The following is a 67,315-nucleotide window of genomic DNA, read 5'->3' as shown; positions in this document are numbered from 1 at the left end:
TACAAATGATCTAATTAACATGGTGAAATGAACGTTGCTTGCCGAAAGACAGCAAAACCACCATAAGCTGACTTGCTTAGCCGGGGCGAAATCATGACGTCATGATTTCAGTACTGAAGTTTCAGGGTTGCCAGGATATTTTTTTAAAAACCGCCCAATTGCTACTACAAACTACTGCGGACTTGGCAACACTGCGAAGTTGCGCAGGCGCTGTGAGGGGGAAACAGGGAAACTGAATTCACCGGAACTAATCGAGCCGTTTGTGTCAGCCTGGGGAGAGAGGTATTTTAATCATGTAAATTATGTGAAAAATAATGCGTTTTTCGAACCACCAAGCATGAGAGCATGTTCTAGTACACCCCCAAAACAAAATCAAGACTTTGTAAAAGAGCATAATAGGACCCCTTTAATTAAAGTATGTGATATTTATTGTAATTAAGTACGAAAAGTATTTTTAAAATCATAAACGTACTTAAGTATTGCAAGTAAAAGTACAAGTACATGCAAAATGGAAAAGAAGCAAATAAATATATATATATAAATGTTCATACACAGCTTGAGTAGCAATATTGTGTTCAGTTTTAACTCTTTCTTCCATTTTGTATCTTTGGGTAAGAATAAGAAGCACTTCATCTGGTACTTAGTGTCGTTCATTCCAACATAAGAAAACATTTCGGGAAGCTGCATCTGAAATAGCATTTAGATGTATTTACACAGTTTAATGTAGGCATATCTCAGAGGGGACATGGATGCATTTAACCTGCAGTTACAGATGAATAAATAATGTTTTGTTTTTAACATATAAAGTTGAATACTGTTATTTGAAATGATTTTAAAACATAAAAAACAGTCGAAATGTGAGATTAAAACTGCCAGTAGGTGGCAGCAAGTGACTGTTAATTAGTGAGTCATTGAGATTCAACCGATTCATTCAAACGACTGATTCATTCAGAAACAAAGCATTTGACTGTGTTAATGAGTGAATCACTGAATCATTTATTCAAACGATTCGTTCAAAAATCTGATTCATTCAATAAGTAAACACCATTGCTCAGAGACGCAAAACAGTGCTGTGATCTTTGTTGGGAACTATATTCGTTAGCAAAATTGAGCAAAAACAAGCAATATTATGTAAGTCACTTATTGCTTTACTGAACTTGTATAAAATGATTATTAAATGTGTTATCATGCTGACATCTGCAGAAAAACGGTACTCTTTGTGTGATATAGATCAAGTTAATTATATTAAAGGTGACATATCATGAAAATCTGACTTTTCCAGGTTTTAAAGGGATAGTTCACCCCAAAATGAAAATTTTATGTTTATCTGCTTACCCCCAGGGCATCCAAGATGTAGGTGACTTTGTTTCTTCAGTAGAACACAAATTATGATTTTTAATAGTGATGCACGATCATAATTTTTCATAGCCGATTCCGATACCGATTTTTTTACAAGCAAACTGGCCGATTCCGATACCGATTTCCGGTTTAAAAAAAAAAAAATTATCAAGCAACAAACAAGAAAGAATAAAAGTACACATAAACAAGATGTTTATTTGGTATTTAACAAGCTAAACTGGGGTTTGGCTATTGAAAACAACAACTGTAACCATCTGAAATTAACCAGTAACTGCGCAGTAAGTAGGCTACATTCAATACAGACATAGGTAGGCCTACTGACAAAAGCATTTAGCTTTTGTTTTTAAATTGGGTTGAAACTATAAACTGGCCTTAAATGAAAACATTAACTGTAACCATGTAATCAGCATTCAGCATTTGTTTTTGTTTTTAAATTTGGTGTAAAGAAAAAAAGATCTTTACCAGTGAAACTAAATAAAACCAAAGTAGGCTATATAAATAAATTATTCCAAAATGTTAACTACAGGTGCTTTTTAAATCACATTAAGTGGATGTAATTTTAAGGTAAAATAAAAAATATTAATCCTATAGCCTACAGAACTGACGTTTACGTCTGGCTTTTCAAACGTGCATGCCAGTTCTTCTTTACAAAAAGAAGCATTTCAGCTTTGGCACAAGTTAGTCTGTTTCGTTTCTCATCCAACACGTGAGAAGCTGAGCTGAACAAACGTTCACTGTCTACGCTTGTGCAGGGCGCGGACAGGTAACTTTACAGCAACTTCAGCGAGTGCAGGAAAGCGGCTCTTATTTGTGCGCCAGTACACCAACGGCTGTTCGCTTCTTGGTATCTGTGCCTCAGACAGGTAGATCTGCATTTCCAGTGCTAAACGGCTGCCCGTATCCTTAATCACTTCAGATTTTTCTTCCAATATCTCATCGTGCATCGCCAACAATGAGCTTGCTCTGCGTGGTATTTTTTTCTGCTGGCGCCTCTGTGCACACTTCCGGAAAAATCGGACGGAAAAAATACAAAAAACGGTTGACCGGCCATAAATCGGCAACCGGCCGGTTCCGATTTATGGCCGGTCAACCGGTGCATCCCTAACGGCACAGTTATTGTGTTTTCGCAAGCGACAACGGTGTACCAGCTCTAATGCCATGGCGAAAGTTTGAGCGAAACATGCTAACTGTTCTGTCATTGGCTGCACAGACGAGCACAGAACACTGTTTAGAGTCCCAGCCTCAGAGGAGACAACAGAGCAGTGGATTTATTGATTTATTTACTGTATATTGCTGCTGCCACACAGATCTAAAATAAACATGCAATTTATTTCCCAGCTGTTTACCTTCACAGACATAACTGACTGTTTTTGTAACTCGTGTGAGTGTGAGTATACTTGTGTGTGAATGAGAACTTAGTTTAGTACTCTCATGCTGTGACAGCCGCTTTCTGTCCGTGTGCTTCGGATGTGTGCTCTCAGAAAACCGTATATCAGAAGTTTAAAAATAATATGGTTTAAAACGCATGATTTCAGTGCGATAAACATGATAATCAGAACCAAAACAGATGTTTTTAGCAGGGCCGAGATGTAATGGTGCAGCTCTATTCTAGAAAAGGGGGGCGGGGAGCAGCAGCTCATTTGCATTTAAAAAGACAGGCCCGAAAAACAGCATGTTTTTGCTTCCACTCAAAATAGCCATTTTCAAAATGATATAATAAATGATCTGTGGAGTATTTTGAGCTGAAACTTCACAGACACATTCTGGGGACACCAGAGACTTATATTACACATTGTAAAAAGGGGCATAATATGTCTCCTTTAAATTATATAAATGTAAAAAAGCACACAGAAGCATTTTTGCCGTCTACAATTTAGAATGTCTTACATTTTGAGTTTTAATAGACTAATAAATCAACATGCGTGCACTCTGTGTGTGTGATTTGATGATATAGACTTGATAATGTCAGATCGCACATCATTACAACAACACTTACCATATTATCGCAGACAATGCTTTATATCGCAGAGCCCAGACTCGACTTGAGTGGGAAATGAATCATCCGTGGTAGTGCGTGCACTTGTTTGCACATGAGCATGAGTCTAACTTGCAAATGCCAGACCACTGATTCGTCAAACCTGCTTTCCTGCAGTCCGTGTTCTTCTGACTTCTGACTATTTTGTAAGTAACGAATATGCTTCGGGGAAATGTATCGGAGTAAATGTATATATTTTAATTAGGAAATGTAGTGGAGTAAAAGTTGGCTGAAATATAAAAACTCAAGTAAAGTACAGATACTCCCAAAATATACTTAAGTACTGTACCGAAGTATTATTACTTCGTTACATTACACCACTGAGAGCCACCTACTGTAAGTCACATTTAAAATGCTTGAATTCCATTGCATTAGTTAAGATAGACTGGTATCTGCAATCCTTCCACAGCTTAATTTTTTTGAGCAGTGCAATGATTTTAATCAGTTAGTGTGGCAGTGACCACAGGTGTAGTTCATAACACCAACTATGAACATGTTCCAATTCATTGCATTAGTTAAGATAGACTGGTATCTGCAATCCTTCCACAGCTTCATTTTTTTGAGCAGTGCAATGATTTTAATCAGTTAGTGTGGCAGTGACCACAGGTGTAGTTCATAACACCAACTATGAACATGTTCCAATAACATTTAATCACAAAAATCCTCATATAATTTTTTTGTTTTTCAAACTTATTTTGTGAACGTTTTGCTTTAAAAGTGTGCTAGTGCAAACTTTCTTTAAAATGCATTTGATTTTGTTTGATATTTAGTTATCTAATGCAGTGACATTCATGCATTTTAAGTGTCACTCAAATGTCCAAATACCAGTTTTGTGCTCAGTAGTCAAACAATTTTGAATTTGTTACTCCTCAGTTCTCTCACTACTTTGAAACCACATATTATTCCAGCTATAAGAAGGATGACGTTCGGCCAATTTACACAAGTATATTTTTCTTTAAATAATTGTATTAAAAACTTTGTATCAACTATTATTTATTTTAATTGATTAATTAGTTAATTCTATTGTTTTGAATTCAACAAAATAATCATGCTTATGTAAAGAATCTGATATTTCCACTTTATCAGCTCCAAAGAGGGAGTCAAGAAGTTTCCCTGGCCACCAACCAGAACTGGACCCTCCACACACAAAGAAAATGTACAAAATGTCAGAAAATGTACCTATGATGATTGATTTTCCATACATAATAAGGTTATAATATTTGACTTCTCAATTATATTGTACTTTACTGCTGTCACGCCCCTGGACTCAGTCCCAGTCTGTGCTGTCTGTCTTGGTTGGTTCTGAACGTCAACCCCTGTGTTTCCTGTGTTCCAAGCTGCCAAGTGTTACTTCCTGGAGATTCTGAATTAAAAGACTATTGTTGTTCATGTACTCCTGTTCTCCTCGTTCCTCGCTCCTCGCATTAGGCTAAAGTGTGACAACTGCATTGATAATTCACCTCAATTCATCTGGTCGATTGATTTTTTCCACAAATTTTTGTGAATTCATTAAACAGTAAACTACCAAATACATTTTTATCGTATTGACCCGAATATAAGACGATGTTTTTTTCTTGGAAATATATTCATGCTGTTTAACCATGACTTAACATTATCTTTAATTTCAGTTTAACGCTGCGTTCATAACCATCTTTAACCTCGGGTTTTAAAGCCCTGCTCCTGCTGTTGTTATGCAAATACAGTGGCGAAAGTATATAGTGTGAAGCAATGCAGTGCATAGATGTGTCATTAACCAATCAAAACTGCATCAACGCACACAAATCTTGTCAAAACACTTAAATACTGTGACTTTTTCATCCCCTCACTGTGTCCTCTAGTCCCAGATCATTAAATTCAAAATAATTTTTGCCTTTCCATACCAAAAACAAAAGCCATTGTGATATCTCAAACAAATCATTTGAACGTACAGAGAATAAACAATAACAGAATCAATCAAAACTGCATCAACGCACACAAATCTTGTCAAAACACTTAAATACTGTGACTTTTTCATCCCCTCACTGTGTCCTCTAGTCCCAGATCATTAAATTCAAAATAATTTTTGCCTTTCCATACCAAAAACAAAAGCCATTGTGATATCTCAAACAAATCATTTGAACGTACAGAGAATAAACAATAACAGAATAAACACTTTACAACAAGGTTCCATTTGTTAACGTTAGTTAACTACATGAGTTAACATCAACTAACGATGAAAAATTATTTGAAAGCATTTATTAATCTTAGATAATGCTAATTTCAACATTTACTAACACAAATTAATATCTGTTAATATTATTTAATGGACCAGAGCTAACATGAAATTATTAACAGTTGTATTTTTATTAACTATCATTAACATTAACAAAGATGAATAAATACTGTAAGAAATATATTGCTCATGTTAAGTTAATGTAAGTTATTGCATTAAGTAACGCTGACTAATAGGACCTTATTCTGACTCTTCTGCAAATTCCAGCATTAATAATAAGAGACTGTGGCGTAATTTGCCATCTGATTCAGCTGAGTTCAATGGCCCATTTTTGTCTTTGTCATAAAAAAAAATGCCGGGGAAAAATACTCCTACACTCAAATACTTTGTCTTGCTGTCAAGCTGCAAGATATACAGAAGCCCCTTTGTTTGGTGGCATCAACAGAAAACAATACTTTATTGTAAAAGTGTATTTCTATGGTAACATTTATCATTTAGAGCTTGTGTTCAGTTAGTTTGACGCTGATGGAGTTTTCGACCTAATAACTTATTTTTCTTCTCTAGGCGCTGTAGCAAAGACAACAAGTTTGGGCTTGTCAGGAAATGTTGGGCTAATAAGTTATTCCCTTGTAATGTAGCAGGAGGAAGACACGGGACATAAAGTTGAAACATGGAAGTCTAGCAGCTTTACTTCTTCTGAGACCCAGCCACGGCGGGCTTGTCTTCACGGGTGATGGGAATGGTGCGCTCCGGGCCCTCTGTGTGCTTGCGAGGGGCTGTCACGGTCAGAACGCCATCAGAAGACAGGGAGGAAGTGACAGAGGCTGGATCCGTACCAGCAGGGACACGGTATTTTCTTAGAAACTCCCGTGAGATAAAACCGTGATCGTCCTGCAAGGAAAGCACAACATCGTTATGAGCAGGTGATAACGAATGGTCCATCTTTCACTCTGCTTATAGCTCAGTGTTTATTTGTGGCTCAAGGCCAGTGATCTTGGTGATGACATGAGGATTTTAAACAATAAAGCCAGTCACACGCAAAGGTTTGGGTAGGTATTAGGTTGCAGTGTTCAGTGTTTATGTACTGTGAGTTTCTACCTGACGATCCTCGTGTTTAGCGTGAATTTCAATGAAATCCCCATTGATTTTCACTGACAGCTCCTCTGGTTGAAATTGTTTGACATCCAGATTTAGGGAGAAACGGTCCTTTTCCATTTTCATCTAAAAAAACACAATTAATGACATAAATTATTAATAATAAAATTTTGTTTGGTCTATCCTAATGCTCACAATTAGGAAAAGCACTTCAAATTCAAAAGACAAATTTACATTTTCAGACATTTCGATTTTTTTTTCTACTATAACATAATAATCTTCTGTGATAGTATTAACCTATATACAGAATTTCATTACTATATTATATAGTTGTAATTATACTAATAATTATAATTATTAACTATAAAGTAATAATAATGTACATTAGAATTACATTTTTTTTAAAATTCACATTACAATATCATGTTGTCACAATGCAAAAATCATAATAGTTCTACAAGACTACAGATGCAAAAGCCTCTAAGTGCCGTCTGAAATTTTTGTCTAAAATGAGCATTTTTATCAGGCTCCTATATTTTATGTTCAGGTATTTCACTATAATGGCATAGAAAAGGACCATTAAAGTAAAATTACTTCACCTAAATAAAGGAGCCTAATAAAAATATTAATTTTAGAAGGAAATTTCAGATGGCACTTAGAGGCTTCTGCATCTGAACTCTTCAAATCTGCTTCACTTTTTTTATGCAAAAATATTTATTTCTCTTTTGATTTTAGTGAAACATGACCCGAACATTTCTTAAAAGGTTTTGTGAAATTCAACCATATAAATAATTAAATTATTTTTGTTTTGTGTTTTTTGTTTGTTTTATTTATTTATTTATTTTATCCCATCAAAACAGAAGAGCTATGCTTCAGTGTGGCTTTTTAAATATACACTGCTAATCAATCAAAGCTATCGTCATTAAATAAATGCTCAAATATTTATCAAGTGGGATCATAGTTTAGAAAACAGCCGACACTAGCACAGCTGTCATTGAAAAAAACAAAAAACAGCTATAGTTATCTCTTAATAACGCTATCTTTGTCTATATAAAACAGGCATGAACACAGAGAATAACTTCATGTTAAATGTAAAACTTAAAATAGCACAATAAAAATAATCCATAAATAATTTTCATTATTACATGGCTCTTTGAAATACTTGATTTTGATTGGTCAACTAAGGTCAAATATTTTTGTATTGGTTGACTAAGGTCAATTATTAATGTGTACTAAATTGTTAACATATGAAAATGACTTTAAACATCCATTATTTATTAACTGTACAGCCGTTATCACTAATTAATACCCTGTAGGTTAATATGAGACCCCTCCACTTTGCTTCAAGGTACTGATCACCCAGTTTAGTTTTTGATAGTGAGCTAACAAACTAGACACGGAACTACAATAATGCTAAGGTTACAAACTTAATGTAGATTAACCACAACGTTCCCAAACGTCACTGAAAACTGACTGCGAAACTTTTAGCTCACCTCAGAAAGGCTGCTGTCCACCCAGCTTGGCCAGCGGAAAAAGGAAGGTCGTGGGTAGTACAGTGAGGGAATCATTTCGGCCTCAGAGATGGGGTCCCCAAAGTGCTGCTCAAAGATCCGGCTGGGAAAGAGGGATGGCCAGAAGGAGCGCCGGAACCAGGGATGCTGGATGGCGATGTCCATTTTGTGTCTGGGTCTTAGCAGCACTCAGAAAACTGCTGCCTCTTCTGCGTGCGCACTTAAATAGAGCAACACCGACGGCCCCTGGCACACGAGCCAGTGGTGGATCTTTCTGGAATAATGATGTAAACTGTTTGCCTGCCTTTGCCTCTTTCACTTCGGCCCTCCCACTGCTTGCTACCCCGTCCTCTCTTCCAACCATCACTCTCTGTATTTATCCAAAGAGCTGATCGGATTTCAATTCACTCAGATACCAACTGGATTACATTGCAAGCCCTCAATAGTGCTGACGGTCCCATGTGTTCACTGCACTGGAAACTGCAGTGTCTGGCCCGGTGAACCTGCCAATGTTGAGGGAAGTCAGTAGTTACTCGGTATTCCGGTGTGTCTAGCTGGCTCATTTGGTGCCAGCAAAGATTAGGATGCCCACGAGGGGATGTGCCCATGTGTATTTAGGTTCTGAGTCCCTTTGGAGGTTTAGTCTTTACAGAATCTGACAATGAATGCGGCTGAGGTAACTGTGCCAGGCTAAACACCATACAAAGTCAATCCCCATGAACAAGGCCTCGGCTGGGCAGTGTGTACGGGGCTTACTTCAGCTGGCACACTGATTGGACATCCTCATTTTGGAGGGGTAAGCAGTCTCAGCCGCTGTCAGTGAATATTCTCTTAACAAAGGCAAAAGATGGTTCTGGATTTATACATTTTATTTTTGTTTCACCTGACCATTTTGTGGATTTTGTGCCGTTTCAGTTCTCTGGATTCACTATTAATTTAGTCAGCAAGAAAAAACGATACTGAACTTGGTAACATTATTTGATTTACACTACCAACCTTTTTTTTTTTTTTTGAAGTCTCTCATGCTCACCAAGGCTACATTTGTTTGATTAAAAATACAGTAAAAAAGAGTAATATTGTGAAATATTATTACAATTTAAAAATACCTATTTTCTATTGCAATATATTTTAAAATTACATTTATTCTTGGGATGGCAAAGCTGAATTTTCAGCAGCCATTACTCCAGTCTTCAGTGTCACAATCCAACAAAAATCATGTTTTGGTGTTCAAGAATTTATCAATGTTTTGGTGCTTAATATTATTTATGTGGAAACGGTTATGTTTTTTCAGGATTTTTTGATAAATAGAATAAATAGAAGTTCAAAAGGACATCATTTATTTGAAATGGAAATCATTTGTAATATTGTAAATGTCTTTACTGTCACTTTTGTTCCATTTAATGCATTTTTGCTGAATAAAAGTAAAAAAGGTAAAAAAATAGATGAAGATAGATAGATAGATAGATAGATAGATAGATAGATAGATAGATAGATAGATAGATAGATAGATAGATAGATAGATAGATAGATAGATGGATGGACAGACGAACAGATTGATGGCTGGATGGACAGACGAAGATAGATAGATAGATAGATAGATAGATAGATAGATAGATAGATAGATAGATAGATAGATAGATAGATAGATAGATAGATAGATAGATAGATAGATAAGAGAGTGACTTCATAAAAGAGTGACATTAAGTTTTTATTTTTGCTGCTAAGATCATTTTGACTTATTATTTTGGTGCAGTACTGTAATGAAAATAATGTTTTATTTTAAGGCCTATCCCAACCCTTTTCAAGAGTTGAAATAACAATTTTTTTAAAAACTTTGAGCAACCTAGATCAACTGTTAGACTGTTTTGCTTTTTGAGTCTATCACTAAATCTATTCACTCTGCATTTGTGTATATCCGCCTATATGGGCTATGCAGCTCCACAGCGTTTACTACAAGCTATTTGTAGCAACATTTATCACCCTCCTGTCTCTAGTGCGCAATCTCTCTTTTCCTTTCCCCTGCTGTTCTTTCTGCCCCTCTCCCTTTCTAGCCTTCCTGCTGCTCTCGCTCTCTGAAATTAGTTTAATTGAGGTCTGTCAATCCAGTAAATTCTCCAGTTATCTTGTCAACCGGCTACAGTGGTCAAAATGACTGATCGCACCGTTCCTCATGCCTACCCGATGAGTATGGAGTACGAGATGTGTTCTCCCCCTCGAATCTATGATCAGAACTTTGCAGAAGGCAAGTCAAATTTGAGTCTTGAAATGAATAGAAATAGACAACATTTTAAGGCAAAACATCCTGTGCATTTGTGCATTTCTTGTATTTTTATATTGCTGGCTATCATACTATGTCTCAGTGACTTTAAAACAACTTTTCATAACTTTAGATTTTAGGACAAACAAGTCATTTTGATTGTCATTAATGAGCGTCAGTCTATAGCTAATAAATATATAATGTTATGAACATCCATATTGGCACTTGTGACAGTATTCACTTGTGACGCCTCTGTAACAACTTCTATTTAGAATTCCACACATGACATGAGCAAAATAACCTCTTGTCCCCTTCATGACTGATTATGAGCTGATCTTAAACAAGTTAGCAGCAGGTTTGGAGACACCACACACTGTTAGGCTATAACAGAACAGCGTAAAGATGCCACGTGTGATAAGTTTAAAATAGAAACTGTTAGTGGAACCTGAGTCTTGATCTGTAGCTGGAGTCATGAATTGTAAATAGACTTGACATGCACATTTCCTGTGTCTTCTAGAAGACATTTCCAAATTCTAGAGGAAAGAGCTTTCTATTTTAATTAAGGTGCATAAATAGTAGTAAATGTTTTGTCTTTTTAAAGTGTCCGCCAAGTCATGTATACCATTCAGCAACATGTAGACAAAGGAATAAAAAATTATATATTTTTTATTTTATTTATTTATTTATTTTTAAATTTTTATTCCTGGATGTATAACGTAAAAAATATTAGGTTGATACAACTGTCCTGATATCACAATGCATTTTTTTTTAATTAAAAATAAAAAGCTATTTAATAATATTTATAATAATTTTTTTTATTTATTAATACTAATAAATAATAATATTTTATTTATTATTAATTACTAATAATATTTTATTTATTATTTCTCAGAAAAGCATTTTAATAAAACTGCTTCAATGTTTATTCATATTTGAAAAGATATCCACCAAGTCATGTAGCGCAAACACAAACAAACAAACAAACAAAACATCACATGATATCATGAGGTCAAAAGTCTCTTAAAATATGAGATACTTTGACATTTTTATGACAAGGCAAGGTTAGTTCAGGTTATAAAATGTCATGTGGTACAATTACCCTGAAACTCAAAAAAAATAAAAATAAATAAAAGATCAAGATTCTTTAGGGTGGAAGGAAAATATGTTATTAATTTTTACATGACTGTTACACCACATTTTTAAAGTGGTTGTTTCCAAGTTCAAAGTCAATGTTAAAAAGTAATTTTTTACTTTACTAATTACTTGAACAAAAGTAATCTGATTACGTAACTCGCGTTACTTGTAATGCGTTACCCCAACACTGCTGGACACATTGTATGATTAACTGAGATTATGATGTATTTGTTTCTCTTCTCACCCTCTCAGCTCTGAGTCCCAAGGACCTGTTGGCCCCTGTCCTGTACCACGGTTACTACATTCGTCCCCGCATCAACAAGCAACTTGAGCGGGGCTTCTCTCACATAGAAAGTGAAGATGATTGGTATCGAGTTTTGTTAGATGTGTGCCAGTTCACACCAGATGAGATCAGTGTGCGAACAGTCGACAACCTGTTGGAAGTGACGGGGCGGCACGCTCAGAGAATGGACCAGCATGGCTTCGTGAGTCGTGAGTTTACCCGCACGTACATCTTACCAATGGGTGTGGATCCGCTGCTGGTGCAGGTGTCTCTCTCACATGACGGGATACTGTGTATCCAGGCACCACGGAAAACGGAGGACCTGGAGCCTAAAATCAACCAGCTCAAGATTAAAGTGGACAAGAAGGAAAGCAAAAGTTAATAAAGTGGACTGATATAAGCAGGCCCACATAGAATCCCAAATGATGAAAAGTCTATGGAGTTGGAATGCCCAACACTTGCTGCTCATTTATTAAATATTTTTGGATATTTTGAATAATTTGGCATTCTCTCACTTCTGTTCTCTCACAGTTTGTTAACATGCATTCCACAGAATTCTAAAATGAGATTACGAGATTCCTTCTGGGTCTGTGTTATACACTACAGGTCAAACGCTTGGAATAATTAAGATTTTTAAAATGGTTTTGAAAGAAGTCTCTTATGCTCACCAAGACTGCATTTATTTGATACAAAATACAGTAATATTGTGAATTATTATTATTTTTTCATTGTAATATTGTTTAGAATGTGATGAAAAGCTGCTATTTTAAGCATCATTGCATACAGTGTCGCATACTCCTTCAGAAATCATTTTAATGTGCTGATTTGATGCTCAAGAAACATTATGTTAAAAAAGATAACTTTGTTAAAAGTGTTGCATTTTTGCCACAGTTTTGCAACAGCTTAATATTAAAATAGAAAACAATTACTTTAAATTGTAATACTATTTCACAGTTTTACTGTATTTTTGATCAAATAAATGCAGAATTGGTAAGAATAAAGGAAAGGAAATAAAGGAAAGGTTCACCCAAAAATTAAAACCTGCTGTTTATTTGCTCACCTTCCAAGATGTATATGTGACTTTCTTTCTTCACTAAACTATTCCTTTAAAAACATAAAAAAAAAAAAAATTCTTAATTATTTCCAAACATTTTAAGTGAAGTGACCCATACTCAGAATTAGTGCTCTGCATTTACCCATCCAAAGTGCACACACACAGCAGTGAACACACACACACCCGGAGCAGTGGGCAGCCATTTATGCTGCAGCGCCCGGGGAGCAGTTGGGGTTCGGTGCCTTGCTCAAGGGCACCTCAGTCGTGGTATTGAAGGTGGGAGAGAGTGCTGTACATTCACTCCCCCCACCTACAATCCCTGCCGGTACGAGACTCGAACCCACAACCTTTCACTCCCCCCACCTACAATCCCTGCCGGTACGAGACTCGAACCCACAACCTTTGGGTTACAAGTCCGACTCTCTAACCATTAGGCCACGACTTCCCCTTGTGGCCTAATGGTAGTGTACATTAGTTACTTAATTTATGGTTGGTGTTTACGCTTTACATCTGGGAGTAAAACTGTACACACTGGAATTTTATGACGCACGTTAAGTTCCCTTGCCTGGATGTGTGGCCATGTGTGAATTTTGCTAGAAAAATTATATTTTGTAATAAACTTTTCTGTATAGCTAGCATGTATTTAAAATAAGGTCTTGCCTCAGTTTTGTTACTTCCAGTTGTTGCAAAAATGAAATTGTGGTCTGCCATTGGTTGGTTATGAAATACTGCCCCTAATTTGTGCCATTGGTTGAGCCACTGTTGCTGTGTTACAGTTTCTTCCATATTATGGTGTATATCTAAGTAAAACAGACTTGGTTCTATCCAATGGTTGCAGATCTGAATGAGAGTTTGCGGTCAATTGTAAAAAAAAAAATAATAATAATAATAATAAAAAAGGAGGTAGGGTTTAAGCAAGGTCCAGCATACGTCACCAAAGAGAAGAATGTCGTTTCACTGGAAGTTATGACATTTTGATAACAAATTATGAGCTTAAAAATCTCATAAATAAAATGCATTTAGAAAATAGTTAATCTCCATTTCATTCTCACTTTAGAGTTGGGATGCTCAAACAAACAAAGCAAAGTTTGGAAAGCACCACAGAATCACAATCTTTACACTTTTCTGGGAATGGTTTACTTGTCTATCATCGGAAATGTACACAGCTTTAATCAATGATTTTCTAAAAATACATAATATGTCATTTAAAAAGGCTTATACGTTTTTACCTGTTTACATTCATATATGTGACCCTGGACCACAAAACCAGTCTTAAGTGTCAATTTTTCAAAATGTATGCACCAAGCTGAATAAATAAGCTTTCCACTGATGTATGGTTTGTTTATGATAGGACAATATTTGGCCGAGATGCAGCTATTTTAAAATCTGGAATCTGAGGGTGCAAAAAAAAAATCCAAATATTGAGAAAATCGCCTTTAAAGTTGTCCAAATGAAGTCCTTAGCAATGCATATTACTAATCAAAAATTAAGTTTTGATATATTTACAGTAGGAAATTTACAAAATATCTTCATGGAACATGATCTTTACTTAATATCCTAATGATTTTGGCATAAAATAAAAATCGATAATTTTGACCCATACAATGTATTTTTGGCTATTGCTACAAATATACCCCAGCGACGTAAGACTGCTTTTGTGGTCCAGGGTTACATATGCGGATATTACAATACAGCAGTTGTACAATGCTACACACAGAAAATCCACTGTGAACGAAGAGAGTGCTCAGTGTAAACACAGGGAAATGGATCTCTTCCCTAACCACTATCATTCTGTTCATGAATGAATGACTGCAGAGATATACAACATTAAAGACAATGTCAAACATTCACGACCTCAAGGTCAGCCTCAACCATAGGGGCGTTGCAGTTCGAGGTACAAAGGTAGCTTTCTGTAAGAGCAACACCTGCAGGACTCCAGTTACAGAGAAACAAGGAAATGGAAAAATGAGCAACTGAACAACTCTGGGCTAACTGTGCACTGACGACGATCTCTGCCATGGGGAGCAGTGTAACCAAAACAATGAATAAGTGAGTAGCCAAACATTTGAATGTTTAAATTGTTTTAAACATACTGGACATGGTTTACAGTGTTTTTCTATTCAAATGTGACAGGGTTCTATGACATGTGCTTGTTCTATAGCAGTAGGATCTTGATGGGGAGGATAGTGCCTTAAACTAGATTCATTTGTGTTACTAAATGCTGTTCTGTTCACTATTTAACGCAAACTTGACCTTTTAAGTAGGCCATTCTTTGAGAAACATTGATCCTCTGTGTCTGTTCACATTTGATAGTTTAAATAATTAACAATGCTGTTAAATTGGTTAAAGGCAAGAAAAGCCAATCCAGATACAAGAAGGTGTTCATAAGGTGTTGCACTGTTCAGAAAAGAGAGCAATGAATTGTATTAGCATTTAACAGGACAAAAGAGTATAGGAAGTTAAAGATACTTCCTCTTAACCCTTATAAGAAGAAGTAGTTGCATATTACTTTGAAAGAATGTACTTCAGTGCATACTGATTGTTTTCAGATGCTTCATTTCATGTTATTTATAATTAATTGAAAATGTATTATAGTTTAGGTTCATATTAAATGCTATCAGTTGAACTTAAAAATGTTTTTTGACCCACTTAAGTGGGACTTTAGTGCATCTTTATATGTAATTTCATAATTACGTAATTTGTCTTTTTGTCGAATGTACTGACAAACATTTATGGTAAACTAAATGTATACTAAAATGTCCTGTATTTAAATATACAGTATATATAATTACACATTTAAAATGATGAAGTTGCAGTTTAGTAACTTTAAATGTAAAATCGAATAAAACCCAACAGTTAAAATAATCAAGTATGCTACATGCATTTAGCATGTAAGTCAAATCAAAATAAGTGTACTTAAAGCATGACAAGATTATTAAAACATAATAATTTAAAATAAAACTTTTAAATTGACTTTATAACAAAAGTTCACTTTTTAAAAGTGTACTTAGGTGCGTCATGAAAGTGTACTCTCTTTAAGTACATTCAAGTGGCCTTTTATTTCATTCATATTTTATTTAAAAAATATACTTTTAAGATTTGAAGTGTACATTCAATACAGTTAAGTGCAGTTCTTTTTCACAAAGGATAAGTCTGTCAATGATCAACTTCATTTAGGGAACTACACACTACAGAACAAATAAACCAAATTTATATTTAAATTGTATGTTTGTTTGTTTCTTAGATGGGGAATAAATCCAAGAAAACTTTCACTGAGCAATGAATTGTATTAGCATTTAACAGGACAAAAGAGTATAGGAAGTTAAAGATACTTCCTCTTAACCCTTATAAGAAGAAGTAGTTGCATATTACTTTGAAAGAATGTACTTAAGTGCATACTGATTGTTTTCAGATGCTTCATTTCTTGTTATTTATAATTAATTGAAAATGTATTATAGTTTAGGTTCATATTAAATGCTATCAGTTGAACTTAAAAATGTTTTTTGACCCACTTAAGTGGGACTTTAGAGCATCTTTATATGTAATTTCATAATTACGTAATTTGTCTTTTTGTCGAATGTACTGACAAACATTTATGGTAAACTAAATGTATACTAAAATGTCCTATATTTAAATATACAGTATATATAATTACACATTTAAAATGATGAAGTTGCAGTTTAGTAACTTTAAATGTAAAATCGAATAAAACCCAACAGTTAAAATAATCAAGTATGCTACATGCATTTAGCATGTAAGTCAAATCAAAATAAGTGTACTTAAAGCATGACAAGATTATTAAAACATAATAATTTAAAATAAAACTTTTAAATTGACTTTATAACAAAAGTTCACTTTTTAAAAGTGTACTTAGGTGCGTCATGAAAGTGTACTCTCTTTAAGTACATTCAAGTGGCCTTTTATTTCATTCATATTTTATTTAAAAAATATACTTTTAAGATTTGAAGTGTACATTCAATACAGTTAAGTGCAGTTCTTTTTCACAAAGGATAAGTCTGTCAATGATCAACTTCATTTAGGGAACTACATCAGTCGACGTCACAGCGCTAGCTGGAGGAAGCAAAACAAAGGGGAATCTGGAGGCGGCCCACTCAAACCAGCGCAGATTCGGCTACATAAGGAGTTTAAAATATCAAACAAATCAAAATGTATTTTTAACATTCATTATACATTTACAGTCAGTTGGTTTATTAATTGACAGTTATTCCATTAGTAGTAGGCTAGAGTCTGCCTGGTTTACCGTAGACTTGCGTAGCCAGGTTTACCAGACTTTAGCTGAGTCAGAATAAACCTCAGCTTGCCCACTTTGACTGGAAGAGGTTGTACAATAGTTATGTCTTGTTCCAGGCAAAGTTCTCTAAAATTCCTTTCTTTCAACCTCAAAGAATTCTAGTCAGTCATACATCATGGTCAAATGAAATCAAAATAAGTCTGTGACTCACTAATACAGTTTCAGTAAGCCGTTGCCATCTTAGACATGACATCATGACGGGGTTTATCAGTCAGTTCCAACTTCCAGCGAAGTCCCAGTGGTTATTTTGATTGTCTTGAGATCCAAATTGTCTCAAACGCACCATTATGGTGTCCAGTGTTGGGGGGTAACGCATTACAAGTAACGCAAGTTACGTAATCAGATTACTTTTTTCAAGTAACTAGTAAAGTAACGCATTACTTTTAAATTTACAAGAGAATATCTGAGTTACTTTTTCAAGTAAGTAACGCAAGTTACTTTTTTTTCCAATTTATTGATTGACAGCTCTGGTGTCGCCATGGTGACAGAAATCAGAAGATGTTACTGTAAAATAAATATGAATATGCATTAACTCATCTCACTCACAAAAAAACAAAAACAAAACAGATTCAGTATTCCTCAAAATGAATACAAATAATGCAACTCAGAATATGACGCAAACCTGCAATAATTAAATGTTAAACAACACAAATATCCTTTATGTATTTAATCCCATTCTATCAACCAATGTCTTTGCTTCTGACCTTCGATGATCCAGTTCAACCATACTAATAAGCAAAAATTACCAAACATTTGTGTGTCTTTTTTTATTGCTGAAGTGTGTTGAAATTTCTTCTTCTGCGTTCTACTGTACAGACATAAATTTACTTTCTCTACAGCCTGAGGCTTATTCATTTCACTTTTGGTGTGAAAAGGCTTTTATATTTGCCAAAACTTTTTTTATGGAGTAACGCTGTAACGGGGCTGACGAGACGTGACACGTGTGGATCCATCTGCAAGCTTTTAATAGAGAGATGTGGTAAACATCTACCAACAGCCGCTTATTGGACCATGCTTATGAATGACATTCCAATTTATTTGTACACATTACATCATTGATTATATTTGTTCTCTATAGAATATGAACATGCCCTTCAGTAAGGCTATAACGTAATATTTAGTGTTTTAGTGCAGTGTCTAAGAAAAGAACACTATTTCACTCACTCAGATGGTATATAGACCTGCACAGATTGTAGTTCTAAAATCTAGCAGAAAATGATATTTTCATGGTTTGCCTCTGTAATTTCTTATGGTCAGCTAGGGTATAGCTATTTGTAATCTATGTTGTAAAAAATAGAAGAAGAAGAAAGGCATTTGAAATCAAATTAAATAGGAATGTTTGCCCTCTGCTGGTCATAATAACAGAACACTGATTTTGTAAAAGTATGAGAACAACCTGTGAGGAAAATGGTTAATTTTGACTGCAAAAAGCCATACTCTTCACTCACTCTTGTCAGACAGTCCACTAGTAATAAAGAATAACATAGCATGCTACATTTAACAATGTTTCCTAATTAGCTCATCATCATTCTGCGTTAACTAAAGGGGAAGTCCCTATAATAATCTATTTAAAATCTATAAATGATTAACATAAAAATATCGCAAACAACCTGCGGTGTTATTTTTAAATTAAACCTCTTTCGGGAATTAAATTGTGACTTTATTATTTTGAACAGCATATATTTTAGTAATTATTCTGACTAGTATACCACTGTGAGCGTCATTCTAAAAAGGTACACTGTAGATTCGGCGAAATAAAATATGTTTTTCAAATAAAAATCAAAGTGTTTCCATTAAAACAGTCCTGAGCTCCTGCAGCACTCAATGGCCCCGCGCATGACGGAAGTCGTCACTGCAAGTCAGTCGCAAATATTCCGACGTTTGCGAGTTTTGTTTGTTAATTTCATGATATAGTTAATTACGTAGCTGCAGTAATCATACGCGGGGTTAGTGTGCAGTCAGTTTGCTCTGGAAATCTGTCCAGCAGTCTAAATATGGTTCTGAAGGGTCGCCGGAAACGACTTTTACTGGCTTAAAGAAATCACATCCGACCTGTGCATCATGAGGATGGCTCGGCGAGTATTCGTGAACATATAACAGCACACTCTCGCCGCCGGAGAGGGGTTATATATTTATGTTTAGCGAGGACTGACAGTTGTAAACGTGAACGCGATATAGGTACTGCTTTATGAAACATGTCTGACTTGCTCTCGATTTAATTGTGTTCGTTTCGGGGGCCTTCGAAACCCTGACATGCATGAGGAGCCTGTCCATTGACATCAGTATGCATAAGACCTAAACGTAAAAAACAGTCGTGAAGTAAATATGAATAATTTCTTTAATGAATTACATGCGAAACGTGTGATGATATTTCCGACGAAACCTGCTCAGTTTCATTCATGCTATTATTCCTTACAAAACACCAGCTGGTGTTTTAATGCATCACTATTTATGTGTATAAAGGGAAATGTATGAGGACGTGTAAACAGTTAAGTACAATTTTGGGCATTGTACCATGGTATTATTGTACGTTTCTTGGAATTGTATGTAAATACCATGGTATATGAATAGAATTTTTCAGTACCATGTTACAAAGTAATCACAATACAATATTAGCATTTCTTGTATTGGAGTGTCATATTGTCATACTTATAAATATACTAATTCAGTGCCATGGTATTACTATCTGAGACCTTACATTTTGTAAATACCATGGTACAATATATACAATACCGATCGTATATGGTAAGACCAAAGAATACAGGTGCATCTCAAAAAATTAGAATGTCGTGGAAATGTTCATTTATTTCAGTAATTCAACTCAAATTGTGAAACTCGTGTATTAAATAAATGCAATGCACTCAGACTGAAGTAGTTTAAGTCTTTGGTTCTTCTAATTGTGATGATTTTGGCTCACATTTCACAAAAACCCACCAATTCACTATCTCAACAAATTAGAATACTTCTAGAGTAATATTAATCTTAACACATTTAATTCATGTTATGACTTAATCGGTTACCTATCTGATGTATTCTGTCCCATCAGTCCCGTTAAAAGATGTTGTCCAATCCTCCGGCTGAACTGAAAGGGACAGAGCAGGTGCCTGCGTCTGCGGCTGGTCCATGCCATCGTGCTGCTCAGTCTTTGCTGTATCAGGAGCAGCTGGCTGTAGGATGCAGAGAAACCAGCAGGGAGGAGATTGAATCTGGTGACAGAACACGATCCTCAGACTTTGGGAAAGGCGTGAAGGAAGTTCATCTGGAGAATGAAGGAGCTCTGAGACAGATGACATTTGATCCAAAAAGTAGTAACTTTGGAGTCGGTCCTAGTTTGACTCGCATGCACATGTGTACTCAGCAAGGTAATGTTGAATGTATGCGATCAAATCTGCAATGTTCACCCCAAGTTTGTTTTTACAAAAGCAAATCATATTTCCCCTTGCTACCTGAGAAGAAACTCCTATGTTAATATTTTGTTTTTAAATTCTATAAAAATTTAAATGTGCAATTTCCTTATTATGCTATGTATCACATTATCATAAACCACCTCTTAGGTGTGTGTTTTATTTTATGCACAAATTAAAAACGTTAGAATAATAAATATATACCTACACTACCGTCCAAACTTTTTAGGTCAATAAGAATTTTTAAAGTTTTTTTATGCTCAAAATGCTGTATTTATTTGATTTGAAAAAAACAGTAAAAACCGTAATATTTTAAAATATTATAAGTCTATTTTAATGAATTTTAAAGTGTATTTTATTCCAGTGATGGCAAAGCTGAATTTTCAGCAGCCATTACTTCAGTCTCCACTGTCACTTGATCCTTCAGAAATCATTCTAATATGCTAATTTGGTCCCAAAGAAACATTTATTATTATAATTTTTTCGAATGTTGATAATAGTTGTGCGGCTTAATACTTCTGTGGACAATGTGGTACTTTTTTCTTCAGGATTATTTGAATAAAAAATTATAATAAATGAACAGAAAGTTAAAAAAGAACAATATTTATTTGAAATGGAAATCTTTTGTAAATGTGTTTACTGTCACCTTTGATCAATTTAATGAATAAAAGTATTAGTTTCATTTAAAGAAAAAAAATCTAACCTGACCCCAAACATTTGAATGGTGAAATATAACAAATATTTAGGCAATATTCCATGATGATTTTTATTGAATAGTTAAATAGATGACAACATTTTTTTGTTAGACATTGCTTAGATTAATAGAAAACGAACATTGCAAAATAATAATACAATAATAAAATACAGAATATAACATAATATACATGTATGTATATAAATAAAAATACAATATAAAATAAAATAACGCAGAAGGGTCTTTCAGGTCTTCCATAGTTTGCTGCCCATTCATTTAGCTTTATTTTATGAAATCTCTACGATTGATGAATTTGTCCTCTGGGTTTTTGTTTTTTTTCCGTCTGCACAGGAGTAGCTTCACAAGTGTGTGCAAGTTTTCCCAAAAGGAACATTGCAGATGTATATTGTAAAATAATTGGTTCCAAGTCTTTTGGTATCGAGTCAAGATGTTACAAAGTGCAGCTTTTAATCAACATCTCCTTTGCAGAGGCCAAGTTTAGGGATCCACGATGGACATCTGCCACCTTCAATTCTGCTCCTCCAGCTGGACCATCAGGAGAGCAGCTTGGAACTCTGGAAAGATTTCTTGTGTCCCATCAAAATGAGATGAAGCGTCTGCTAACTGATACCTTCGGATCTCTTACTCAGCGTCTTGAGGCAATGGAGAGGAGGATGGACCAACTGTGTTCACAAAGCAGTGCACATACCCACAGTTTAGCTCAGCTGCACAGTAAAGTTGGCCAGCTGGGAAGAGACTTGTCCTTTAGCTGTCCAAATACTCCAAGTGTTTCATCAGCTTGCAGTTATGGTAAATGTTCAAGTTAGCATTATAAACACAGTCAGTTAATTTAATTATTATATAACTTGAAGCTAATTTCATATAATCTGAAAGGTCCCAACCCAAATGCTGTGATGAGCAGAGTTTTCTTTCCTGTGTTGATATGAATTTGCAGTGGGGAAAAAATATAACTTTTTTAATAACTAATATCATGTAATTTATTTTAAAGCCATAAACCATGATTTCCTGCTATTGCTTGTCATGGACGGGTGGTATTTGGAAGAGAGGACGTACTTGTTCTAAATTTGGTCCGTTTTCTGGAAGAGAAATTCGTCCAGGTGTTTGCTAAAAGATTATTTAGTAAACTTTTAGGAGTACACTAGAATGGGGGTGACCTTAAATCTAAGCATAGATTAAATTTTGATTTGACTTGTTATTTTGTGCTTGCAGGAGTGGATGCAGACATGCTGCAAGACTACAAAGAAATCATCTCAAATATCTCCTCTCCCGAATCAAAGAAGGACCCTGTGTGTTCTTGGGCAATGTCAACACCTTCCCAGTCCAGCCAAAGTCCCACTCAAAAGCCTGAGGACCTGAGCTGTCAGGATCCAAGTAGAGATTGTAGCAGCTCCAGTTCATCGTGTGGAATTCTAAAAACGTGCCCTTCGGGACAAACTGACAATTGTTTGCAGGGTAACTACTCACCCGTTTCAGATTTTGAAGACCTGGAGATGGAACTGGAAATTGAGAAGGACAGAGTTGCTTTAAACTTATTGGTCGATTCTGTGCTCAGCAGCTCAGATGACAATGACCGCTGGGGACTTCCTTGTAATCAAGAAGTACTGTCCTCTGATAGTGTAGAGAATAATAAATCTGTTCAGGAAGGAGAAGGTACCTTGAATAATCAGTGTTTACCTGTTTCTGAAAAACCTCGGGTGCCTTCCATTCAGTTTCTCAGATCTTCAGCTCCTAGTGGCTTAACGTCAAACACAAATACAGATCATCTTTGTTCATTTTCAAAAGCAATGAAGCTCTCTTGGAAACCAGTGGCATTGACAGATTTCTCTAAAGACGAGTGTGAAAAAAGCCAGCAGCAGTCTTTTAGTCAAAGGACCTTTCCTTTCTCCACTAAGCCACTAGGAGCGCAACCCAACCCTGATAAACCCAAGGGTTGTTCAGTTCAGACTTCTAATAAGAATGAAGACGCGATCTTGGACAAGATCAAAACAAATGGTTTTTTTCACTCTACTATTACTTCACTAAATAATAGTACTTCAGTCTTGGATCACATCCCAGCGTCAAGGTATATAGATGGACTGACAGGGTCAACTGCTGGAGATTCTGACGAGAGCACAAAGATAGGTAATAAGGGACAAAGCGTTGATTGGCAGTACTCAAATGTATCATACTCAAAGGATAGCCCAATAAAACTCCCTTTTCAAGGGTCATCAATCCTGCCATACTGTGAACTTGCTTTATCAAACCAATTAGTAAAAGGTGTAGGTGACCAAAAATCAATGACATTTCAACAAGCACACTCCACTTCCCATCTCTCGGCCCCAAGAAATGGGTCTTCCAAATCATTTTTAGACAGTGATACTAACAAACTGTTGAATCAGCTCTCGGATACTGCCTATCGCTTGGTGTCCAGAAGCTGTTCTTCAAGCGACTTGAATAGATGGACTGGTTGCAGCAGAACTGGATCCAAACTCAAACAATGTGGTGGAAAGAAACCTCACTTTCCTGGATTTCCCGCTCTAAAAGAAGGACAAAGAAAGGGTTTCTCCAACTTTGAGCAGGCAGGAGGGATATCCAAACATTGGCAGCCGATTCTCGAGGACTTGATACTTCCTGTCTCTTCTCGATTTTCTGGTACACAAGCTTGTCATTCAGACGCTTTACCTATCAACCTGGATAAAGACTCTGCGTGTTGTCCTAGCTTATCTCAACTTTTTCGGCCCACCACTCCACCTTTGTCTACTTTAAGCAAAGGGAGCTTCTCTGGGGCAGGTGTTAGTACCGTTCTGGCTTTATCTTCTCCAGCTTCCTTCAGACTGTGGTTTCGACACAGGCGGATCAGCTTTCCTCTTATGCAGTTGACACGTCCTGGTATCCAGACGGTTGTGAGTCAGATTTTGGGAAGGTGCAAGTTTCATCCTTTTCGACCTCTGGTTGACTTTACAGCTCCACCAGGCGTAGACAACGATCACCAGTGAGTTAAAGCTGTTGAAGTTAAAACTTTGTTTTGCATGTTTTGATTGCAAGGAAATTTTATTTACTTAATCAGTGGTGAATGCTAGTTTTTACCTGCATGCTACTTGCACTTACAATTCAACCCATTTTGATCTTTTCATTTATAGCTATATATGCCGATCCAGTCAAGAAGCTACACCCAGCAGGAAAAGAGCTTCAGCACGGTGGGCATATCCCCCTGCATCTTTCGCAATTTAGCCAATCTATTCATTGAAAAAAAAATTATCAGTCTAAAAAATAACTGGTCTGCTAACCAGTTATGGTTCAGTTTGTAGGTGAAGTGCATCATTTTAGCGCAACTGGCAACACAAAACCGAATTGCTGAAAATCATTCCAAACCAATGGAAGTCCGACAGTGGCCAGGCGTCTTTACTATGTTTCGATCTTTTTTTCCTTGAAACTCATTTTGTGGCATCTGTGGGTTTCATGTGTTTGGAATGCAAACATCACTATTATTAATTCAGCTACACCTACAGACGTCAAACTTCAGTGCATTTAGCTACATACATGAATGACAAGCTTGGTGTGTGCTGTTACTTTTCTAAGCGACTGAATGTGCGATTTTTCAGGTATTAAAAAATAAAGCTTGTAGAAGAAGTGACCAATCTAAATCTACAGACAGAGATATCATAGAGATCTGAGGGTGGATTCTTTTGGGGTGGGCCAATAAGAAACCACCCACAACACCCTAGCAACTGCATAGCAACACCCTGGCAGGAACCCAGGACACTGTCCTTACCAAATCCTTTAAGATTTCTAGTGACAATTTGTCTTTCGGATGAGACGTTAAACCGAGGTCCTGACTCTCGGTGGTCATTAAAAATCACCCATTGGCCTCTGACCATCATGGCCTCCTAACAATCCCCATATCTACTGATTGGCTTCATCACTCTGTCTTCATCCTCTCCACCAATAAAGCTGGTGTGTGTGGTGGGCGTTCTGGAGCACTATGGCTGCCGTCGCATCATCCAGGTGGATGCTGCAGACTGGTGGTTGATGAGGAGATACACCCTGACAATGTAGAGCGCTTTAAGTGCTTAGAAAAGCACTATATAAATGTAATGAATTATTATTTATTATTATTATTGTCTGTACACACCAGTTGCGACATATCTACAAGATATGCAAATCAATCACAAATCACAGTCAATCTGAAGAGCATGTGGGTGGGCTCTCTCTCTGCAACCACACTGCTGTCTCACACTTCCAAGGAAATAGATGTTTCCTTTGTTATTTTCCTTTATTATTTCCTTTTCAAGGTCTGAGGTAAATTATCCATTGTCTCTTTAATTATGAATGAATGATGCATTTATATAGCACTTTACTGTGTATTGTTGTACACCCAAAGCGCTTTACAATCATGTGGGGGGGTCTCTTGCTCAACCACCACCAGTGTGCAGCATCCACTTGGATGATGCGACAGCAGCCACAGGACATCAGCGCCAGTGCGCTCACCACACACCAGCTACAGGTGGAGAGGAGAGAAAGTCATAGAGCCAATCAAGTGGATGGGGATTATTAGGAGGCCATGATTGACAAGGGCCAGGGGGGCAATTTGGCCAGGGGTTACACCCCTACTCTTTTACGAGAAGTGCCATGGGATTTTTAATGACCACAGAGAGTCAGAACCACGGTTTAACGTCTCATCCGAAAGACGGTGCTTTTTGACAGTATAGTGTCCCCGTCACTACACTGGGGCGTTAGGACCCACACAGACCACAGAGTGAGCACCCCCTGCTGGCCTCACTAACACCTCTTCCAGCAGCAACCTAGTTTTCCCAAGAGGTCTCCCATCCAGGTATTGACCAGGCTCAGCCCTGCTTAGCTTCAGTGGGTAACCAGTCTTGGGCTGCAGGGTGATATGGCTGTGGCATATCACCCTGCTGTCATATCACATGGCTGTTAAAGTCATGCAAAATGATATTTAAAACCAAATTTCTGTACAAAACACAGTTAATACCAGAGGTGTCACTCATGATAGAAACTGTTACAAAATTAGAATCCCGTCGCTCGTTGTGTATCGCTAACATGGCTGGTTACATCAAAAACTTTATTAATATGAAAAAGACGTTATTCGTATTGCAGCATTGCATTGTAAAATGTAAACAAAATCTAGTTTTTCCATTCAGTTTCGTGCTGCTAGTGGTGCAGAAATTACTCACTTCACCTTAAAGTGATCTTCTCACTCTCAGAAATAAAGGTACAGCAGCTGTCACTGGGGAGGTACCTTTTCAAAAGTTACTTATTTGAACCTAAAGGGTCCATTTTGGTATCTTAAAGGTACATATTGGTACTTAAAGTGTACATATTAGAACCTAATAGTTACAAAAGTGTACCTTTTGAAAAGGTACTGCCCCAGTGACAGCTGTTGTACCTTTATTTCTGTCTTTTAAAACATTCTGTCATGATTGTTGTCAGATTTGAAGCATGAAGCCAATCCAATTTTACAAACCACAGATATCTGCACTTCTAAGCTGATCATTTAATCATGTAGATGTTGACTGATGTTGTATTAGCAATCACCTGGTATTCTCTAAAATGCTTGCTTGCTTTCACTGTGTGTAGGAAAGCCACCTCATCTTCATCAGTGTGTCATCTGTCAAAAATTAGTTTCACACCAGAAAGGAGTCTGGATCACTCTTCTCGGCACACCATCAGCCCCAAGTCTGTGCGATTGGATGAATCCGCTACTGAATCTGTGCCTAGTTTTGCTATTGCCAGTGCAAATGTCAAATACCCTGGTTTACACAGTCGGGTGGCATCAACAGAAATGAACCAGGTATTATATATATCATCTCTTGTAGCATTTGAACAAACAGTGAAAGAAGGAAGAATGAAAGCTGGTGAAAGTGTTTGGATTTTCAGACATGAAAGATTTCACATTCCAGTTTCCTCAAGGCTGGACATTCATCTTTCTTGTAGGTGGAACTCTACGACACTAATGCTGAAGCTCAAGGAGGTCAACGTTCCAAAAGGGTCTCCCAAATTCGTATTCGTAAGACAGTTCCCAAACCAGATAACAACCTTACTCCAATGGGACTCCCCAAACCAAAGAGGTCTGCTTTAGTCTTTACAATAAATTTTGATGTGGAATCTGATTAGAACTGGCTGATATGTAAATATTAGACTTTTTGCTAGAATTCTTGTGATTAATGTATATTTTTCTATATATTTTTTTTCATTATTCAGAGGAACCATCATTTGTCACAACAAAAGATGCAAATGCAAAACTGGTCTTAGGAATCTTAAAGGAACACTCCACTATTTTTGAAAATAGGCTCATTTTCCAACTCCCCTAGAGTTAAACAGTTGAGTTTTACCGTTTTCGAATCCATTCAGCCGATCTCCGGGTCTGGCGGTAGCACTTTTAACTGTAGCTTAGCATAGATCATTGAATCTGATTAGACCGTTAGCATCTCGCTCAAAAATGAGCAAAGAGTTTCTATATTTTTCCTATTTAAAACTTGACTCTTCTGTAGTTACATCGTGTAATAAGACCGACGGAAAATGAAAAGTTGCGATTTTCTATGGCTAGGAACTATACTCTCATTCCGGCGTAATAATCAAGGAACTTTGCTGCCGTACCATGCTAAATTAAAAGTGCTTGAAAATTGCTGTGATACTTACAACATTGGTTAAAACATATCATAAATATTCGTTCACCTTTAAAACATTCTGTTTTGTGTCCCACAAGGCTGAAGAAAAAGGAATTCAGTTTGGAGGAGATTTATACCAACAAGAATTACAAGTCTCCAGCCCCTAACAGGTTTGTTTTTGCTATTTTTATCAATCAGTTTATTTTTTTACTCTTTGTGTTAATCTGGAAGTCATTTTCTGATTCTGATTTTCACTTATGCAGAAGCCTAGAGACGATATTCGAAGAACCAAAAGAGAAGAATGGCTCTTTGGTATGTATTGGTCATCAGAAACGAAAGCGAGTTCTAGACTTCCCAGATTTCACACTGCCTCGCAAGCGCAAGGCTAAAACGAACCTGGGTCCACTGCGTGTGAAAGGACCACGAGGACGGGCTCGTAGGGGTAGACAGGACAACGCTGACCTTGATGTATTGCTAATCGAGAAGCTCACAGAGCTGGAAGACTACTTCTCTCACCAAGGCCTGGAGGTTTAAGCTCAGTTTTTCACAAATCTTTATTCTCGGTTACCAAAAATGTTGGTTTTAATCTTTTTGCCTGAACAAGGAAAGAATTTGAGCTTGTTCAGCCATCGTTGTTCAAAGAGCGTTTAGCAATAGAGGGAAAAGAACACTTTCTTGTAGCATTTACAGTTGAGACTTAAGAGTGTGTGAAGTGGACTGACCCAAAAGACATTTGAGCAATGAGCGTGTGTGTGTGTGTGTGTGTGTGTGTGTAATATAAGCACATTATAGTAAACCTTCACTTGAGCACTTTCTGTATCCTCACAATGTGACTGCTGCAACCTAGTTGTGTTGTGTTTCTCTTGCATTTGCAACATGTTGCTTACCAACACGCTCCTAACTGTCGTTTTCTGGCAAAAAAAAGAGAAATAATGATTGATTGTGTGGTTTAAGCCCTTCAAGGTCTCTTAAAAACAAGGAGATGTTCATTCTTGACTACTAATGACATCTGAAAGTGCTTTCTAAATGAAAATGCCGAGGGATTTGCTGCCAAAAACAAGAATACGAAAATACGAATATTCTTTTAAATATTCTAAGGTACGGTGCAGTGTTTGATCACTATATTCTTGCGAGATGTTCTAAAATTCTTAATGCATTTCACCATAGAAATAATTCTTTACTTTGTGTTTCTGTATTTGTTGTTCTTGCAGGGCTGTCATGAATTAGCCAGTTTTGAAATGGGATTTCCCTCAACCTTCTCACCTTTAGCTGCTAGACTTTTAAATTGAACTTCTTCAGCTGTTTGACATTGTTTTGAAAATCACTAAATGAATCATTTATTCACCCTTCATGTCATTCCAAACCTGTATGACTTTCTTCTTCAGAATGCAAAAAGATAAAAATGTCCATATAATGAAAGGTAATGGAACCCAATGTTGTCATTTGGACAAAAACAGTTGCAACATACTTCAAAATATCTTCTTTTGTGCTCCACAGAACCAAGTAAATCTTGCAGGATTGGAATGACATGAGGGTGAGGAATTAATGACAGAAATTCAGTTTTAAGAAAACTGTCCCCTAAGGTTTTTTGGTTTATATAGCTAAGAGAACATTCTGAGTTATGGAATACATGTTTGCCGTGAATCTATGGTTCTTTTTTGCTGGCTTAATATCTGGTTGACATTAGGGAAGCGTTTGGTTAGATCCACCTTCCACATTTCTGATCTGATATTTACTGGGTGTTATATGCAGCTAATTAAGTGATGAGCTGGCCAGATTAGACATATTTTTAGTTTTAGTTTTATCATTCCATTGTGCGATATACTGCCACAAAGTTCTCATATCTTGATGATGAAACTAAGGTAACATTTTTTGTTTTGATGTGGTGTATTGTCTTTTTTTTAATACAAAGCTTTTACAATCAATTGTAATTAACCTTGGACCTATTACCTATAGCTTTGAAAGTCTATCATCTGCACTTGACCCCCAAATAATCTGAGCCTTTGCCCGGCGAGCATCTCTGTGCCAGTATGTGATCGAAATGTGCTTACAATGCAACCTATAGACATGTATTGTCTCTTTCAATCACTTTGAACTGTTAGAATTGTACTCGCAGGCCCAAATGTAAAAAAGGCTGATGTGTGTTTACGCAGCTCTGTTGGTGGAACCAGTTGTTAGATCTTTTTTTTTCTTACTACACATACAGTGTTACAGAAACCGCTGCTGTTGTGCTTCTCTTTGAGCTCACCAGCAGATCAACACTAAGTATTGCTTGAGTGCTGTCAATCAATGTGATTATATATATATATATACAGTATATATATATATATTTTATGAATAAAAATAGTGTTAACTACGAGTCAGTGTCATGCTTGGATGGTTTACTCAAATCACAATAATTTATCTTTTTTAAAAGGTGAATACTAAAAATGAGAATATTAATATCAAATAAATAAAAATAAAAAGTCAACAAAAATGAAAAAAAATAAGCAATAAAATAAAGAAAAAAACATTTATTTTAACTTACATTTAAATACATTTTCTTTATAATCTTTCTTTGTCATGTTGATGTTCCTGAAAGTGTAAAGCAAACAACAAAAACTAAAACAGCAATAACTTTTTTTCTTGTTTGTTTTAATTTATTTTTGTACATGGCAATGTGACCATACCATGGTTTTTGGACATTTAATATAATAGTACTAACCTAGTAATCTGGATTATGTAATCAGAATCCCAAAAATTATGTACTTGTAATTAGATTATAATACATTTTTAAATACTTTTTTATTGATTACATGATTACATTATTCACACAATAGCGATAAATTATTCATAATTTATTTATTCTCACTAATTCTTTCCTAAATCTTTTAAATTTTCCTTTCTAAATAGCCTACTGCTTACATACATTCAGAAACTCTTCTAGTTTTGTGGGAATTCACACAAAGACCAGTCACTGCTCCGAAAACTGAGAGGCCACACACTACATTTGACCACTGGATTTACAGAAAGTGTTTCTGAACATTTCAACATTGTGCCAACTACTGACTACTTCGGTCACAGGACATGTAAACAAATAATATATTTAATATTTTTTTAAATGAGTGTTTTATTTTGATTGTTGTTATTTTAAAATGATTTAATTTTGCATTTTTATGATTTAACTAATTATTAGCCTTTCATTAAATTCTCAAATCCCCTGCAGTTCCTTCTCGAACCCCAGTTTGGGAAACCTTGACATAATGTAATAACTTAATGCACTTCATATTGTTCATAACAGTGAATTGAATATATTTAAATCAATGTGATAAATTAATTAAGGTAAAAGTAATCTGATTATATTACCAAAAAATGTGTAATGTAGTGGATTATGTTACTAACTACAATTTTTGTCCTGTAATTTGGAATCAGTAATGGACTTGTAAGTAATCTACCCAGCACGAATGGTACCAACTAAATATTTACACTTTTATTTATTTCCTTTTTTAGTTTGTTTTAAATGTGATATTTGTTTATTTTCTAATTGATTTAAAGGGATAGTTCACCCAAAAATGAAAATTCTGTCATCATTTACTCATGCCATTGACTTCCATAGTAGGAAAAAAAAATACTATGGAAGTCAATGGCAACCACCAACTGTTTGATTACCAGCAATCTTCAACCGTGTTGGGGGTAACGCATTACAAGTAACGCGAGTTACGTAATCTGATTACTTTTTTCAAGTAACTAGTAAAGTAATGCATTACTTTTAAATTTACAAGAGAATATCTGAGTTCCTTTTTCAAATAAGTAATGCAAGTTACTTTTTTTCCCAATTTATTGATTGACAGTTCTGGTGTCGCCATGGTGACAGAAATCAGAAGATGTAACTGTAGTTCTAAAATAAATATGAATATGCATTAATTCATCTCACTCAAAAAACAAAAAAAAACAAACACAGATTCAGTATTCCTCAAAATGAATAAAAATAATGCAACTCAGAATATGACGCAAACCTGCAATAATTAAATGTTAAACAACACAAATATCCTTTATGTATTTAATCCCGTTCTATTAACCAATCTCTTTGCTTCTGACCTTCGATGATCCAGTTCAACCGTACTAATAAGCAAAAATTACTCTAGACTCTTTTTTTATTGCTGAAGTATGTTGAAGTTTCTTCTTCTACGTTCTACTGTACGGACGTAAACTTACTTTTTACTTCAGCCTGAGGCTTAAGGCCCGTTCACACCAAGCACGATAACTATAAAGATAACGATAACGATATAGTTCTAAAAATCGTTCTCAATATTAAAGAATAGCAAAGTTCACACCACAACTATAACGATAACGATACAGAGGAACGATATCGTTGTGATCGCTTTCAAAACGATTTTTTTCCAGCTGATGAACGATAAAACACTGACAGCCAATCAGAATCCATCCTGCTGTCACGAGCTCGAGAATTTAAAGCGGCAGACGCGCGTGCGCTTAGAATAAACAGACGATATCGTTCGCTGGTGTGGACGCTAATATCGTTATTTTATAGTTATCGTTCTTGGTGTGAACGGGGTTTTATTCATTTCACTTTTTGGTGTGAAAAGGCTTTTATATTTGCCAAAAATAGAACTTTTTTATTTGAAAAACTAACAAGCAAGCCCTGTCCAGATTTAAAAAGTAACGCAAAAGTAACGTAACGCAGAACTTTCCATAAAAAGTAACTAAGTAACGTAATTAGTTACTTTTTTTTATGGAGTAACGCAATATTGTAACGCATTACTTTTAAAAGTAACTTTCCCCAACACCGATCTTCAAAATATCTTCTTTTGTGTTCAACATAAGAAAGCAACTCATACAGGTTTGGAACGACATGAGGGTGAGTAAATGATGACAGAATTTTTCATTTTTGGGTGCACTATCCCTTTAAGTTCTATTTATTTTCGTAACATTAGGGCTTCGAGTCAAGGGCTGTGGTAATGAACCCTCCATTCCGGTAGATGGCGGAAGTGCGTCTTGTCAAGGACGGGAACACGGAGGCTCTGTAACCGCGTGAAAGCATCATGGCAGCGCTCGTACGCAGACTGTTTATTACCCGCCTGACAGGGACAGGCAAGAGCAGGTAATTGTGTCATGTCATTTTGGGATGTCGTGAAATAATCTCAATTACATTAGACCTTCTGAAGCTAATGCTAGCATCTTCATGTGTTGGCTTCATTAGCCCGTGAAGTCTGACTGGCGAACCTGTCGAGACGAGTTGATCTCGGAGCCTAGTTACACAATCAGCTGAAGCACTGCAGCATTAGCACATGAGCTGGGACAAGCCCTTTCTTAGCTTAGGAGAACCTTTCTAGCAAGTTGGCCCGTATGATTTGTTGTTTTTTAACTACGAGGCCCAGTTAAGTGAATACAAGACGTGACTGCTAGTTACATATTTAAATGTCTATATCAGCTGGGCGGATTTCAAGGTGAAATATTCATTCATTCTCTTCAGTAATGTTTCATTACTTCAGACTTCTAAATGGCGACATTCTTTTAAGTTATTCATATCGAGATGCTTAGAAATGCACATGTCGGTAATGTAGTTCTCGAGTGTTTTTCAGTTGTGATGTGAATTGTCTTGTTTGCAGTTTTCTGCAGCACAGTGGCTTCGGTGTCAGACGGAGTCAACAGAGGTTATTTTCAAAAGGTCAGTCACATTTACAAAGTATTTTTGTCCATATTCAACGCTCCCACAGACGTTTTTTATGCGCCACTGCACAATTCCGCATTTTAGACAAACTTGCGCAACGTTACGCTAAAAGCTTCATAAGAGACTTTAGGTGACACCGCTACGCCTTTATATCAATATATATATATATATATGTGTGTGTGTGTGTGTGTATGTATGTATCACACCAGAGCTGGGTAGATAACTTATTAATTGTAATCTGTTACTGGTCCTAAATTACAGGACAAAAATTGTAGTTAGTAACGTAATCCATTACATTACACATTTCAGGTAATGTAATCAGACTACTTTAAGATTACTTTTAGGTTACTTTTGACCTAACTTGATTATCACATTGATTTAAATAGGATAATCTTGTACCATATTGATATAAAAATACAAAGAGTTCAAAAAAAATGTATTCCATTCGTTGAAATTAACAACAGTAAGTGCGTTAAACATTGCATAACGTCTGGGGTTTGTAAAGGCACTGCAGGGGCTTTGTGAGTTTAATGAAAAGTTAGTCATTAATTAAATCAAAAAAATGTAATATTAAAATAAATCATTTAAAAATAACATAAAAAGAAATGAAACACTTCCTAAAAAAAATTGTTTATGATCATTAACCAATGTCAAGAGAACCGTGAACATGCAAATGTGATACTCAATTATTAAATATTTATTTTAAAATCTCATGGGTGCTTCAACTAAATACAGGTGCATCTCAATAAATTAGAATGTCGTGGAAAAGTTCATTTATTTCAGTAGTTCAACTCAAATTGTGAAACTCGTGTATTAAGTAAATTCAGTGCACGCAGACTGAAGTAGTTTAAGTCTTTGGTTCTTTTAATTGTGATGATTTTGGCAAAAACATTTAACATTTTAACAAAAACCCACCAATTCACTATCTCAACTAATTAGAATATGGTGACATCAGCTAATCAACTCAAAACACCTGCAAAGGTTTCCTGAACCTTCAAAATGGTCTCTCAGTTTGGTTCACTAGGCTACACAAACATGGGGAAGACTGCTGATCTGACAGTTGTCCAGAAGACAATCATTGACACCCTTCACAAGGAGGGTAAGCCACAAACATTCATTGCCAAAGAAGCTGGCTGTTCACAGAGTGCTGTATCAAGTGCAGTGACGTTGGATTACATCTAATCGGTTAAACTACTTCAGTCTGTGTGCATTGAATTTATTTAATACACAAGTTTCGCAATTTGAGTTGAATTACTGAAATAAATGGACTTTTGCACGACATTCTAATTTATTGAGATGCACCTGTATAAAGATGTTCAGATGACAATAATGTTCGGGAATGCCTGCATTACGTGTAAATAAGAAATAATGCGTTTTAATGTGTTTGAAAGACAAAAGCCTTCAAAAGACATTGTAATAAATGGTATCACTGAGTGATAATTCAAATAAACATGAATGTTTTCATCAGTAGTTGGTGCAATGTTGAAAACACCTGAAATGATTTGTGTAAATCCAGTATTCAAATGCTGTGTGGCTTCTTAATTATCTGTGTAATTACAGCCACCTGAATATTGACTGATCTTTGTGTGAATGTCCTCAAAACTGGAAGACTTTCTGAATGCATGTAAGTGGTAGGCTATTTTAGAAAGGAACATTTAAAAGAGGAATTTGGGAGAATCAAGTTACGAGTAATTTATTGCTATTGTGTGAATATGTAATACTGTAATAAAAAGGCTGTAGGCTGATTCTGAGTATTTTTACATGTGATAATTACATGTGCTTAATTTTTGTAATCTGATTATGTTATCCAGATTACATCTAATCGGTTACTACCCAGCTCTGTATAACACACGCAAACGGTGTGTGCTTGTGTGCTTACATAATTCCAACTGAGATTGGATCAACTAAGCATGTGGTTTTCTTTAAACAATGACTTTCTTATGTATATTTGCAGTTGATCTCCAAACACTATCCTTAAATTGACTGTCACAAACATCTAATGGATACTTTGAGGTTATTTTCAAAAGGTCAGTCACATTTACAAAATATTTTTGTCCGACGGTTTTTTTATGCGCCACTGCACGATTCCGCATTTTTCACAAACTTGCGCAACGTTACGCTAAAAGGGTCTTTCTTGGAGAATGTAAAACTGCAGTTATCCAGATTACATCTAATCGGTTACTACCCAGCTCTGTATAACACACACAAACGGTGTGTGCTTGTGTGCTTACATAATTCCAACTGAGATTGGATCAACTAAGCATGTGGTTTTCTTTAAACAATGACTTTCTTATGTATATTTGCAGTTGATCTCCAAACACTATCCTTAAATTGACTGTCACAAACATCTAATGGATACTTTGAGGTTATTTTCAAAAGGTCAGTCACATTTACAAAATATTTTTGTCCGACGGTTTTTTTATGCGCCACTGCACGATTCCGCATTTTTCACAAACTTGCGCAACGTTACGCTAAAAGGGTCTTTCTTGGAGAATGTAAAACTGCAGTTCGTTATAAGAGACGTTAGGTGGTACCGCTGCGTCAAGTCTTTATATCAAGCTATATATATATATATATTAATATATAAAACACACAGTGTGTCTGTGCGCTTAACTAATTCCAACTGAGATTGGATCAACCAAGCATGTGGTTTTCTTTAAACAATGACTTATGTATATTTGCAGTTGTTCTCCAAACACTATCCTTAAAGTGGCTGTCACAAACATCTAATGGATCCATTAAATGATGTTATTTTTCCTATATCTCAGGTTTTCTTGGACTACAGGCCCGTGTACGACCACTTCCTCTTCTTATAGCTACAGGCGGGGGTTATGTAGGATACAATCAATATGGGCAATACAAGGATCAGCAGCTGGAGAAGCTTGGCATCGAAGTGCAACCACGAATTGCCAATGAATTTCAGGTAAGGTCAATCTCAGAATACAGTATTCTTTGTGTGTAAAATTCCCAGACAAACTGTCTGACAGTTGCAAAACGTTGCCATTGCAAATGCGTTGTCTGTCATGTCCACAACCTTTTCCCCCACATTCTGATTTTAGCTCAGTTGGTTGTGTGCCGTGAACTATGCAAACTTAAGTTTCCTGAAACTGTGAAAACTGATATCAAGTTAATAAATTCATTCTCAAACTCACTTATTTGTGCTGGTATAGTGAAGTTGGGACACTGATGGTATGGCTGTGTTAAACGTCTCTGGATACTGAGATACTCTGTGGAGCCCATGTTCAAAAGTGTGTGTACATACTAACCTTTTTATACAGTGTTATTACAAGAATGAGGATTCATGCTAACACACACACACACACACACACACACACCCATATATATATGTATATAAAACAATGGTCACTGTGGTTGTCATTTTGATTGTATTAATCTTACATGTTTATCCACATGCTTTTTGTCCATGTCCTTGTGCATTTTTTGGCTAAACATTATTAAAATAAAACGATTCATGAAGCATATATATATATTTAGTATATCAGCGGTACTAAAATAACACTTGCTTGAACACTCATCCGATCAATGAAAAAGCATGAAGTGGCCAAGTGTAAACAGGCCCTAAGATCCAGACAAGATGGTGTGTCATTCACCACTCTGTCAGAGTTTTGATTGTGGTGTTGCTTTGATAAATACCGGCTGTACAAACATCCATACCTGACAGTGTCGGTGTGACACTGCAGGAGATGTCAGGCTGTTACGGGAAGATTTTGGCCATTTGTTTTGTTTGGCAAGCCTAAAATCTGTTGCTTGTGCAAAGTTATTTAAATCGACGTTAACCAATTTAAATAACCTAAAAAACAAATAACTAAAAAGATAGCTGTCATAGTTTTTTCTTATTCAGTGGTAATCAAAAATGCCACATGAATCAGATCTAATAATATTAAAGCTGATCATACTTTAAAGTTATTAAAATTAAGAGTGACTTAATCACTTAATTCATTTATTTGTGATTATTAAATGTCAAGTCTTTTTAAATGAAATGTTCCCTGATGTAATGACATGCCACAAATCCAGGACAGGTACAATGTTGTGTTCATTTGTTGTGTGACCTTTAATACCAGCCAGGTGATCTGGTTGTTTGCGTGTCCGAATCACCTGAGCGTGTTGAAATTCACTGCTGGTGTCACTAGCGTCTGATTGGCTGGTTTTGTTTGAAGGCTTTCTCTAGTGTGATGTAGTGTTTTATCTGTTTCATACAACAGATAAACATCAGCCTCCAACGTGGAGCTCCTGTTTAGCGGTTGCTCATCGTGACCCGTTCATGACCTGTCTCTGTGGGTGCTGGACCGTTATGTTTGCACACAAAGCTGTTATAATGCAGTTAAGTCGGTTGTCACAACCTCTAAAAAGTTGATCTTTTGTGACTTTAAACATGACACGGGGACATTTTGACAGACTTGTACCTTACAAACAATAGCAAGATCTTCTTGTACGGAAAGGGGGTTGTGCAGCAAAGCTACAAGGGACAAGACTATTTATACAGTGTCTGAATCGAGGAGAAAAAAGCTCTAAAATCTCCTTTTTAACCCGTATGTGATTTCATTGCATTCTAAGCATGTAGAAATAGTGCTTTTGACATTTTCAGACATATTATACTCTTATCTTTATCATGCATATGTGTTTGGCTTTGGTGTTCATACCATTGAAACTCTCACTGGTAGCTCTGTGTATGATCGGTGTTCACAGACTGTCAGTCATAGACTCTTCTTTTATGTTACGCCTGATATATGAGGACAGATTTCTGTTCAGCAGGTTTGTTGTAGATATACAGATAAGGCACAGTGTGGCAGAAAGCCTTGCTGCCAGAGATAACGGTGCTCTTTGTGTAGGTGTGCGCCCATTTTCCAGAACCTTCTCAGACATACACAGTGGCTTTGTTATATTTGTAGCCTAGAGGTGTTGGAAAATAAATCAAAGTCTTCTGATACTTGTACTCTTTTGTCATGATACTAAATCGAAACGTAAAACGTGTAATAATAGTTATTGTCTACTGTTCAGGTTTGGGATCAGTTTCTGAAAAGAAGTCTCACCAAGGCTGCATTTATAAAATACAATAAAAATAGTCATATTTTGAAATATTATTACAATTTAAAATAACTTTTTTTAAATAATAATATATAAATAAAACCAGAAAGAAATAAAGAAAAGAACAGAACTAAATCGATGCATTCTTATGCTCTTTCATCATGCTGCTAGTAAATCTTTTTTATTTATAATAAAGCAGTCTTCGATACCGTTTCGACACAAAACTAAAAATCATCTAATGTCTAACATGAATATTTTTAATTCTATCTTGAAGAGGTTTAAGGTTGACATTTTCTTCACTTTCTTTTTTTGTATTTGATAGCAGCAGTAATGAAATAACAAAAAGTTTCAGTTGTACTATCCTAGATTCTTGTTTAATGCATCATCAAGCCCAGCATGTGCTACATCCTTATAAACCAGTTCCCAAAAGTAATACCAATTCACTGCAACCCCTCCACCCCAAAAAATTATGAGTCACAGTATGTTGCAATAGGTAGTTGTCGTAACACACAAAAGCAATCGCTCTGTGAAAATGATCGTGGCACAATACAGTGATAAATCAAATAGTTTCCTTTAATGGCTTCAATCACAAGCACTTGGTCCTGTGAGTTATATTGATTTCTCTGTGTCTTCTGAACACACACGCTATAGCTGTCTGCAGTTGTGTGTGTTTATGGAGTGGGATGGGCTCTTTGACAGTCATCAAATAGGAAGTAAGCCCTTTCACTCACTGGTCTGGTTAATATTTAGTGATGACATCCCATCACACACATGCCATATCTGAGCGGATCCTAGTACAAAGACAGTAAGAGGAGTGTAGTCCATTGAGAAGATCGACAGACCTCTTATTGAGTCACTCCATACAAGTGAGTGTAAAGATTTCCTTGAAGTCATTTTGGATTTGTATTGTGGGATGAATTTGAATTCTTTTTTCATTAGGTTGTCAAATTATTTTATGTGTAGAGTAAACTAGAACGAAATTATTGAGTTATTACTAGTGGGGGATCATTCATAGTGTTTTTATACAGGAATTTATGTTTTAAAACGCATATCAAAAGATTAGTCGAGACAGGAAGATTTACTTCCTGTTTAATAGGAAGTCAAGTTCATGTGATTTGCAGGGGGTCAAGTGTGCTTTTGCTTTTCCTTTAAAGGATATATGAAGTGTATTGTTTATTTGATAACATTTATTGTTGCCAGGGCACAACAAATAATGTAATTGTTTTTATTGTGTTATAAATTATTACAGAAACATTACAGAATGTGAAGGAATACTAAACTGTCAAGAACGGATGTAAAAGAATCAGTTCAAAGAAATTCCGCAGCATTTAGGTTTTTCTTAGTGATTGATCTGGGTAAGAGAAGGAAAAAATAATGAATAAATAAAAATATATGCAAACATATATATATATGTGTTATATTTTAATAGACGGATAGATGGATATGTGTTTAAAATAAATTGGTGCTGTCAAAATTAACGCTTTAACGCATTACAAATATTAAATGCAATTAACACAGGGGCGGAGCTAGGGTTGGCCACCCCTCTCACAACTGCTGCTTCTGCCTCTTTTTTTTTTTTTTTGATTTTTTAATTTTTTTTCTTGACAAGAATTGCGTTTATTTAGATGCAGAACATCTTTACCATCTCATCAAACAGGAGACTTTTCAGAGGCGCACTGCAACTTCACCTCAGCACCAGGCACGAGTCAAACGAGCACAGAAAATGTACAGGTGATGAGGAACTTCAGTAGAACAACAGTGAACTGTGCTCAGATGAGATGCTGTCAGGCCATATGTCAGTAAAAACCAATGTTCCTGTCCTGTCAGCTGTTATGCTGTGCTCATAGCACATGCTCTTCAACTGCACACCAAAATACGGCGGTGCGCGTTGTATTATATTATTAAAGTGCTTTATCATATTAAAGTGCAAATGAAACTACGAGCATGTAATGTCATAGATATGTTATCAGTTAAGTGAAGTTACCAAAAAAGGCTATTAAAGCTGCCTTAAAACTGTGCATGCATGCAAGTATTTGTTATACGAGTCACATTTAAGAACATGCAGTGGTTTTCAAAACTGTCCTAAAGCAGCCCAGCTCTGTCTCCCTCATCTAACTCCCGATTCGACCCGTCAGCTCATTAATAGAGACTAGGCATGGGCCGGTATGAGATTTTGATGGTTTGATAACCTTAAGCAAAATATCACGGTATTGTTGTTACAGCTCTAAAATGTGTTCATTTTAAATGTCTGGGTAAAAACAAAAACCTGAGCACAATATATTTTGAGCAACATACAGTAGTATTTGCTTATTTTTTTCTTTGATTTGTTTCTGAAATGTGGGCTGTCCTGCAGCTTTTGATGTGGATGGTTGATTTTCTGCTAGAGCTACTGCTGCCCTAAAAAGAAGAAAAATAAAGACTGACATCTTTATTTAACCTAAATCTGTAATTACAGTGATTTCATTTTAGTTATATAATTCATATACATATTTATATAATTTCATATCATTTATTTTATAATTTCATATCCATCATTTGATTTAATAATAACCCAATTTGAAGCAAAAACAGAATGTTCTGACTAGCTTTGTGAAATTGTACTACATGCCTGAACGAAACAAACAACAGAAGCTCTGAATGGGACGCAGATTCACTCTCTGACAGCAGGAGGCGCTGATACATTTTAAATGTCTGGGTAAAAACAAAAACCTGAGCACAATATATTTTGAGCAACATACAGTAGTATTTGCTTATTTTTTTCTTTGATTTGTTTCTGAAATGTGGGCTGTCCTGCAGCTTTTGATGTGGATGGTTGATTTTCTGCTAGAGCTACTGCTGCCCTAAAAAGAAGAAAAATAAAGACTGACATCTTTATTTAACCTAAATCTGTAATTACAGTGATTTCATTTTAGTTATATAATTCATATACATATTTATATAATTTCATATCATTTATTTTATAATTTCATATCCATCATTTGATTTAATAATAACCCAATTTGAAGCAAAAACAGAATGTTCTGACTAGCTTTGTGAAATTGTACTACATGCCTGAACGAAACAAACAACAGAAGCTCTGAATGGGACGCAGATTCACTCTCTGACAGCAGGAGGCGCTGATACGACGTTACCTTGGTTATCGCTGTAAACAAAGCAGAGCTGTGCTGAAACACTGCTTTAATGTGAATTATACGAGATGAAAATAAAATACCATCTAAACGTTTATGAAGACAGTCAGTTCCCTTCAGAAACACATTCATATAAACCCCCAAATCAATATTTAGGCTTTTCTTCCAATAGTTCGTGCCTCATGAACAGTGAGTGATCTGCCTGCTACAGTATTTTTCTCTGTGCGTCCGTCTTCAGCGTCTCTGTGTTAACGGGCGTTTACAGACTTCATATTTTCACATAAATGACATTTGGAAAATTATATGCATTGCAACGCAGTTTGTCCAGAACCGAGACCGGCTGCAATAAAACAATAAACGGCCGGTTGTCGATCGCGTAAGTTCCAGAGGAAGCTCCTTCGGCCCTCATACACACACGTGACTGACCGCTCGCTCGCACCAACAGGAGGAGGAAGGGCCGTTTCACTCTACACTGCACTCAACAGGAGGGATTCCTACACTTTCAGTCTTTGAGGAGACATGGTAAAACAGCACATACCGCAGGAACGGTATAACGTTTGAAACCGTGAAATTTTCAAATCGCGGTATACCTTGAAACCGGTAATCGGCCCATGCCTAATAGAGACTTTAAGAGCTGAAGTGGGTCACAAAAGGTAAAGAGTTGTAAGAAAACACGATGCGTGTCAGAACCGCGTCATGTTCAGCAGCGGCAGCTCTTAAAGGGGTCATATGATGCTGCTAAAAAGAACATTATTTTGTGTATTTGGTGTAAGGAAATGTTTATGTGGTTTAAAGTTCAAAAAACACATTATTTTCCACATACTGTACATTATTGTTTCTCCGCTATGACCCGCCTTTTTGAAACGCATCGATTTTTACAAAGCTCATCATTCTGAAAAGCGAGGTGTGCTGTGATTGGCCAGCTATCCAGTGCGTTGTGATTGGCCGAATACCTCAAGCGTGAGACGGAAATGTTACGCCCCTCACATACTGTTGATGCCGTGTCCGGCTGGAGGGACGAGACAAAAACATTAAAACCCATTATAAACGAGGCATTTGTTGCATCCAGTGGGGACACAATTACTGATTATAATGACTTATACTGTCTTTTTATGTGTTGCGTTGCATCGCCCCGCGTAAACATAAAACTCTGTCTGCATTTGTGGTCGAAGAAATGACAAACAGCAAGTGCTACTCTACTGCCCAAAACTCGCGTTTGAATCATCAGTGGAGATCTTCTTTATGCACCAAGAGCTTGTAACCCTCCACAGAGAAAAGAAAAATTGAAATCGCATCATATGACCCCTTTAAAGCATCCAAAATAACCTAATAACCAGCTGCTGTGATGTCTGTTAATCAAAGAACAAAAGAAAAAAGAGCTTTAAGGATTTATCTAGATTTAATTTAGAGTTTAGTGTTTGATAACTTTATTCAATTTCTGTATTTCCTACTTGCTGAAGGGCACAGGTAGCTAAATATGACATTTATTATAATGGGTTTATGTGAAGATTGATCTAAGTTCACTTGAAGTTGTTATTTTTTAAAGTCTAATAAATGATCAAATTGATAGCTCTCAGTTATAGCTACTCATGTTGAATGGCTATAGTCAATGGTTAAATATTAGGGGGAAAAAACCTATTTCCTAGAGACATCAGTAGTATTGGTATCAGTGATACTCACCTTCAAAAATAAAAAAAGATGCCACTAAACAAATCTTAAAAAATATACCGCTTTTGTTGTTTCTACTTTGATTTGAAGATTGAATGTGACATTATTGCAATATAAAAGTATTTAAAAGCTTTAATGTTAGGTGGGATTAATCGCAATTAGTTTCAGCAAAAATGTATGATTAGTTAATTTTTTTTAATGGATTGACAGCACTAAAATAAATATTAAAAGATATGTGTTTAAAATATAAAGGAGTATTATTATTGTAACAAATACACAGCTATTGATATGAATGAATATAAAAATCATATAAATTGGTATATGGTAGCAATTATAGATTATTAGATTTTCTTACACATTACTGTTGCTGTGCTGAAATGTTGTATAGAACATGCAGAAATTAATAGCAAATTGAAGTGAATGCAATGTATTTTTAGACTTTGTTGATGCGCTGGGCTTTTGTAGAGAAAGTGATTTTGAGATCAGAAATCGTATCACAACAGTCGGGAGCTTGTTGCTCTTTATCCTTCAGTTGAGAAAGAGATGAGAGAGAGAGGGGGGATGGGGTCATAGATGGAATTCAGGATCTACTGAGCACATGCTGACAGGATTGTCTGTTTACAAACCCCCCCCTCCCTCTCCTCCTCCTTTTCATATCACCACCTTCCCAGCTGCACCAGGCCTTGAATTCAGCAGCGGCTTAGAAGAGAAGGTGGACCCATCCGCTGGCTGACCAATCGCAGTTAAGCATCCCACACGTGACGAGCAGGGAGGGCGGGTCTTTAAGCTTTGCAGCGGAAAACCACCGGGCCAGACGAACGGAGTGAGCGTGAGAGAGGGCTAAAGCCTGCCATACGCACTAATCCTTCCACAGTGATCATGTGTCAGGAGAGTCTGAAGCGGCAGAAGGGGCCTATGCGGAGCACTGCGGGGAAATGGTGAGATGCTGCAGGTCTTTGCACAGCTCTCCCTCTTGCTACAATCTCCATAGAGTCAGGGTTGATGTGCGGCGTTTCCGTCCGCCGGGCTCCTCAGCGGGAGCGACAGGGGAGCCCGCACACGGTGCCAACAACGCCGGCACGGGGGGCCCATCTCAGCTCAGCCACCGGAGCCGATTCAGGTACCGGCAAGGAGTGTGTGAGATGCTGGGACATATTTCAGGCTGAGAATGTGTGTGGATGACAGGGTGAATTTAGCTGGTTGGATCTAGATCAATTGTTGACTGCGCACTCGGAGTGAGAGAGGACAATTGAAGGATCAGCGGAGCTGGAAAGTGGGCGAGCGAGAGGGGATTACGGAGACCTTGCACGAACTGGGCCACCCTGCAGAGGGACAATCAGTGTGCAGTGTGAGTTTGTGTCACTGTCCCGGTTGTACGATTGCATTGTAACATTAGGCTTTTGCTAGCACTCTCCGTCCAATACAATCCGCACAGTTTGCATAGCTCTACTCGGAGCAGATGCTGTTCCCCTTGATTGAGAGAAAGATGCAGTCGAGGGAGGCTCAGATTCAGCCAGTGATTGGCCAACGTGCGCCTGCATTGAAGAAACAAGGGGGGCTATGTAGAACAGAGAGTGTGTGAAAGAAAAAGAGTCTGAAACAGAAGACTTTACATTATCTTTTTACCGGCTGCAATCATCACCTCTCAAATGTCCTCCGCAGTTTGAGTAATGCACTGTGAATAGCTGTTGAACTGCAATGTTCTTCGATGGCTATTCATCTGCTCTGGACAAGTTGGGGGAGGGGTAGAGATGCTCTAATTTCAATTGAATGATAGCCTGATGACTGAAAGCTCTCGTAAATGCCAATTCACTGTTTCGAGCCTTTTAGGTGCACTAGGGCGCCACGCACACTTTGGCATATTAACTGGATTTGCCAACCGCTAGAATGAGGTTACATAATGCACAGTGCTAAAAGTGTTTAGTGTGAAAGGTTACACTGGCCACTTGCACAGCTCTTTTACAAATGTAGTTATAGGATGGAAACAACATTTATACAGAGGAGCTGCTGAACGCAGGTTATCACGTTCATTGTTGGGTTGTGTAATGAGTATTTTTGCCTCTAAAAAATTTGACGACACATGTAAACAACATTTTGTGATTTTCATGAAAAAAATGTGAGTGGTGGTTGCATAAGTAAAAGTTGCTTTTGTGATTCTGGGATGTTGCCAGGGGCTTCAAGGTGGTTGCTTGGTGTCCCAAGTGAAAAGAGCCTCCTATAATGGCTCAAATCCAACCCTCAATGTAAGTCTTTTGTCTTTTTTACTGCCAGGCAGAAATGCTTGTCTGCCAGGTGCAGGTCGAGTTAAGATTTTTTAAATGTAAGATTTGAAAAAATTCCTACAATTAAGAATGAGCAGAAGGGAGGAGACTGTCTAATCATAGGCCATATTGAACATTATGTAGTCGCGCCTCAGTTTAAAAGAGCCAATCGCTTTTTTCATAGAGGCATTACTTGTTTGTTTGCATTTGAATGCACGTGTATTAGTTGATTAACCTAAAAATACAGCCTTTTTTTTTTTTATTACTTGAGCTAAAGAATTGCAACACAAAATATATGAGTATTACCAACCCAGGCTCACTGGAAAACATGCTTGTGGCAACATTTCTGCAAAATTATATTACATTGCTTCTTGTATGTAGTGAATTTTCAATCTTGAATGTGAATGTAAATGTCACATGAATGTAAATCTGGCAATTTTTTATTATGTTGGTGGTTATTCATATTGCAGAAGTTCAGAAATTAAATGTTTGCTGAGTGGCGCTAAAAGGTTAATGCTCTATCACGTTTGAAGATAACATACCATCTACACTTAACCCTACGTTAAACCTAACCGATAGAGTTAACAAAAGCAAACATGAAATACAAACGTATTTGATGAAGGAACCATGCCATTTTAACTTGCTTCAAGTTTTTGAGCTCTCATATTTGTGACCCTGGACCACAAATTCAGTCTTAAAGGGGTCCTATTATGCCTTTTCACTTTTTTAATTTTAGTCCGTGTGTAGTGTGTATGTTTGGGCATAAAAAAGATCTAGAAAGTTACAAATCTCAAAGTCCACTCCAAAGGGAGATATTTCGTTTTTTAAAAATCCATTTTCAAGAACTACAGCAAACGGCTCGTTTGGACTACAGCGTTTGGTTTCCGGGCTTTGTGATATCACAAAGCGGCTCATTAGAATATCATTACAAATAATTCCCGCCTACAGAAATTCGAATGGTTGGGGGGTGGGGTGGGGCGAGGTCGTTGTTAGAACGCTTGGTTGAGTGAACGCATCAGACGAGACGACGAAGAAGAGCAGCTGCTGTGCTGTAGCCTCACATTTTTGGCATGTCTAGAACAGCGGTTCTCATTTCCAGTCCTCGCGTACCCCCGCTCTGCAATTGTAACCGGTGGGATAATGTGTATACTGAATTAACATATTTCTGCAGTCATAACATTTTTATATATCTTAGCCCAGCTATTTTAAACTGTTTGATCACATGGGTTACTATTATGCATAAAAAACCCTTACACAACATTGATAGGAATACTGAGATAAAATACAAAAAAATACAGTGGGGCAAAAAAGTATTTAGTCAGCCACCAATTGTGCAAGTTCTCCCACTTAAAAAGATGAGAGAGGCCTGTAATTTTCATCATAGGTATTACCTCAACTATGAGAGAATGGGCCAAAATACCAGCAACAGTGTGTGAAGACTTACAGAAAACGTTTGACCTCTGTCATTGCCAACAAAGGGTATTGTGTGTGCTGTGCTGTACTAGGTGAGCTATCGAGCAAGTTTACTACATCAGAAAAGCTGTACATACTAGTGCTGTGTTCGATACATCGATACGATGATGTATCGTCACAGAGATCTGATGATACAAGTATCGATTCAGCTGACCCTGTATCGATATCGCGGCATGTGCGCTGCAGTGGACCGCGCTAAATTTGAATACAAGAACACCGTTTAAAACGGAGTAGAAAAGTGTAAGGTTTCTAAACAATATAAATCTGCTAAATGTGTTAATTATCTTTGTCAAACTGGCAACCATGTGTACGCACACTCTCTCCACTGAGGATAAACGCGCTTGCTTTCTGAAAACACCGGTTAGCTTGCAGTTTAGCGATCTCCACTTCAATATTCTATTATCAGAAAAGTGTGATTTATCAAGTGTTCATTTATATGAGCGAGAGAGGCTGTGTATGCATGTATTAAAATGATCGACCGATATTGATATTTTATTACCGATACCAATTATTTGCCTGTTTATGTGCCCGATATGCAGAACCGATATTTATTTTCTGTTATAAAGTAAATAAATGACAGAGTGAAGTAAGTCCATAGTTCACTTTAGTTTTTCCTCCTTTCAGCCATCTTAAAAAAAAAAAAAAAAAGTGTTGAAAATTACTAGTCTTTCATGTTCAATTTAATCTTCATATTACAATAAAAAACATTTTAGTTAAAGCATCAGCAGCAACACCAATATTAACAATAAGCAAAATTAATGTAGAAGGTCTAATGTTTTCAAATGGAGAAAATAAATAAATGAAAGGAGTCATATCAACTTCATTTTAAACTACCGTTTTAGTAGGTTTATAAGCTGTTTAATAGGCTAAAGAGTGAAGAATAATTCACTGGATAATGTTAATTCACTGAATAATATTCTCTGGAATATTGAAATATAACAAACAAAACATTGTATTTTATTGCATTTCTCAACTGGCATGTTATATCAGAATTACTAATAATGTTTTTGTCGTTCTAGATTATGAAATGCCTGCTGACAGCGCAGTTTATCTATGCATTTACACAGAACTAAACCCTAACTGCGATCGCTCGCGGAGATAATAAATTAGTTTCCATAGAGATGTATTTATTTAGATGTTTATTAGCGAAATAATGATTATATAGTAAATGTTAATACAATTTAGGGGTGTTTTAAACAAGTGAATCTTGTTCAAATTTACATGCGGTGGCCGTGCTGGAGCATTTCCTGAGCATCAACCCGGTGAGTGAACAGCAATATGAAAGCGGCTTCACGAGACTAATGATGAGCAAATATACAACAGAGAGAGAAGTAAATTTAGCATTTTTATTTTCAACATGCGCTCATTCATGGCTGTATTATTTAATTAATGCAAAGTTACGTCTTTATTGGGAAAGGACTTGACGGATTATCTTAGCCTACATGACTCTGCCTTCATGAGACGATGAGCATATAGACAACAGAGAGCGAATTAAATTCAGCACTTTTATTTCCAACATGTGCCCATTCATGGCTGCATATTATTTAATTCACGCAAAGTTACGTCTTTATTGGGACAGGACTTGACGGATTATCTTGCGTGACTCCGTGAGCTCATCTCTATTTCTTCGAGCCAAGCTGCATAAACTGTATATCAGGCATTTATTTAATACATCTAATTTGTGCATTAATGGCTGTTATGTTAAATAAAGTTTACTAACTACAGTAAATCAAGTATCTGTGCACGCCGTTGTTGTTGTCTTCTCTCCCCTCAGATGCCGTGGTGCAATGGCGATCCTGCATGCAATTCTCAAAACATCCACAAGATGGCGGCGTTTATCGGTGAATCCGATATTACAAAACTCATATCCGATTATTGTAAAATGCAAAAATATCGGTAAATCGATATATCGGTCAATCTCTAATGAATTACAACCGTTTTGCCGCGTTTCTCTATTAACAGTGAAGCTGTGGCTTTAATTCCTTTAGATACAATTATGTTACCAGCTCCTTGTTGAGAAAGGCAATGTAGCTCTTCAGCGATTAAGCTATTTTATTGATAAAATTGCGGGGCAGCACTAAAAAGTTTATCTAAAGAATGTCTGTGCGCGCGCGCAGAGTGATCTGACTAAACGTGTGTGCGTGAGCTACAGTGAAGACAGCGCATTAGTTTAGAACTCTTCAAATTTTTATTTTTTAAACGTAGAGAGTGTGTTGATTTGTGCAATGATAACCTACCAGCAATGTTAAGATGATTTTAATATATTAGAATGAGTGCATTACAATATAAATATATTAGAACGAGTACATTATTATATATGGGCTTAAAAACAAGATGCAAACAATCAGAATATTGTACCTGGTGGGGAGTGCACAATGTAAACATGAAACATATGCCATTACCTATAGGCTATTGTACTGTGGTACAGTTATAGAGGCCCTTCATAATACAGAGGTCAAGTGCCTGTTCTGCCAATAGTTAGCAACGGCCCTATGGGATGCAGTGTTTAATAAACAGCTGCTTTACACATTTTTTCTGAGGTGAAATTCAGAGAAGTCCCGTATCGTGATATGTATCGTATCGTGGCCTCTGTATCGTGATACGTATAGTATCGTGACTTTGCTGGTGATACACAGCCCTAATACATACAGACCATTTTACGATGTCAATCAGTCTTCCCCCTTTCAAATACATAGGAGCTCTACTTAACTGTAAGTTTCTGTTTGGCGCTGTTACCAAGATGGCCGCCAAGTTAACTCACTTTCTTTTAAAAAGGACTTTGAGCATCACTATTTACATTTGCTTATACCAGAGCTTTGACTAGACTGGTCTCCAGAGTATGGTCCGATGTTATGCCTGCTGCAGTTTGTCTATTAATAGTAAGAGCAATAAAAATTTTACACCTTTCTGTGGGTGAGGCCCGCACGTCAGATGCTGTTATGATGACGCACGACAGGTCAATGTACTTTAAGATTGTGGAGGGAAATTGTGTAGCCCAGGCACCAAAAGGTTGCCCACTGAGCCTGACAAACCTGGCATGAGCTAGTGTTGCTATAGTTTTTATCATCAATACACTGAGGATTATTACCCTCTGATTACTCAGGTATGCTGCAAATCTTGATCTCTCAAACAGAGATTATTGGATAGTACATTTTGAAAGGGTCAAAGTAAAGATGTTCTCGTGAGCGGCATTGTGAGTAGGGTTGGGTATCGATTGGGTTTTTTACGATACCGGTGCCAAATCGATACTTTTAAAACGGTACCAGTGCCTGAACCGATACTTTAAAAAAAAAAAGAGCCACAAAAAAAACGATGGATAACATTAAAGAACATTAAAAATATTTAAAATAAATATACACAGCAGTCACATGCTCCTCGGATGCTCTCATTTCCCAAGTTGTGCTTCCCTTACTCTAAGGCTAATAAATGCATTTCACGATCTGGGTCATTATTTAATACAAAACCACACATAATGTTTCTACTGTATCTCTGTCAATCACTCTGAGTTTTGTATTGAGTTAAAATGAGTGAATTGACTGAGTGCTGTCTGTCACTGTCTTTAATCAGTTCTGTGAATGACTATATGGTATGCCACAGGCACTGTAATATGTTTTATATTGAATATTACATTTTCAAATGAAAATAGCAACATGATCATTTTATAAAATATGCGTTCATATGTGTTAAGGGCTAGATTTTTGCTGGAGGAAACAGCTGGGGTGTGATGAGGGGTGAACGCAGCAAAAGCTTTACAGTAGAGATGGGAAACCGATTGCTCCCTCGTGACCTTTTGTAAACTGTATTTATGACAAAGAACTGCACAGATACAGATATTATAACAATCTATCGATAAACACACACCTTGTGTCCTCTGTTTCTGTTTGAGTCCGCTCGCGCTGCGCCGCCGCGGTCTGCGGATTGAAGAGCGCGCTGAAAGACGGGGAGGAGACGAAGTCTACCGCCGTTTTCATATGAAATTTAAAGGGGACTGACTCTGAGGCGATCCGCTAAAAATGGTCTAGCGACGCCCATGCTGCTTACGTTCATTTCGGAGAACCAGGACAATATTTCAATCGATCGCTCAGGCATTTAAGTGGCACCGAAATCTGCATTCTGATTCGGTTCTAGTACATACCGGTTACATAGGGTTTCGGTACCCAACCCTAGTTGTGAGTATACCTGACTAAGTCAGGTGACACATTGAGTGTTTGTGTTAGGCCTGTGGCTAAGTCTCCTCTGTCCACAGGTTAGAACAGGGTTTCATCCTGATTAGGGTGGACACAGTGTTATATATTATACAGTGGGGCAAAAAAGTATTTAGTCAGCCACCAATTGTGCAAGTTCTCCCAATTAAAAAGATGAGAGAGGCCTGTAATTTTCATCATAGGTATACCTCAACTATGAGAGACAAAATGAGGGGAAAAAATCCAGAAAATCACATTGTAGGATTTTTAAAGAATTAATTGGTAAATTCCTCGGTAAAATAAGTATTTGGTCACCTACAAACAAGCAAGATTTCTGGCTCTCACAGACCTGTAACAACTTCTTTAAGAGGCTCCTCTGTCCTCCACTCGTTACCTGTATTAATGGCATCTGTTTGAACTCATTATCAGTATAAAAGACACCTGTCCAAAACCTCAAACAGTCACACTCCAAACTCCACCATGGCCAAGACAAAAGAGCTGTATATAGCCCACGTAGTTGCAGCCCTGGAAGGTCCGTGTCGACCCAGCTAGTGCTGTGTCATCACTTTCAGTGCCAAATATGACCCACTTTACTGACACACTAAAGCTAATCTCACTTTAGCCTGAAGCACTAGCTCTTAGTGTCATACTCAATGAAAAGCCAGCAGTTGTAGCCAAACAAGACGACATGTTCCACCAACAGGACCTGGATAGAGGTGCAGCTTTTTTTGCATGCGCCGTTCCATTCCCCTAACAGTCGTGTTGATCTGGAATGTTATCCCCCCGCACAGGTGCTAAAAATAGCACAATGGACACAAAAAAAATTAATAAAAGATTATTGGCGGATATCCCTCATGGCTTTAGTAGGTCTGTGCAAGCATCCTACTCGGCGTGACCTATAAAAACATGCATGTTTGTGTTGGTTAAATAGGTGTATGTTGTTTAAAATGTGGCCTTTTATCGTGTAGACTGGCCCAGGCCTTCAGTCACGTATTTCTCCTCATGTACCATTTCTAGAGCAAGTGTAGCAGGAAGGTGACGATACACCCTAAATGAGATTGAAGGTGTTAAGCAGGTGAAAGCAGCCTTTGATTAGACTGATATAAGTGGAATGGAGCTGAAAGGGAGTATATGGTCAGTGTAGTTAAGAGAAGCAATGCAAACGACCATGAGGTTAAGTTTACAGTGGAGAATTGCTATTCCTGTCCCTTTCCTATCTCAAGTATCTTTTCTAGCGTTTGTCTTCTGCTGTTTAATGTGTTCTTGTATGAGTGTCTTTGTGTTTGGTCTTTGGTATGCGTGAGTGGGTTGTGTGGATATTTATGCATGTTTTCTAAATCTTTCCTTCCTGCTTTCTACTGTTTTGATAGAACAGCCTAGTTCTGTGTTATATGGCGAATCTCAAGAAAGCATGTTTAGGTAACATTTCACCCTAAAATCAAAAGGAAAAAAAAATGAAACTATATTTTAAAAAAGAACAAACTTCTTTTTTTTTACCCGACTGTGACATTTTCATGAAAATTAAGCTCATTTTCACCCAATTTCACATTTGGACATTTTTTTCCTATTATAGAATAATCCTATTATTCTCAATGGTTATTCTCATTACTGTACTAATGTCTAAATAATTTTGTAATTATGTGTTACAATTGTGTTGTAATTACACAAATACATGACAACATTTTAATGACATTTAAACATGTTTCCACAATTGCCATAACTAATTATTTAATTATATTTATAAGTAGTAATATTAATTGTAATTATGAAAATAAGAAGTGATTAATAACATTTATGTTTATATTGCATTGAGGTGATAGCTGTGGAAATACATGCTTATTTGTCATGAAAAAAAAGAAAAAGAAAGATTTTATCAATAGTATCAACAAATGGAACTGCAGAAATACTTTTTTCCAGCAAGTTTTCTCTGGACATACATATAAATCATCCTGCCCAATCTCACACCATTCTTATTTCTTTTAGGGTGAAATATGATCCAGACATGGTCTTGACAGAGGTTCATTCTATAACAGTGGTGCTCAATCATGTTTCTGGAGGTCTACATGCAAAGTTTTGCTCCAAATCTATTCAATTACACCTGAACCAATTCATTAAAATCTTCATGAACCTTTGATAATTACAAACCGGTTGATGCAAGTTTGAAACTGAACTCTGCAGGAAGGTAGCTAGATCTCCATCAACAGGATTGGGCACTCCTGCTCTACAACATTTAGACCATCATCTGCACATACATCTTTAATTTCCACCTTCTTTATTCTTCATGTGTCTGTCTGTGTATTTTGTGCACTTTGGAATCATGGATGTGTTGTGCAGGTTGCAGTTCCCACAGTTGGCCCTACGGCGGCGACTAGGCCAGCTGAGCTGCATGTCCCGGCCTACTGTCCGCCTTCGCTCATGGCCTCTGTCCTTCCTCTACTACATCCTGGCCTTTGGAGCGCTCAAACCTCTTGCCAAAGTGGGCTGGAGGCCCACAAGCAGAGTAAGTACAGGTGGAAAGTCTACTGGCTAGAGCCTACTGGCTGATGTTGTGTGTGTTCGAGTGTGCAAAATCTCACTATCCAGAGACATAAATGCCATCCATCAGTGTGTCATCAGTGTATGATGGCCATTTGAGATTTTATGCAAAACAGGTGTTACCTTGTGGTTGAAAGTGTGTCAGTAATGTCTATGATTATAGGAAACATTGCTGGAACCATTAAGGAATAATGCTCTAGGTAACACTGATCTGGGATCAGTTCTTTTCAATCATAACCTAGAGAAAGGAAGCAACAAAACTGATGTTAGGTCAGCAGAAATGGCTGCTGCTATCAGCAGATGGCTACTTGCATATGGACCCGCTGAGCTCCATTGGGACTCGAGTGAAAAGAGCCATTGTCCCACGGTGCAGCTCTGAACTGAGGAACACTTTGTCCCTAGACCCAGTCGAGGGCATCGTGCCACGGTGGCTCTGACACCGCTATTGTTCAGTTCCCACGAAAAAAATTACCAGTCAGCCCATGCTGATGCTCTGAAGCAGATACCCTATCTCCAGTGGCAGACAGGAAGTTACAGAGAAACAGAAAAATGTTTGGTTTGTTAATGTAAATCTGTAGTTCTTCAGAGATTTTAGACATGCAGGACTTTTAATTTGGCGTCATGACAATGAATTATTAAGTCTTGTGTTGGAGCTGTACATACGTATAACTGCCACACTGATAGTAATGGTTAACATTACATTTAGTTAATTAGCGGGTGGCCGGGTGCTTTTATCCACTTACAAATTAGGAACTTCACAAGCAATTTATCATCAGAGCCAATAATATTTGCAGTACACAATAATAAAGTTTAAGTATATTTAAGTAAATAAGTGTATAGAAGTATAGTGGGTAAAAAGTAATACTAATTTAATAAGTAATTATATAAGTATACTTAGAGGGTATATATTTAATATTTTTACATTGTTCATAGTTCAGTTTTTTTTTTTATTTTGTTAATGAAAGGAGTTATTTATTATAGTTGTTTAATAATCCTCGCAGTGCCTGAAAAATAAAAAGAAACGGGAACATTGCATCCCAAATATTGTCAAATTGCCAAAACTATTGCTCAATACCAAACCCACATAAGACAAATAAAGCAATTAAAACAAAACTACCACTAGCAACTGGAGTTTAATTAAATAAAATATATTTAAATATATAATAATAATAATATATTATATAATTAATATATTATCAGTATAAATGTATTAATCTTGGCTTTTTTTCCACCATTTAAAAACGTATAATGACACACTTTTGGTTCTATAAGAGTATTTTCTGGGTCAGGAAACATTGGACATCTTCCACTTCCTGCTTGTTAAACCCATGACTATCATCTACAACCCACCACCCTGTAAGACTCCAAGAGTGTCCACATTTAGCCTCCTGTCTGTCAGCTGGGATTGAAACTAACTACAGTAATCCACTTACTCTGAACACTCAGGCCAGCTCCTGTCAAGCATCATCCTCCATGCTTTCTGTTGCACTGATCTAGGATCACTCCTTGCCCACATCAATAATGATCAGTGAGCTACACTGATCTAAACACTCTTTGAATCCAAACACTGGAGCACATGGTGCACAGCGGGTGATGTAAAGCTATATGCAGGTGCTGGACTCAGTGCAGCAGGTTTTAAAATCCTTTAGATGCTCACCTGCATTAACAGTGCAGAGTGTACACATCTTTTTTTTTTTTGTACAAATTTCATAAATATCATTACATACTTGGGGAGTCGCACCACATGAAATTTTACATCCTAAACTAACCTTACCTTTTTATAAAAAGGTCAAATTATCTGAAATTTTAAGAGACTTATTGACCTTGGCAATCTATCGATAAACTGACCCCCCCCCCAAAAAAAATTATGCCACTTAATTAAATACTCAAGAGTTTCAAGAATTTTTTTAATTATAAACTTATTAATGCTTTTTCTATTCAGTATGATATATTTGAAAAAAGTTATATCACTCCACATTTTTTAACTTTATGCCCCCCCCCCCTAAAAAATATATCAAAAATAAATTTGAAATCCGTAATCATTGTGTGCAAATTGCAAATGTAATATTAATAATATACATTTGTAGATACAGACCCCCAAAAAAGTATATAATTCAAACCATTTTGGCTGAAACCAAAAACCTTTTTTTGAGCTGCTGAAATTTCAGTGCATCACTTATTTTTATGCTGCATTCCATTCAAAATCAGATGTGGGATATTGATATTTGATATTTGACTTATGATAATAAAGTATTCTGTTGTCAAATTATACATAAACTAATAAAGTGGCAATGTATGCATTTGCTTTGCAGGTGGAAGATCATTAATTGCGTTTACTTGCCTTTCTGCAAGAGTTTGCTTTTGTATATAATAGATATTTGAGCATGGCATCTCCAAACTCTCTGTCTCTTGGGATGTAGGTTACAATCTACAAGTCCATACCCACGAGACTCCTCTCCAGAGCCTGGGGTCGCTTGAACCAGGTGGACCTGCCAACTTGGTTACGGAAACCTATCTTCAGATTGTATATATGGACGTTTGGAGTCAATATGAAGGAAGCAGCTGTAGAGGATCTACAGCACTACAGAAACCTGGGCGAGTTTTTTAGGCGCAAACTCAAACCACAGGTTCGGCCGGTGTGCGACTCGCACTGCGTGGTGAGTCTCGGTTTGTAACCGGAGAGAAAAGCCATTCTTCAAATAGATTTTTGTTGTCCCATTCTGTTTCATTCATAGGCAAACCCAGGAGAATGGGTATGTAAGCATGTGCACCGAATTTTCATTTCAGTAGAGCCATTCAACATCTAAATATTTTACAAGTTTGAAAGAAAATGTAATTAAGAGGAGCATTGTTACCAGTTTAGCAGGAAACTTCAAAATAATTATTATGGTGTCTGAAATAATAATCTAATGTTATTTAGCATATTCCAGCTACTCATGTTGGTTTTTAATACAGTATAGAGAAAACATTCCAAATAAACAATTTATCAACACCGATACTTGCAGACTAGTTTAATTCACTATGACTGTTCATTTGCTCTGCAGATCAGTCCAGCTGATGGCAAGATCCTTCATTTTGGCCGTGTGAAGAACTGTGAGGTCGAGCAGGTGAAGGGAGTGACCTACTCTCTAGAAACGTTCCTCGGGCCGCGCAACTGGACCGAGAATTTAACTGCTAACAGAAGTAAGTCTCTCAAATTATCATTTGACCAAGTAGGACATGCTCCTGGATCGAAATCCTTTGATGCTGGAACATCAGAAGATTAACACTAGACAATTTGGAAAAGTGACATTTAACTCAAGGTTTTCTAAACGGCCAAATCCATTTTTAGATTGTAAACATGACTGTATGGTTGACTTCATATTTTGATGCCTCATCACATTTTGCTAATACTTTTAAGAAATTATAGTGTTAAAATATTTTGCACTAAGTGACGTAATATAACCAGTACCTGGAAAAGCTTAATGTCAGACTTTGTATCCTAACTAAGCATAATCTACTGTACGCTACTGTTACGGTATATATAAATTGAGTAATGTTGTGAAACATTATTACAGTTTAAAATAACTTTTCTATTTTAATAAATGTGTAATTTAGTGTAATTTAGTGTAATTTATTCCAAGCTGAATTTTCAGCATCATTACTCCAGTCTTCAGTGTCACATGATGCTTCAGAAATCATTCTAATATGCTGATTTGCTGCTAAAGAAATATTTCTTACTATTAATCACTATTAGTGTTGAAAAGAGATAAATTTATGTATTTTTTTCAGGATTCTTTATTGAATAGAAAGTTCAAAAGAAGTTTGATATATATTACTAACCCCATACTTTTGAACTGTAGTGCACCTCTAAAAATCAAAGGAAAATTATTGATTGATATGAATGTTGAAAGACATATGCCTAACCATAAAATCTGATCTGACATCAATATGCCCTACATGGGTAAATCTAGCTAAACTTATAGGCCATGTGATTTAAAAAAAAAACTCGCCAGTATGTTTTATATTGGTTTTCCTAAAAATTATTGATGATAATCTCTTATATTTGTCTTGTTTTATTCCTTGCCATGTTCAGATGAGGATGATCCTGGCACTTACCAGGATGCCCTGGTCACTAAAGAGGGGAATGAGTTGTTTCACTGTGTAGTTTATCTGGCTCCAGGTGACTACCACTGCTTCCACTCGCCTACAGACTGGAGGGTGGCACACAGACGCCACTTCCCAGGTCAGCGGCATTATATGTTCTCTGTATTTTGCTTTGTTTTCTGAAAATATGATTTGTTATAAAAAGATTAAGCTACAGAGACTTTAGTTCTTATATGCTTAAGTTATAAGCTTCTTTTCTAAGCTGATGGCGACTGAGCAGTGCGTAGTTACATAACTGAAGCACAGAGTGTGGTCTGATATGTTTGCATTTATTATAGGTGCTCTGATGTCAGTGAACCCAGGAGTTGCGCGCTGGATCAAGGAACTTTTCTGCCATAATGAACGGGTGGTCTTGAGTGGGGAGTGGACACATGGCTTCTTTTCACTCACGGCTGTAGGAGCGACAAATGTAGGATCTATACGCATCTATTTTGACAAGGTTAGAACTTTTTTGCTCTGCGGTAAAATACAACTATCACTCTTATTTAGCTCCTGCAGGAGAATAACTGTGCGTTCACACCGCCACTGTAGAGAGCGTCAAAAATCGCTCTGGCCACCCTGCCAACAACGCTGTAGAAAGATTCGTGGATGCTCTGACGTAGATTGGATGCTTATCTTGTATTTAAAGGGGTCGCAAAGTGCAAACACTTGTTGATCTTGTGCACACTGACCACAAGGAGGGTAACGTTAAGTTAACCTCATTAAATATTGTTGTGGACGAAGTATTAAGATCCTTCACCTCATAATGTATAAAGCACTAATACCACACTAAAAATACTCTTAAGTAAAAGTCCTGCATTGAAAATGTTGAGTAAGTATAATCAGGTAAAAACATAACGTAATGCAAGTATAATCAGGAAAATTGATTTAAAGGTTTAAAAGTGAACTGGGACTATTATACTATTATTTATTATATCATTAGATTATTATTCCTATAATGTTAATGCACATAAGCAACTCACCAAGAACACCAACAATCGCAGACACCTTGGTTCACGCATCATTTTTTATTTTATTTATGTCCCTGTACGCAAACAGGGACGCGTCACAGATTATTGGGAAACCCGCCACAGCAATTATCAACCTCTCCTTCATTTTGCTTGGGAACTAATGTGGTCGAAACCAAAGTTTACAGTACGGCGTTCTCTGGAATCCTCTCAAGCGGTGGACTTCTACGTTCCGATTGGTTGCCGCCGAACTGCGTCATAGCTCATTACCATAAAGTTGACCTGATTTCAACTCTCCTCAACGCCCTCAACGTCCAAGTCGCACCGCGCCGCTGCTCGACGCCAGCTCACATTGAAAATTAATGACTTCCGGCCACTTTGACGCTCTCGACGGCGGTGGTGTGAACGCACGGTAAGTGTTTAAAGCCTCGTTCAGACTGTCAGCCCAAATCTGATTTTGTGCATATCCAGATGGAATCTGATTTGAATAACTGACTGTCCACACAGTGTATTGCAACTGTTCATATCCGGTTTGTGTGTCCATAAGCACTCTTACGTTTTAGGGAATGTGCGTTGGTTACTATGGCAATGCCGTTGCGTTGTTATGCCAATGCTAAAAACAACAATAACAGCAATACAGTTTGCAATACAGATGTTGTCTTATGACATGACAACATGTTGCCTTCGCGCTGGATTATTTATGGATTTCGTCTTATGAGGCAGCAGCAGAAACGCAGGAAGCTGGAATGTGCGGCTTTATTCCGTGCTGCCATCTCCGCTGGTTTCAAAACTTAAAGATGTGTGTATACTAGCAGTATATTGTCTTTTTCCGCTTGACTTGCAGTTCGCAACAACACAAGCTTGTTTCTGTAAAGACGTTCATTATGTTTTCTACAAAAACGTTTGACGTTTTTACGTTTTACGTGGCGTGAAAATGTGAAAAAGCTATGCTAAATCCGGTCAGACTGAAACGGATTTTCAGGAATGGGATTTGAATAGGATTCCAACCACATATGAATGTAGCTCGAAACGGATTTGCAAAAATCTGAGTTTTTTTAATTCGTTGCCGTTCAGACTATTTAAATATGATCGGATTTCAATCGGATTTGCACAAAAATCGGATTTGGGCTGACAGTCTGAACGAGGCTTAAAAGGATAGTTCCCCCCGATATTAACCAAATATTAATTTATTGAACCTTTAGAAAAAAACGGGGAAAAAACATTTGTGCATGTGTTTCATGTTGAGTATTGTATTTGATACATGATATAGGAGAATGTGGAACTCCTACTCGAGGAGAAAAAAACATTTTTATTTTTTAGATTTTTTGTTAATTTTTTACTAACATTTTACATTTTTCATGAGTAAATGTATCATATTTGATAATCAGATTTTAACATGATTTTTCAAATTAAAACGATAGAATGGACGATCAAGTAAATCAAAGTTGCTCCAGTCCAGTAAGTGTTCATCATGAAATATTACTAACAATATAAAAGTTATTCTTACATTAACATTTTAGTAATGATTATAAAGCAAATAGATGTGTACAACAACCTGAAGAGGACCATTTTTACAACTATACTAAAAAGCCTTTTGGATCATGTTGATAATTTAGTGGCCTTAGAAATTTGCATATCAAAAATCTGTATGCCATTTGGTGTCGTTCTAAATCTGTTTGACATTCTTTTGTAGAACATAAAATGAGATATTTAGACCTGTCTAAGCATCTCTTATTTGACAAAAACATATTCCAGGTTTTCTGATGACATACACTAGCTTTGTGTTAGCCAGACTGAAATATTCATATTGAAATCTGCATATTCAGTCTTTGCTCTTTGTGTGACATAAATAACTGTCACCATCTACTGTAGAATACGAACTAGGAAAAGCTCCAGTACAGATCACGGCAAAACCACTTACGCATATCCCAAAGGCAAAATTATGCATTTCAGCGTATCCTGAATGCTTTGACTGAAAGGGTGATTCTCCTCATTCAAAGGTTCATAGCTGTTAGATTAGAAATATTGTTGTTGTGCAACATCTAGTTCATGGCTTCCAGCTGTTTGTTGAGACATTTTTGTACTGCAGCTATTTTTAAAGCAGTCATCTGTTGGGTCTGAAGAGCTTCCGGGGACAAGTAGCACCATAAAGAATCAGCAACAGACTATACTTTAATCTCTCCACAACACCTCACAAATAAATGACAATAGTACATACTGAAACTTACAATTGAACACTAAAAATATAAAAATAAAAGCTTATTCAAAATATTAATGAATATTATAATGGTGTATAACTAATACCATATAAAAATAACACTGAGCCATAATATAGCACATTTTCAGTATATAAAAATGATCTTCAAGATGTTGTATATCTTAGTTATTTGAGACTTGCTTCTTTCCTCTAAATGTTACCCTTTCCAATCCACCACTAAACAGATTAAAGCTCAACTGTCAACCTCACTAATTAACTAGTCGACCATAGACCTTAGTCAGTTTAGACGGCATATTGAATTTTTTACAATTTTATTGAATTTAATTAACTTTTTTTTTTTGATTGCCAACCTCTGGTCACAGCAGTGTATGGAAAAAGAGCAGCATGAACATTCTTCAAAATATCTCATTATATTGGCGCCGATAGCCTCATGGGCAGCATGCCGACATATAGCACCATTGTGCTTCGGGTGTCCCGAGTTCGAGTCCCAGCTCGCGGGACCTTTCTTGTTCCCTTACCTCTCTCCCATTTCGCTTCCTGTCAAGCTACTGTCCTATCATAATGAAGGCAGGCAAAAACACCAAAAGTAAATCTTAAAAAAAATAAATTGTGAATGCTAGGGTATGTGTACAGTGTGCGTTAGAACGTAAATTTAGTAATCAGCATAGTAAGTGCGTACTGTGTGCACATCCTGATTTGTCTAACTTTGCATACCCTGTATGCTCAACTCACTCATGCGGCTTGAATTTTTTTGCAATAATTAGTTGGTCCAAAAGGTAGCAACAATGTCCTGATCCATTGTCAAAAAAGAGACCGAACTACAACAACAGGCGCCCAAGCTGATGTAGGTTTTGAATTGATGTAACTATTACGTAATCACCACAGACCGATGGTAGTTCAGAGGTGTTTACCAGCCAGAGCAAGCTTTTCTGCAAAGTTCACTTTGGCAGTCTGGTTAGAACTCCCGAAATGAACTCCAAAGGAACTTAGTTTTGACCTGATTTTGGTCTTTGTTTGAAATGACATCACACCAGTTCTTTTGCTTGAAGTATATTGGGTTTCATTTGTGAATTGCCACTGAATCGATCTTGTTTGGCGTATGATGTATTTTCTGTAAAAACCATTTGTGGTTTTTCAGCATTAGCAGAATATTGAGCTACATCACTAAGAGTGGATTTGGCCTCATTTCTACTGCTCGCAATCAGACCACTAGACAGTTGTGGGCTTGTGTAACAATGTGGGTTAATGGGTGAGATGAGAGTTTGACAGTAGATTGTAGTGGCACCTGTTTGTTGTATCCTGACTTGATAAGTGGTATTTCAATAGCAGGATGTGACCTCACTAAGTCGTGACTGTGCTTATTTTTTTTTAAATGGCATATTTTCCCTAAATCTAATGGATTTTATTTGTATTAAAATAAATAGAGAGGTTCCCCATCTGTTATAAGTACCAGATTTGGAGGATAGTTGGAGTTTTAATTCGGTTTTAGTGCATGGACAATTAACAACTGTTTTTCTCTCTTTAGGAGCTCCGCACCAACAACCCACGATACAACAAAGGAACCTACAACGACTTCAGCTACGTAACAAACAACAGCCAGGAAGGTGTGAGCATGAGAAAAGGAGAGCACCTGGGCGAGTTCAACTTGGGCTCGACTATTGTACTGTTATTCGAAGCTCCAAGGGATTTTACCTTTAATTTGAAAGCAGGCCAGAAGATCCATTTTGGAGAACCTCTTGGGACAATGTAACGCCGACGAGAGGGGAACGGAATCTGATGATGGACACGCAAAACTGTGTGCAGATGCATTCAGGGTCTCAAAAACTAATACACTCACATTTGCAGAGGTGTACTCTGTTTAAACTGAGATACATGTGTGCTCATATGTACTCAATCAACCACCACTGTTGCATTATTGCAGTCGTTTTGTTAGGGTTTGTAAAATAAGCAAAGCTTAGACCATCACGTAAAGTATTTGTTTACCATGAAATGCCATCCAGATTTTTTGGCTCTAAATTATTTTTCTATTTTGTTTTAGTAAAAGGGTTGTGTTGTTTTTGTGTTTGCCCATATTGCCTTTGGCTGGAGTCAACCTATGTGAAGGGTTTGATGGGTTCAGGATTTCCACAGCTAACTCTGCAAGCATTGGGAATGTACGAGAGACCATCACTATTTGGTAGCTTCATATTTGCCAACGCTTATCTTTAAAACCATTCTCTCCGTCCAAATTTTGCTCTTCACGAAGGTGCAAGCCATTTTGACAGTAAAATCGTGGCCACATTTACTCAGTAAGAAAGCGTTTTGGAGAAGGCAGGCGACAGTTATCACTGCCATTGTTCTCTGGTGTTGAATTATGCCTTTGCTTGTTGGTGTAGCAATACGTTGGGAGATAAATGTTAAGTGTTATGCTGTCTCAACTTGATTAGTGCCAAAACGCAAGATATATTTTTACTACCACACCTTTTTTTGCCCTTTTGATATGAATCCGGTTCTTGTAATCTTATGGCTTATGTTTTTCATTTTTTGACTTTTCTTTGTTTTATTAACCAGCGCCTGACAAGTTCAACAGACTCTACACCCTGAGCTAAAGATAAAGACCATCCGGACTCTCCTAATCTGGACCACACATGTGAATGAAGATTAGGGGAAGGACTGGAAATATTGCTTTGAATGTGTAAAAACTTGAATTTGAAAACACTGGGCTTTTCTGTGCACCAGGCCACACTTCTTTTGGAGTACAGTCTTGTTCATTCAATTCATGTAACATAGACATTAATACAAACTATTTCAGAGCGCACGAAACGTGTCATTAATAAATTTTGAAGTTTATTTAAAATCTGGTGTTGTATAAAATTGTGATATTGGTATTATAATTTGATTACATCATCTTAATGTTTTGCCTACAATGCTTTTTCATAAGGTTTGCAGCTTCTTGACAAGAAAAAAAAATCATGATTTGGCAGGTTTCATAACTTTTAAAGATAAAACAATAATATACACAGTTTGTGGTGGATTAGTACGGTAAGCTTCACAGGACAGTTGTATATTTATACAAGGGGCAATATAAAAAGGAGAAATCTGTCCGCGGTATTTGAGGAAAGTCATTCATCATTTCGTAAGCCTGGTTAATAATCAACAAAATCTCAGCGGAATATGGATTAAAATGTCTGAGATTCTTTGAAAAGGGTTGAATCAGGAACAGTATCGAGCAGTGTGACGAGTTATACTTCATTTAAAAAAATAATAATAATTCTAATTTAAAAAGCATTGTTTTATCACTCAATATTAATTGAAAGTATGCGTAGAATACTTAAAAATAAATAAATAAATAAATAAAAACATTGTCACCCACTATTGAAAACGAGAAGCTTCTAGAAAGCGCACACTCGCAGTCTCGCGCTCTCTCTCTCGCTCACACACACACTCACAGCGCGCCAGTCTGTTCTCTTCTGGAAGCTTCTCGTTTCTTCTCCATCCTCCAATCACAATCAGAGCAGCACACTCGAGGAGACGCGCCTGTTTTGTCAGTAAGCCTTGACCGTTACTATGACCTTCAGGAAAATAAACCTGCAGCAGTTCCACTGACAAGCGATAGTTATATCAGCACTGTATTTTGATATTACTGCTGTGGTAAAACTTACATTCTTAGCTATATTCTCAAGTCAATAGTTGACAACACGGTTTTTTTAATTTTTATTGTACGAACCTGATACATTTTAGGTTTAGGTGGTTACCGGTACCTTTAAAAAATGCTCACGATATACCATTTTTGCAGTTCTTAGTCCTTAATCCACCAACAAACTCATTTTTTAAAAGTGAAAATATTACGTTACCTCAATTTATGATATTATATAATGTTATATGTATAATAATTAGGTGAAGAAATACGGATTAAAATAGTTTTCGATTAAATACAGCATATCATGCCGCAGTGATGCGTTTTTCTGTAAGCATTCATGTGTAGCTTGCTAAGAAAGATAAGATGCCAGTAAGTTTAGCATCACGCCGTGTTTAACTAAACTGAACTCGTTACTCTACCAGTGCATCACCACAGCAGAGCAAACCGTCTTCAGCGTGCCTTCTTTCTGTACCGTAGGCTAAAATAAGGTTTCAAGGTTGTATTTTAATAAGCGCACTCCCCCTACTGGCGCCAAGTCTGCAGTGAATAAACACATGCATTATCGTGAGAACCAAATCAATATTTATTTCCCTGCATCTCTTAAAGGAGTAGTTCACTTCTAGAATGAGTCATCATTTACTCACCCTCCACTTGTTCCAAACCTGTACGGGTTTCTTTCTTCTGCTGAACACAAACAAATGTGTTTTGAAGAATGTCAGTATCCGAACAGTTGATGGGCACCATTGACTTCCATAAAAATACTATGGAAGTCGATCTGTTCGGATACCAATATTTTTCAAAATATCTTCTTTTGCGTTCAACAGAAGAAAGAAACTCGTACAGGTTTGGAAGAAGTGAAGGGAGAGTAAATAATCCGTGTATCATTCGATCATTCGTTTTTTGGATTTAATATTGAAAGTAGAAAAATGAGAAAACTGATCCTTTTTTTGTTTTTTTTCCCAAAAAACGAGAATTCAGCTTAAATTTTCGTTTTTCGTTCATGGGTGGAAAAATGAATAAACAGCTTGAATATTCGATTTCTTCATGTGGGCGGGAATTAAACACCCCTTTCTGCTGATTGGTCAGCCGCAGATCAAACCATGCCGTCATCAGTTCTTCCACAGTATCATGCAGCAGAATAATAGTCCTCCACTGCTGCAGTTGTACAGATTAATAACCCATTTTATCAATTTCATATTTTTCTCATCAAACAGACTAATGAATAGCTCGACACAACTCGTTCTCTCGGGCAGAGTCTAGACAGGTCTTTCTTCTGTGTAGACCAGCGGTTCTTAAAGTGATAGGGGGTCCGAGAAATAAAGTATTTCCAGACTGTAAAGTCGCTTTATTTTATCATGACACATATACTGTGATTTATTCCAAAGTGACTTATATGATGCATTTAACGTCAAATAATCTAAATGAAGCCTTTTAAAAGACAAGTATTCACTGTGGTTGGTGTTTGTGGCATGCGCCAGAAAGATGCTCAAGGAGACCGAGACGCGCTAAAGCAGCGCATTCTGTTGTTCTCTTTATTTTTCAAAGGCATGACATTTTGTAGTTATTTTGAACGTAACGTTACACAATTAAAAATATAAATTTGAAGTGAATGTAAACTGCTTTAAATATGACTGCTGCTTATTTCCTGTGCACTTCAATACTGGTCTGCACTTGACTGTAGTCGCGTCTGTCTGCTTATTGAGTTTATTTAACCCATCGCAATTTATTGGAACTGTGTGAACTTTAGCCATATAAAGGCTTATTACTTAATAACACAAAAATGTCGTGCTCGCACTTGTCAGTTTAATGGCAGAGAATGGTGACTTTAGTTTTTTTGAAGCGGATGCATTTCTGTCGTAAAATAATCCTATGCATTTCGTGCCGTATATTCCAAGCATTCTGAAGGTATACTGAGGGTTTGGTGAGAAACAAACCGAAATGGCAAGCTATTATATTTTATGAAAATCTTGCGTTGCAGTGCGAATGCGCAGCAGCTCACGCCGAGCACAAGTGCATATCCTTTTGAGATATCAATTATAATCAATTTTAATAAAACACACGACTACATTATATAACTCTAACAGTAGGCTATTTAATATCTGTTGTTCTCCGGTTGTCAGTCAAAATTACAGTTCTTGCCTGTATATACCCAAGCCAATTTATTATTCTTTCCTTTTTGTCTTAGTGTTTAAAATTTATTTTGAAACAAATTAATTTCTTAATTAAACAAACAAACAGACTTACTGGGTGAGCAGGGTAGGCTAAGACAGCTGTCATATCATACCCTGCCATGCCCAGCTGATGCAAAGAATAGAATTTATATCGACACAGAAGAAAGTCCTGCCTAGACTCTGCCCAGGTATGAGTTGTGTCGAGCTATTCATTAGCCTGTTTGTTTGATGAAAAAAGATTAAATGTAGTTGCAATAAATGTGTTAAGAATC

General features: G+C 36.8%; 4 protein-coding genes across 14 annotated transcripts; 3 read left to right on the top strand and 1 right to left on the bottom strand.

Annotated features, from left to right (window-relative positions):
• Positions 1–5,724: 5,724 nt before the first annotated feature.
• On the bottom strand, positions 5,725–8,566 carry LOC107603201 (alpha-crystallin B chain-like). Its single transcript, XM_016295944.1, has 3 exons — positions 8,195–8,566; positions 6,705–6,827; positions 5,725–6,497 (listed from the first exon to the last, which is right to left on the bottom strand). The coding sequence occupies exons 1-3, from the start codon at positions 8,375–8,377 to the stop codon at positions 6,294–6,296; spliced, it is 510 nt and encodes a 169-aa protein (XP_016151430.1). The 5' UTR covers positions 8,378–8,566; the 3' UTR covers positions 5,725–6,293.
• A 157-nt stretch (positions 8,567–8,723) lies between these two features.
• hspb2 (heat shock protein, alpha-crystallin-related, b2) lies at positions 8,724–12,552 on the top strand. The gene is made up of 3 exons (XM_016295945.1): positions 8,724–9,008; positions 10,264–10,454; positions 11,856–12,552. The coding sequence occupies exons 2-3, from the start codon at positions 10,361–10,363 to the stop codon at positions 12,266–12,268; spliced, it is 507 nt and encodes a 168-aa protein (XP_016151431.1). The 5' UTR covers positions 8,724–9,008; positions 10,264–10,360; the 3' UTR covers positions 12,269–12,552.
• A 6,553-nt stretch (positions 12,553–19,105) lies between these two features.
• LOC107603192 (uncharacterized) lies at positions 19,106–30,255 on the top strand. 3 transcript variants are annotated; one of them, XM_016295921.1, is made up of 9 exons: positions 19,106–19,430; positions 20,299–20,614; positions 21,840–22,160; positions 22,581–24,342; positions 24,491–24,547; positions 26,949–27,162; positions 27,306–27,439; positions 28,078–28,149; positions 28,243–30,255. In XM_016295921.1, the coding sequence occupies exons 2-9, from the start codon at positions 20,311–20,313 to the stop codon at positions 28,511–28,513; spliced, it is 3,135 nt and encodes a 1,044-aa protein (XP_016151407.1). In that variant the 5' UTR covers positions 19,106–19,430; positions 20,299–20,310; the 3' UTR covers positions 28,514–30,255. The 3 variants fall into 3 exon arrangements, with proteins under 3 accessions (XP_016151407.1, XP_016151408.1, XP_016151406.1); XM_016295922.1 differs by having other exon boundaries at positions 19,106–19,571; XM_016295920.1 differs by having other exon boundaries at positions 19,106–19,740.
• Positions 30,256–32,930: 2,675 nt separating this feature from the next.
• LOC107603197 (phosphatidylserine decarboxylase proenzyme, mitochondrial) lies at positions 32,931–64,089 on the top strand. Of its 9 annotated transcripts, none has more exons than XM_016295932.1 (8): positions 32,931–33,077; positions 33,586–33,644; positions 36,416–36,570; positions 56,363–56,599; positions 56,987–57,125; positions 58,018–58,167; positions 58,367–58,527; positions 62,779–64,089. In XM_016295932.1, exons 1-8 carry the CDS (start codon positions 33,019–33,021, stop codon positions 63,001–63,003), a joined length of 1,185 nt encoding a protein of 394 aa, XP_016151418.1. In that variant the 5' UTR covers positions 32,931–33,018; the 3' UTR covers positions 63,004–64,089. The 9 variants fall into 9 exon arrangements, with proteins under 9 accessions (XP_016151418.1, XP_016151419.1, XP_016151424.1 ...); XM_016295933.1 differs by lacking the exon at positions 32,931–33,077 and adding an exon at positions 33,108–33,423; XM_016295931.1 differs by lacking the exons at positions 32,931–33,077; positions 33,586–33,644; positions 36,416–36,570 and adding exons at positions 39,454–39,559; positions 44,161–44,609; positions 53,742–53,907.
• The last annotated feature ends 3,226 nt before the right edge of the window (positions 64,090–67,315 follow it).

Source organism: Sinocyclocheilus grahami, unplaced genomic scaffold (assembly GCF_001515645.1).
Source record: "Sinocyclocheilus grahami isolate Dianchi unplaced genomic scaffold, SAMN03320097.WGS_v1.1 scaffold342.1, whole genome shotgun sequence".
NCBI lineage: Eukaryota > Metazoa > Chordata > Actinopteri > Cypriniformes > Cyprinidae > Sinocyclocheilus > Sinocyclocheilus grahami.
This window is presented reverse-complemented; position numbering and strand designations above follow the sequence as displayed.

What these genes read in the sequence shown, in the direction of transcription:
- LOC107603201 (XM_016295944.1), bottom strand. Translation starts at nt 8,377, where the DNA reads ATGGACATCGCCATCCAGCATCCCTGGTTCCGGCGCTCCTTCTGGCCA. An exon ending in TGGACAGCAGCCTTTCTGAG is followed by an intron (nt 6,828 to 8,194) that starts GTGAGCTAAAAG and finishes GTGTTTTTTTAG; the next exon opens with ATGAAAATGGAAAAGGACCG. An exon ending in CTAAACACGAGGATCGTCAG is followed by an intron (nt 6,498 to 6,704) that starts GTAGAAACTCAC and finishes CTTTCCTTGCAG; the next exon opens with GACGATCACGGTTTTATCTC.
- hspb2 (XM_016295945.1), top strand. Translation starts at nt 10,361, where the DNA reads ATGACTGATCGCACCGTTCCTCATGCCTACCCGATGAGTATGGAGTAC. An exon ending in TGATCAGAACTTTGCAGAAG is followed by an intron (nt 10,455 to 11,855) that starts GCAAGTCAAATT and finishes TCACCCTCTCAG; the next exon opens with CTCTGAGTCCCAAGGACCTG.
- LOC107603192 (XM_016295921.1), top strand. Translation starts at nt 20,311, where the DNA reads ATGTTGTCCAATCCTCCGGCTGAACTGAAAGGGACAGAGCAGGTGCCT. An exon ending in CATCAACAGAAATGAACCAG is followed by an intron (nt 27,163 to 27,305) that starts GTATTATATATA and finishes TCTTTCTTGTAG; the next exon opens with GTGGAACTCTACGACACTAA. An exon ending in GGACTCCCCAAACCAAAGAG is followed by an intron (nt 27,440 to 28,077) that starts GTCTGCTTTAGT and finishes GTGTCCCACAAG; the next exon opens with GCTGAAGAAAAAGGAATTCA.
- LOC107603197 (XM_016295931.1), top strand. Translation starts at nt 44,425, where the DNA reads ATGGTGAGATGCTGCAGGTCTTTGCACAGCTCTCCCTCTTGCTACAAT. An exon ending in TGTGCGACTCGCACTGCGTG is followed by an intron (nt 56,600 to 56,986) that starts GTGAGTCTCGGT and finishes TTTGCTCTGCAG; the next exon opens with ATCAGTCCAGCTGATGGCAA. An exon ending in ACACAGACGCCACTTCCCAG is followed by an intron (nt 58,168 to 58,366) that starts GTCAGCGGCATT and finishes CATTTATTATAG; the next exon opens with GTGCTCTGATGTCAGTGAAC.